General features: G+C 35.3%; 5 protein-coding genes across 8 annotated transcripts in view; 1 reads left to right on the top strand and 4 right to left on the bottom strand.

Moving 5' to 3' along the window:
- The window catches only part of LOC108225690 (potassium channel AKT1), a 7,901-nt gene extending 6,799 nt beyond the window's left edge, over positions 1-1,102 (top strand). Inside the window, exons 11-12 of the mRNA XM_017400619.2 lie at positions 1-445; positions 746-1,102. The exon at positions 1-445 is cut by the window's left edge and continues 137 nt beyond it. Of these exons, the coding sequence (XP_017256108.1) occupies positions 1-445; positions 746-1,020 (720 nt within the window). The 3' untranslated portion in view covers positions 1,021-1,102. The remainder of the gene's footprint in view (positions 446-745) is intronic.
- Positions 1,103-1,403: 301 nt separating this feature from the next.
- LOC108192833 (probable 1-deoxy-D-xylulose-5-phosphate synthase, chloroplastic) lies at positions 1,404-11,937 on the bottom strand. 2 transcript variants are annotated; one of them, XM_017359332.2, is made up of 10 exons: positions 11,457-11,937; positions 10,382-10,501; positions 10,127-10,291; positions 9,737-9,887; positions 9,246-9,514; positions 8,635-8,917; positions 7,992-8,284; positions 5,952-6,230; positions 3,870-4,154; positions 1,404-1,875 (listed from the first exon to the last, which is right to left on the bottom strand). In XM_017359332.2, the coding sequence occupies exons 1-10, from the start codon at positions 11,610-11,612 to the stop codon at positions 1,726-1,728; spliced, it is 2,151 nt and encodes a 716-aa protein (XP_017214821.1). In that variant the 5' UTR covers positions 11,613-11,937; the 3' UTR covers positions 1,404-1,725. The 2 variants fall into 2 exon arrangements, with proteins under 2 accessions (XP_017214821.1, XP_017214822.1); XM_017359333.2 differs by lacking the exon at positions 11,457-11,937 and having other exon boundaries at positions 10,127-10,301.
- A 1,431-nt stretch (positions 11,938-13,368) lies between these two features.
- On the bottom strand, positions 13,369-15,715 carry LOC108193005 (3-ketoacyl-CoA synthase 11). Its single transcript, XM_017359564.2, has 2 exons — positions 15,577-15,715; positions 13,369-15,397 (listed from the first exon to the last, which is right to left on the bottom strand). The coding sequence occupies exon 2, from the start codon at positions 15,189-15,191 to the stop codon at positions 13,656-13,658; it is 1,536 nt and encodes a 511-aa protein (XP_017215053.1). The 5' UTR covers positions 15,192-15,397; positions 15,577-15,715; the 3' UTR covers positions 13,369-13,655.
- Positions 15,716-35,997: 20,282 nt separating this feature from the next.
- Positions 35,998-60,642, bottom strand: LOC108228007 (carbon catabolite repressor protein 4 homolog 6). 3 transcript variants are annotated; one of them, XM_017403456.2, is made up of 15 exons: positions 60,499-60,642; positions 59,998-60,403; positions 58,851-59,017; positions 57,264-57,329; positions 55,234-55,286; positions 51,993-52,074; positions 51,856-51,902; positions 50,177-50,258; positions 39,880-39,972; positions 39,702-39,734; positions 39,534-39,622; positions 38,444-39,449; positions 38,159-38,244; positions 37,698-37,782; positions 35,998-36,327 (listed from the first exon to the last, which is right to left on the bottom strand). In XM_017403456.2, exons 1-15 carry the CDS (start codon positions 60,559-60,561, stop codon positions 36,259-36,261), a joined length of 2,427 nt encoding a protein of 808 aa, XP_017258945.1. In that variant the 5' UTR covers positions 60,562-60,642; the 3' UTR covers positions 35,998-36,258. The 3 variants fall into 3 exon arrangements, with proteins under 3 accessions (XP_017258945.1, XP_063935530.1, XP_063935531.1); XM_064079460.1 differs by lacking the exon at positions 35,998-36,327 and adding an exon at positions 37,234-37,523; XM_064079461.1 differs by lacking the exon at positions 35,998-36,327 and adding an exon at positions 37,237-37,467.
- Positions 60,643-61,995: 1,353 nt separating this feature from the next.
- LOC108225330 (uncharacterized) lies at positions 61,996-68,869 on the bottom strand. The gene is made up of 3 exons (XM_017400172.2): positions 68,557-68,869; positions 65,029-65,151; positions 61,996-62,513 (listed from the first exon to the last, which is right to left on the bottom strand). The coding sequence occupies exons 1-3, from the start codon at positions 68,708-68,710 to the stop codon at positions 62,299-62,301; spliced, it is 492 nt and encodes a 163-aa protein (XP_017255661.1). The 5' UTR covers positions 68,711-68,869; the 3' UTR covers positions 61,996-62,298.
- Between the last annotated feature and the right edge of the window lie 3,220 nt (positions 68,870-72,089).

The following is a 72,089-nucleotide window of genomic DNA, read 5'->3' as shown; positions in this document are numbered from 1 at the left end:
AACTTGGGCTTGCTCAAGGAACTCGTCAGGTATGGTGGGGATGTCACCATTTTGAATAACACAGGAACCACAGCAATTCACATGGCTATATGCCAGGAAAAAGTCGAAATTCTCAAATTTTTAATAGAAGGAGTTGATCTTGACAAGCCAGATCAACACGGATTGACTCCCAGGGCCTTAGCTGATTATCAGGGTAATGAAGAGATAAAAGACTTATTTCGAACCAAGAAAGAAGTTACAAGTAAATCTGTTCCAAAAGGCGTGCCTTGTATGAAGAAGTATCAGAGTGAGCCGCCGCGACGTTCTGAACCCATACCTGACTATACAACGTCAATGAGTTTTGAAAATGGTGCTTCGTCTAATTCTTGTTCTTTAAGGCCAAGAACCAACAACTTTGATCATTCATTGTTTGGAATCATGTCAGCTGCTCGAAAAACAAATAAAGGTGAGCATTGCTATCCTCTCTTATCCTCACTTCATATAAGTCTCTTATTTAGTATGGATCGAGGAACTCAACTCTCTTAAACGTATTTCATACGAGTTGGGAAGTTACTGGAAAAATGCAAGGGAATGTTTTAACTTGGGGTTGCTAACTTGATTACTATCATCAGAAGGGGCACAATTATTTTATAATTAGTCATTCTTAGAGTACCAGATATCTGATTGAGTCGAGTATTATGCATGATTCAAAGTCTAGAAAAATGAAAGCTAGAAGCTACTGACATATTTCTGTTTCACCATGCAGTTGGCAAAGATATTCTCCAAGCTTCGGTTGATTTTGAAAGCGAGCAAATTTTGGGTAATTGGATTCCAAGGATTACCATACAGTGCCCAGAAAAGAAAGAATTTGGTGCCAAGGTTATTCCCCTTCCCCAGTCGCTCCAGCTGCTATTCGACATTGGCTTCAAGAAATTTGGGGTCTACCCCACCAAGGTTTTAACCAAGGATGGAGCTCTCATAGAAGACATAGGTGTAATCAGAGACGGTGACCATCTTATTCTTGCTAGTGATAATCTTTAAGATTGTGTTCATGAACATGTATTTCATATTTCAAATTTTCAACTTTATACTAATATCTAAAGTTTCTGAATTTCAAAAGAAATTCAAATCCAACTTCTTTCTTTTTGTGTGTATCCAAACATATCATCTGATCAAATCCAGGATTTCAAAGAAATCCAGGTTCCCAAACAAAGTTCTCAAACAGGCCACCCTAAAAGTCCATATACTCTTTTACTCTATTTCATTTTCTGGTTTCATAAGCGAACAAAGTGATTGTTAGTTCAATTTGATTTCTAATAATAGAAGCAGCCGCCTTAAAATATTAGGTCATTAAACTCATTCATCAAGAGTCCTAAAGATACGAATAATTAGCAGAAGAAAATATTAAGCATTGAAAATTGATCTCCAGAAACTAATCACAGAAAATAAAATGAAAAGTATACAAGTACATCTTGCATTTGGCTTTTCAAGATAAAAAGGGGACATTTGCATTGTTTAAGGAAAGCACCATAGTTAAATACATCTGCAATGCAGAATATGCGGGCAAAAAAACTAATATACAATCCTAATTTTGAAAATATATGTGCAAACTAAAACTGATATACCAATGACGATAATTGATCTACAAAACTATTCTGAGATGCTGAACTAGATTTTTATCTGTCAGCTTCATCATTACGCGTCTTTAATCTCTACCATTGAAAAAGAACATTAGGAACTTGTCATTTAACACATCAAGAGAAGGGCTTCACGGGTGCGACCAAGCAGATTCAATGCAGTCGCAGCAATGTGATGTCCGGTTAGGCCAGCAAGCGCAAGTTGTTCTTTCGGTGATGCATGCTCAATATATTGGTCCGGTAACACAATTGGCCGCCACTGTGGAAATACATTTTTTTCAAGTAAAGATTATAAAAACAAAAGTACAATGAGCAAATCTATTACTTGGAGATAATGCAAATTCACAGCAGAAATGAGCATTCGAGGCATCTGTACAAGCAAGTGTAGCAACCATGGATGCTCTAATAATATAAATTGTGATTTAAAAGCATTAACGATAATGTGCGTAGAGAACATTGTATTATAGTATGTGTGCCTGTGTGGTGCAAAGATCGAGGATCTATTTGTTATCTATTTGTTATCAGCTAGGTCACATGTTCGAATTAGGATCTATTTGTTATCAGCTAGGTCACATGTTTGAATTTTGGAAACAACCATTTATATAAATAGGAATGTGACCGTACATTTGGACCTTTTTCAGACCATGCCCACTGGGTACCACCTTTTAGTGTCGAACATAAGTCTAGTCGAATATATGTTCTAGTAAAGTACAACATCTTACTGACTCTAGCTCTAATCTTGAGTAGCTAACTGTTCGGCACCCTGCCACTGTAGAAGAATTATAGATATCTTTTTTTAAATCTTTTCAGCAGATTGCGCTCCCTCGTAAGAGTTCCATGGATTACGTTTATTGTAATAGCTTGTATACTACTCCCTCCGTCCCTAAATACATGTCCATTTTGACTTTTGACCAGTCAATTTGATTATACTTTGACTAAAATTTACGAGTACCATATAATTTAGGAAAAAAAAATATCATTAGAAAGTATACTTAGTCTATTTCAATATGTAACTTTCAGATTTTAAAAATATTGAATAGAAAATCAAAATGGACAAGTAATTAGGGACGGAGGGAGTATATACAAGTTCTTCCCATTAATACAACAACGTTCCTTTTCACATTTCAGATAAACAGTAAATAAAGTGAGTACATTGCACAAGAACAAAACAAGATCCACAGACTTTTCTCATTCTAATTTTAAAGCATATCTAGTTATGAAGTTGATAATTTGTTCAACATTTAGAACACTAAATCTTCTATGAAAATGATAAAATAAAAACTTGAATATACAATAAAGTATATATACTCTTCTTAGCCATTTGTTTATGAATAGATGGAGTAATTTAGAGGTTAGAAGTTTCATGAAGAAGGCACTAGTTTTTTTTTTAAAAAACTGAATACCAATGAAGCGAAATTGATAGTGTCAAAAGATACTCAAGACTACTAAATAAAAAGTTTGAAGGTTTTTACACATCCCACATGTTATTCATTTTCGAACAAACAGGGAAATTAATTTTATACGAAGTAACCTTGCTTACATTAATATAAGTATATAACAAAAGAAATCTAAAATTACGCGGGATAATATTCCTTTCGGCCTTAAACTATAGGTTGTTTTTGGTTTAGGTCCCTATAAAATGAACAAAATATTTCGATTCCTTAACATTAAAAACTCTGATTTGCATCCCTCCGTCTAATTTTGATTAACAGACGTTAGTCAATGTTGACGTGATAGTTGCGTGAAAAATCAAAAATTTACTGATTGAAGTCAAATTTTAATATGTTAATCTAGGAGTGAATACAATAGCACATCTGGTGAAATTGATCGATTTCAAGTTCAGTAACGTGTAAAAATCTGCATGAAAGAAAACTTATTATTTTGTGTTCTTGAGATTAAAGTGGAGAGTTCTATTTTCTATAATTTAGTGAACTCGAAATCAAAAACTTTCACTACCTGTGTTCTTGTAATCACTCATAGATTAACATATCAAAATTTGACTTTACTCAGTGAATTTTTGATTTTCACATAAATGCCATGTCAGCGTTGACTAACGCCTGTTAATCAAATTTGGACGGAGGGATGCAGATCAGATATTTTAAAAGTTAAGGGATCGAAATATTTTGTTTTTATAGTAAAGGACCTAAACCAAAAAAAAACATATAGTTTAAGGACGAAAGAATATATTATTCCAAAATTATGCCCAATCTTCATCCTGGAATTATAGTCAAAACAATCATTACCAATCATTACCTTGATCTTTCCATCGAGTTGTCCATCAAGCGTAAGAAATTGGGCAACATGGGATCCAAATCCACCAACTGTCCCTTCCTCAACAGTGATTAGAAAGGAATGGTTATCACACAATTTTCTAACAAGCTGTATGTCGAGCGGCTTGCAGAATCTTGCATCAGCGACGGTTACCTCGATTCCAAGCTTTGAAAGCAAAGACTGAGCACTGAGACAATTTTGCACCATAGCTCCATACCCAAGAAGAGCAATATCTTTACCCTCTGCAAGAACTCTTCCTTTACCAATCTAGTCATTAAAAAGGTAATTATATTATTAAATAATTCAACTTGTAACAATAAAAATGGAACTCTTCAACAGGAACAAAATTAAAATAAGTGGAAAAAATCTGGGTTAATGCAATTTGATTTATTAGAGAACCTATTTGTGTATGCTTAAAGTGAAATCAAATGCCGTGCCAAGTTGGGGGTAACTACCACCTACACCGGTTTCAGTTTCAGACTTATATTATGGAAAGAAGTATCAGATTATCTATATATATTAAAAGTGAAAACAGGTGTTAATGCCAAGTTAAAGGGTAAATACTGCCTGCATTGGTTTCAGTTTCACAGTGGTATTGTGAAAAAATGTACCGACTAGCTAATTAATTCCCTCCTACTTTTTAAGCGGATACAAAAGAATAGAAAGAAGAAGATATATATTAAGAAGCAACACTACATGAGAATATATAACATAAAGGAATTTTCATAGTGAATGTAGACATTTACAAATTAATCATGTTTAAATGAATAACTGAGTTAAGATGTACAATATTGTAAGAAACAAGTAATCACTTTTATACTACAATGAAGAGGGTGACGATTCCACAAGCATTGTTGATAGACACTATTTGACTCGTGGAAATTTGCAAAACTGCGACTTCAATTAGTTGAGGAAATATCAATTCCCTATTAGTATAGTTTACATTACATATATAACTATGTTTAACCCTTCGGTACCAGTTCAAACAAGACCTGATTTCAGGAAGTTGAAGAAGTGATACTCATATTAAATATTACAACCTAGTGAAATTTTTGTAGACAGATTCAGCACAACCGTTACTGGAATTGACAAATGCATTTATTTATCAGAAGTTAAAATTACTAACATAGTTCAAAGCTTTACAACATCCAACAACTTACAGAGAAAGTTAGATATATTAGCAAGCATCACTGTTTCGTGGAAGTGTTTTTCGAATTTTCCCGTGTTTGTTTGGTCTCGAGAAAATGTTTTTCTCTAAAAAAAATTTTGGGTTTCGTGAATATTTTTAAATCTTATGTTTTTGTTCGACTCCAAGGAAAATAATAATTTCCTCGGGGAGAAACTTTCTTTAGGAAGAGTTACAAATTTCTTTAAAATGACTCACCCTTTTTCTAAAAAGGGAAAACATTTTCCAAATTGAACAATTTCGCACCCTTTTTAATAGTATTTTTCAGAATGGCAATTTGACAGAAAATATATTCCTGAAAATTCTTTCCAAAATCAAGTTATATTCAAGCAAACAAACAAATCCTTGATGGGAAGACAAAAGATGAAAAATGGGAACTAACTTTAAATGCAGATCCGACCTTACTGATTCACGTAATCTATTAAGCTATCAAGTAGGAATTAATTAAAAGGATTAAACAATAATGAAAATATCTGATGTATTTGTTTTAACATAATAACAATAAGCCCTATTTATTATAAAACACACATTTGAAGAAGAATTTGTAATGGTTTGTAGATGAAAAGTCTTATAAGGTTAATCATTTGAATCAAAGATTATCGAGCCATTACTACACTTAAGTTACAAGTTTAGGAATGTTTAATTGAAAGAAATCAAAAGAATGGGGCCGTGTTGAGAAGATTGGAATCTATATATACAAACAAACACATAAAAAACAAAACAAAGAGCGAACACAACAGTGGATAATACTGAAAGTTGGAAAGACCTGGTTAAAATATTAAAATAAAGATCACCTGAGTGAAACTAATAAAGCTTCCAGAATAATTTCAATTAGAAGTCTAGAGAAGTTAAAAGGCTCAGAGATTTGACCACGTTACCTCGATTGGAACACCATGACAGATAGAGTTGCTCATCTGTGCAATGGCACCTCTAGGATAACGGAAACAAACAGGCCTGTCATCAATACAAGATGCAGTAGCTACCATGTGAACAAGTTCAACCTCATCAGACGGTGCCATCACAATCATATTCGGCAAACACGACATAAATGTAATGTCAAATGCCCCACAATGTGCAGGCCCGTCCGACCCTACTAAGCCTGCACTTGAAATAACAAAACGAACTGGAATCTTCTGCCGATCTACATCATGAACTACCTATGAAAACCATAAAGAAAGAAGACATTAGATAACTAGGAAAATAATTCATGCAATCCTCACATCTATCTACCTCAGTCCTTGGGAGTTATACAGTACTAAACTACAAATCCATTAGTTTGTCAGAAGCTGTATATAAGAAATTGCAAAATATAACATTATGTAACGAAGCCCAACACCCATGGCAGGGCCTGTCTCTATGAAATTGGATAATAAAATACTTTTGATAAAAATCAAAATTTGCATACTTTTCTAAAAATGTGTGTCTAACCTTTGACAAATATCACTTTCTTACAACTGATAGAACAACTTTACAGTGAAATAGTTACCACCCGCAACATTGACATTCCCTGTAGCCTTTCCTACCTCTCAAAGCTATATACTTAGTATAAAAATCTATAATGACAACTCTAAGTTCACCATTGCACTAAAAAAGTCTCCTAAATGATTCCGTACAGTGTGCTCCGCTACTAGTTTAGAAAGTCAAAGCTCTTCCCTAGCGAAGCCATGTATATCAGACTATCAGCTATACCTCATCCCCCCCCCCCCCCCCCCCCTACTTGTATCTAAGAGACAGACTCCTAGGATAAATGGATGCCTCTAAGGAAATGCAATCTAAAGACAAAAATCTTGTCCCCATACCCCATCTCCTTGGCTATGGGAGACCAACGATTATCTCAAAGGATTAGGCTTACCTGCGTTAATTAATACTATAAGGATTATAAGTGATGGGACTAAATACAGTTTTAGATAAATTGAATGAAGCATAAACCTGGTTGTATATTACTTCAGTGGAAACAAAATTACAATAAAAACTTAATTATGTTGGTGCAACTAATATACACGATCATCTATCACACTCCCCTATCTTTTTATAGATATCTTGAACACACAGATTTCTGAGCAAGGATGGCTGCTTGTTATTGTTCATCCTTCCAGTTGTCAGAGTCAGTATCTATTCTTGCTATGATTGTTTATGGCCTTCTTTTGTCTGACGTCTATATGATGAAATCGCATATGCTGATATGCCTTTTACTTGATACTAGTTTATACTGTGAGGAACTTACAGTTTCCTCATGCAAATATCTTGCTATCTCATTCAGTCACTTCATAAAAAAGGAAGCAATCGAGACTGATGAGAAAATCCCAGAAATGACTATCACTGTTGTATATATATTTAACTAATAACGTTATATCTTACATATATTAATGATCTATCAGATTTATATTTATAGTGAAGCTAAGTAAAACAGTCGTTAAGCACTTAAAGTTTTTCAAAGGTCATCCTACTAGATTATCTCATTGAATCATGGGTACACCCTATGGTGTTTAATAATAGACTTATTAGATGTATTATAGTCCATAGAACATATATGATTTCCTTCTTCAGTGTGCAATTCATTTCTTTTCTCCAAATTTGCCTTAACAATATCTTTATAGAATCCATGGTTCACTGTAACTCACTGTTCCATTTGTAAACCATAATGGGTAGACATGAAATAAGGGATCATAACAAATATGATTATATATGATCTGTAGCCTTCATAACAACCATGCAACATGGCAACCGCAGACACACATATTCATGCTATATATGTTAGATACTCTTATTATTCATAATAAAAGGTTAATTAGTTTAAAATCGGAATTAATTTAAATTTTAGATGATATTCTATATTCGATTTTATAGTGTTCTTCTTTGAGCAATGGCCTACACACACACACACACACATATAGAGAGAGAGAGGGTGAAGCGTAAACCTGATCATAACCTCTTTGAAGAAAGGCAGAAGGTATTATACAAAAAGGCTTTAACCCGCCACAAGATAAACCAGCAGAAAATGTGACTGCATGCTGCTCAGCCATCCCCACATCAAAAAACTTGTCTGGAAATTTTTCCTGGAACAAGTGTAATGCTGGTTCCATCCCCATTCCTGCATGAATTACCACAATGTCTTTGTCTCTCTGTGCTTCCATTGCCAAAGCATCCACAAAACAATCACTATATGTTTGAGGACGTCTACAAGAAGGTGATGAATCTGAATCAGAAGAACCTGCTTGATACAGACAGGGGAGATTGACAATGTCAAAAAGTCTGGCACTTGATTACTCTGCCATTTAGGGAGAGCGGCATGAAAGGTAGATTTTTTTAAATAGTATAATATTTAATTTCATTTCCAGTGTTTATGTATCTTATAAAATACAATTCACTCAAAGGAGTTTGCAAATTGGTATATATCGTTACTGTTATTAACTTCTTAGATACTTTTTAATCTGATCCAAATCTGTGCAAAAGCTGTTGAATAGTAAGGAAATATTGCTACTACTTCAGCAAAAAACCTGAGTTTTTAATAGAACAATTGTAAGTTGTGAAGTATAAACAACATTAGGTCAAGAGACACACCTTCCTGTTTCTTGGTCATCATTTCACTTTTTTGGTATTTCTGGACTATCTGCTCTTCCTTTGTTATGACATGAACCAGAACTGGACCAGTGGAATCTAATGAGGCCACTTCGCGAAGAACACATATAAGATCGTCAATGTTGTGTCCATCAACTGGCCCAATATAATATAACCCGAGTTCTTCAAAAAGAGTTGACCCTGTTGGACCCATCATTCCACGTGCATATTCATCAACTTTTGCTGCCCATTCATACATACCTTTGCCAAGTCTCTTAGCTAATTTCTGGATTAGGCATAAAGGGCAGATGTAGTGATCAGAATACATAAAATGGTTAAAATGTACACAATCATTTATATGCGCCACATGAGAATATAAGAAATCAGGTGAAAACTCTTGAAAGTTGATGATTCACATTAATAGACTATCTTCCTTCAGTAAATAAAATTATATATTAATAAAAGATATGTTTCATATCAATTCAACTGATGCTTCGAAACAGAAGTTATATACTTATACATGCCTCTTGAAAAGGAAATGATTCACATTAATAGACTATCTACGTTATAAATATAGCAATATACAACAATATCTTAAGAGAACAAAGAAATACCTTGGCAAATTGTCGTAATCTTCGGAATAATTTACTTGACTGCAGCTTGCTAAGGGTGCTTGATAGAGCATTTATTGATGTTTTAGGAGTTTCCTCAAGCTTTAGGTTTAATGAATGACGACTATCATTTAATATCACAACCATATCTGAATCCAAATAGCCTGCGTTGCTCATTGCTTCATATACCTGACCGGTCATAGTTGTTCCATTGTTAATAACTGTAACTATACGATCTCTTTTCCCTTTAATATCCCGTGCAACAGCCATTCCTGAATATTAATTTGCATGTGCCTTTATCAATTCGAGAATTTATTATGAGCAAAGCATGGAGGCATAGAAACAGAAAATGTTTTTGCAAATTCTGTTGGGCCACAATATTAACATTTAGCTGGGAGACTTGAGTTACACAACTTGTGTTATAACCAAGTACATAAGCTAATAGACCATTAGCAATAGACATTACAATTATAGCTAGTTATTGAGAATACTACCAAGTCCAGCAGAAATGCTGTTGCATCCATGAGCTGCCCCAAAAGGATCAAACTCACTTTCGGAGCGAGATGTGTCAGATGAAAGACCGTCTTTTTCTCTAAGTGTGTGCATGAGGGACCGCCTTCCTGTGAGAATCTTATGTGCGTATGTCTATCCAAGGGACAAACGACAAATTTATTAGCATCATCATTATTATCAAAGAGATTGAACCTCAAATTTACTTCTAAACATGAAAAAAGAAAGAAATTCTTTTTCCTTTATACCCCATCAAAATGTACCATGACTTATTTTGGAAACATATATTTACGACATGTGGTAAGAGTTAGAGAAGTCATTTGTCGGACAATACTGAAACACAAGTTTACTGGAGATGATCTAAACTATCTTACTTGTAGACCTGAATCCCATAATATCTTATCCATTGGAGCGTGAAAAATATGATGTATGGCAATTGTCAGCTCAACTACTGCCAAACTCGCAGTCATAGATTTTTGTGTTTTTGACATGATAAAGGATAACTCAGATCTGACATCTTCAGATAGTTGTTTCAGTTCCTGCATTTAGCTGGACAAAGTTAGCTTAGTCTATGATAAAGATAATTGGAGAAGCATTGCAAGAAAATTCTGTCAAATCAAAGTAGTGACCTTTGAAGACAGGTTCTTTAAATGCATTGGGTTTTCAACTGTATCGAGCATGGGTGTTGGTCTTTTTTCTGTAAAGAAATCACCAACACCTGGAAAAGAACAGATTCTACTACTGCTTCCCTGCATCAAGAAATTAAATTATTACCTGCTTTGTCAAAGTTTTTCATTGGCAATTGTATTTGTTTGTCAGGAAAGGGGAGATCCTCACTTACTTAAACAATACTAGAGTGTTTTAATATGATGAAAGCGACAGCAAATTCGGAGAAATCAAAGAAATATTAAGGTGGAATTATTTCCTTTAACTAATCCTGCAAAAGTATAAAGTTGTTGCTACAGATTATATTGATCTTTAGTGTTAGTGACTTTTTACTTACAAATATCAATTCATCGAAATTTTGGTATGTTGACAGTCAATCACAAAAGATAGTTAAGTAGCTTCGCTAAGCTGGCTAATAAAGAAAGGTAAGGCATTAATAACGCATTTTTCCATCCTAGACAAAAAAAGAGAGCAGAAATGATGTATTCTAAGGTCAACATATCTCTATAGTTCCTAATAAGTTATCTATTGCCGCCACAACCCCCATTAATACAAAGGGAAAATCTGATTTCACATCACAATGCCATGAATTCAGATGCAGATACTAAATTATTATAAAAATTTAAGTTTAGTACTGTGAAGATGAATATGCAGATTATGTTACCACTCATGCCTGAAGACCTAAATAGCTAGTACCCCTTTTATCCTGCAAATATAGTCTATTCTAGAGGACTCGAAAAGCAATTTTCAACTTGTACTCGCTTTATCTCGAAAACAAGTCTTGATCACATTTTAGTACATTCCGGCAATCACTGTCTCATTCAATTTAAATTAAACCAAAACTTTGATTAAAATTAAGTCCATAGAACAACTCCCATAACCTAAGTCCTAAATATTTTTGATTAACACAACAAGCTCTACTGCATTTCCACATACACAAAATCACATAGTACTAATGATCAAAGGAGACGATTTTCAGACAGTCCCACATAACAAAAGATACACTGCAAACAACTAAAGATTAAAACTTTAAACTACCTTAAAAGTACAAGAAGAAGATAGATACAGATTGACTCCAAAAAGTTCACCATTGTTTGGAAGCTTAACACCACATGTATCATCTGTTCTGAACCTCAATCCATGAGTTAAATGGACACTAAAACCAGATGGGCAATGAGATAAAGTAGTAGACATCTTCAAACAAACAAAACCCAATTCTCAAAACTTTTCAATTGCAAGGATTATGGATCATTGAGTAGCTGACTTGCATAAAAATGGTGGACTTACAGAGTAGTAAATTTATTTGGGATATGAAAAAGATTGTATTTTTACCAACTGGGTATTCAAGAAAGATGGTAGATTAGAGATTGTAGCTGAGAATTATAATGATGATGATGATAGACAGTAAAGTTAAAAGGGTGACATTTCTTGAAATTGGATAAGAGGAAGAAGATGCTCTGCATAGAGGAGGAGGATGAAATTTTATTTTTTGGGCCGTTTGGATTATTATTTTATTGTAACTGCCTATCATTTTTAATATTTATTCGATGATTTATATGTTCGGAGTATGCGCAGCTTTTGGGTTACTCCAATTGGCACCAACCCTTTTTCCGCAGAGCATTTTTAAAAAAAAAAAATAAATATTAATTAATATATGATATTATTTATTTCATAAAAGTAAGTATTTATCTTTTGAAAAATATTTATGAACAAAAATAATCCGACTAATTATGACATAATCATTGTATTTGGGTGGCAAATTACATTGTACAAACTTGTAAAGCAATGGTCTATTGGACAAATATTTATGTACATAATGAATAATCTTGCAATTTTCATTTAGTTCACGCATGTGATATTTTATAGTTAACAGACTACATGTGCAAATTCTTGCTTATATTATGTTTAAGACCATGTGTACATATTGTAATGTAAATGGTGATGTGTTGTTAAATTGTTGTAATCTGTGTTAAATGTAAAAAGATGGAGAGTGATTTGTGAATAGTGTTTTGCACATGAATTAATGCATATCAAACATGTTTTTTTTGTTTGAGTCAACAAGGGTGGTCACTGTTTGACAAATATGTGTATCTGCTCTCAAGAGTCATAAAATGGACACTCAACCTACCATCACACATCACATTTGTGAAACTGCTATGGCTTTCATCATATTTCACATTACTTGATCTCAGTAACAGACAGTAACAGACCAGTGTCTGTAAGAATCTCATTTTCAAGCTCTGGGGACACTGAATACTCCTATCAGGCCTTCTTCGGCCGACTGCAATCACCAGAGACCATGGCATCGTAAAAATAGCTTCCTTATGTACAGTAATAGCTTCCTTATGTACAGTATTATCCAAGAGGCTATTCATTAAGACTCTTAACCTGAAATTTGAGGAGGATAAGGAAAAAAATTGCTCCAAGAGACTCTTAATGACTCTTTAAATCACTAAGAGCCTCTTATTTCTCTCTCCTCTCTCTTCAAAGTTAAGAGCCACCACACAGCTCTTAACTTTATTTTTCACAATAAAAAATTCCTTCCCTCCAATTCACCTCCACTTGACTTTGTGATAGTGGAGCCCCATAGGAATAAAATATGAAATAGAGAAAAGATATAGAGAGTATTGTTGGAGTTTACACTCTTAACTTTGTACTAAATTGCTAAGAGCCACATTGTTTATGTTATATTTAGGAGTCAACTAGGAGGCTCTTGGAGATGCTCTTGCCCCAACAAACAACCAGAACCAAGTCATATGGATTCTCAACTAATTGTACAGTATTGTTACCCCAACAAACAACCAGAACCAAGTCATATGGATTCTCAACCAATTTACCAGACCCATCGATTACACTAAACCAGGAGCATGCAAGTTTTAGATGAGGAACAACTCACACCCAAGTGAACATATAAACAACTACAAATCATGAACATAACGTGAGACAAAAATAAATGCAAATGAGATTTCAAAATCATTATGAAACGGCTTAAAGTAGACCAGCTTATTTAAAGTTGGGCCCCAAAATAAATATTCATGCCAATACGCATCTGCCAATAAATAAGATTTAAATTTTGGTCATCACCAGGTTACAATTTGTAATCTTAAACAAACACGACTAATCTTTAACCAGACATGCTCTAGTCATTTCCCCACTACCCTGAGTAACTCCAATAATCTGACACGAAGCAGAATTATGTAAAATGCAGTTGGTAATAAAATTATACTTTCTCAGACTTTAGACAGCAGAGACCTTTGGAACATCCACTGGGAATTTGTGAATCTCATCCATCCATGGACTTTTCTCCTTTGCGGGGTTGAGAGTCCTCAGAGCCTTCCAAACTGCACTATTACACTTGAATCCAGAACCAAATGCTATCTGCCATGCTCTATCTCCCTTCTTGATCCTCCCTTTTGCTTCTGAATATGCCAATTCATACCACAGAGAGCTGCTAGAAGTGTTTCCAAATCGATTAAGTGTCATCCTTGATGGCTCCATATGCCAATCACTGAGCTGCAGGTTCTTCTCCAGTTCATCCAGCACAGCTCTTCCTCCAGCATGAATGCAGAAATGCTCGAATGCAAGTTTAAAATCTGGGATGTAAGGCTTTATCTTCATCCTGAAAAGTTTCTTCCCGACCAATGTAGCAAAGAAGAGCAGCTGTTCAGACATTGGCAGCACAAGAGGACCAAGTGTAGTTATATTGGTCTTCAAAGCATCCCCAGCAACGGCCATCAGATCCTTTGACAAAGCAACTCCAACTTTTCCAGCAGGATCCTCCAATTGAGTAACACAAGAAAAGCATTTGTCATCGGAACCTTTGTGGGTTCTGACAGTATGGACCAGCTGGTACTTGGATCGACGCCGATCTGACCTCTTGTTTGAAAGCAGAATAGCAGCCCCTCCCATACGGAATAAGCAATTAGAAACAAGCATTGACCTCTCATTTCCAAAATACCAATTCAATGTGATGTTCTCCATGCTGATTACTAGAGCATATGAATTGGGATGGACTTGAAGAAGATCTTTAGCTAAATCGATTGAGATTAAACCAGCGCTGCAACCCATCCCACCAAGATTATAACTCAAGATATTCCCTCGAAGTTTGTAATGATTAATAACCATAGATGCAAGAGAAGGGGTGGGATTAAACAAACTACAGTTGACAATTAAAACCCCAATGTCTTTCGGCTTCAGAGAGGTTTTCGCTAAGAGCTCATCGATAGCACCAAACATCACAAGTTCAGCTTCCTTTCTTGCTTCCGCCATACACGGATTTGGAGGTACTCTAAGTACAGCTTCAGGAAGGTATGTATCTTCGCCAAGACCTGACCTCTCAAGAATTTTCCTCTGAAAATCAAGGTTTGCATCCGTAAAGTTGCCTGTGAGCTTGGATTTCTCCATGAAAGTCTGCCTCGTGCATTTCCTATCCTCTTCAGGTTTATAGCATGAAAAGTTAACAAGGTAAACAGGGCGAGGACGGGTAAGGAAGTAGAGGGTTGAAAGAAAGACCAGAAGGGTCGAACAAACAACCACCGATATAAGATTGAACCTCAAATGGTCCCAAAGAATGTAGATATCTCGGAGCGAAAATGTAGACAATTGAGCCGCAAGAACAACCACAAGAGGGGATAAAAATAGGTACATTCCATGAGTAATAAGGTAATGATAGCCAAGTTTAACATACTTTAACTTAATAGACTGCTTAAAATCAGGAAGTTTTCGCAAATAAGATGGTGGGATCAAAGGCTGGTTCACCTTAGCTTCACTCATTTTGCCAACAATTCAAAACTTGGGCTATGACTAGAATTTATAAATCAATCAAATCCAAAGTCACACTCAAAATTACCAAATCAAGATTAATCCCAATGAATCACTAAATCCTCCTAGATATGAAGATGAAAAGAATGATAACAAAAAGGGTTCCCAAAGATTCCTAATCTGAACCAAATAAATCAACAAAATGCAGCAGAAACTCCCTGCAAATCAACCAGCATAAAGATTCAAAATTTAAACATAAAACAAATGCACCAACATGTAGATACAATCTATATACAAAAAAAATGAGATCTTTAAGAACATTATACAAAAATGAGAAGAACCCAGATGAGAAATGAAGATAAAGAAGAGACCCAGATGAAGAAAAGAGAAAGCTGACCTTGACAGAGTGGATCCAACTCGACTTTGCGAGACAACCAGTGTGTAGAGATGTTGGGGGCGAGTAAAATGAGAAGATGCAATTGGGTTTTAAAATTGTTTTGTTTTGTTTATTTCGTTCAAAATAAGCGACTCGTAAAAGTCAAAACAGGACCTTTCTACATGTTCAAAGATGTTTAATTGTTTCAGGAATCAGGTCCACACTCCATATGATTGTGATGCAAGTATTCTTTATTTTTGAATGGTCTTTACTAGTTTTTTGGAATTAAATTAAAATCAAATATCATAGAGAAATTATCTAAAATATTATATTTTTAGAAGTATTACCATAAATACTATCACTTTAAAACTTATAATCAAAATTACTATTTTTTAAATATTTTCAAAAATACGGTTTGCAACTTTTGCAGTCTTACTTGCAATTTAGATTTAACTTGAAAAAAAGATGATTTATAGGTTGATTCTAGCTGACTTCATTTTTTTCGGACGATAGAGATGAAGAGAAGGATGGAGTACGAGGTCGAAAGAGGGAGGTGGAGAGAGTGAGGTTTGTCGGGCTCGCAGGCAACCACCAACCAAGACTCGACAGTTGATCGTCGGCACAACAGTCTTTTCACAAGTAAGTTGAATTTTCATATAATCCTTTGTATGACTAAATGTGTGTACTTTACATAGTAGGATATCAATCGCGCAATTTGCTTATTTTATTTGTAATTTCCTCTCATCTTTACATAGCTATATATTGTTGTGGCTTGATTATTTAATTTGTTTCAATTGTTTGTCATTCAGGCCCTATCCTTTGATCGAACAATATAAAGCAGAAAGCAAGATTCGTCTATGTGACGTCCCCGGCCCGGGATCACCTCAATAACCTGACTCGGGGATGTCATTCTACTAAACAGAAAATATATCCCCGTAATCTCAAACTTATTATTACAACATAACTTAAAGACATATTTAACCTTGCTTTAAAAGTCTTACATCATACGCCTCTAAACATTCAGAGTACAAGTCTAACACATAATAAAATGCTTCTTTCGATGACATAATAGTTCTGCTAAACTTCTACTTTCAAATCCAACCAAGTTATTTTAGTTCATCACACTTTTACCCTTGCCTGAACATCCTTATCCAGAATTCTTTCCTGTAAAGTTAGTACATAAAAAGGAATGATAAAGCTTAGTAAGCATATATCGTATAGTTCAACTAAGTTTTATTCACAAAACTTAATTGATCAAAACAATATTTCATCAGAGTCATTAAAATATTTCACACATCAAGATGAGTATGAGTATTCAAATACGTTCACAAGTTCTACTGTTGGGGATCCCGGCCAGCTAAACAATTGGTTTAGTTTTAGTTCCCAAAAGAAGCATCACATAGAAGCGATGTAAGGATACTCATTTCTCATCAATAAATCATCAACAAAAATCTTCGCCAAAACCATAAAATATCAACAGTGAAAGGTAAAATATATACTTACAGTGCACAACATTCTCGAGTCCAACAACTTCCTTCCCTAAAATATTCACATGTTTATTTATTATTATGAGTTAAGTTCAATGGAGACCACAATTTTTTTGGAGACCTGGAGACCATCTATGTTCTGCAAATAAAATATTTCATAAAAACATTACAAAACGTAAAGTTTTGCAAATCATGTTCTACGAAATCATTATTTCATTTAAAATCTTGAATATCATATATATTTTACTTGTGGAACATTACAAAATGTTTTGTTCTATGAAATATGTTTAATTTGCTGAACATTTGTTCAACTTGCAGAACATACATTATTTACTTATTAAACATAGACGATCTTCAACAATTTTAATGAATACATGGTATTTGTAGAACATATTTTACAAAATAATGTATTTTATAGTGTTTTGATTGCGGAACATACATGGTCTCCGAGGTCTTCGATGAAATAGCGGTCTTCATAGAACTTTCCTCATATGAGTATTATAAGTCACACTTATATTAAGTCTCTAACTACAACTAATCTAATAATCTTATAACCTAATTAAAATTGAATTAAATCATAATTAAACTAATAAATAAATCACAAAAATTAGAAATAAGTAAGTAGACGTACCAAATTTAGCAGCCATGCTTCTTCATTTTAGTAAGTTAGCACGGGTTGTGTTTATATAAGGAAAGTAGTGACTTTCATTTTATTCCTTTTCGATGTGGTACGAAGAAATTGATTTTAAGAAAATAACATTTGAGTTGGGGTGGCGACAAGGCGGGCAGGCTCGGCTAACATATTTTTAACTTAATAGCTAAGCTACTGCTTATCGGCGCTTGCACCTAAGCGACAGGGCGGCGCTTGGCTTACATAGTTTGTTGACTTAATAATTAGACTACTGGTTATAGTCATGAGAATATATCATTATGTTCTCGATGTGGTAGAAAGGTGGTTTGAAGAAAATAAGATTTGAACCGACAAGGCGGTGCCTGGCCACGCCTTGGCCTATATTTTATTAACTTAAAAACTAAGTCATTACTTATATTCATGACAATATTGTATTGTCATCGATGTAGTATAAAGATAAGATAAAAAATTCCAGGGGCGCTAGCAAAGCGTTGCCGGCTTATGCTCTATTAACTTAAAAACTAAGTCATTGCTTATATTATGACAATATAATGTATTGTCATCGATGTGGTACAAGGGCGTTAGCAAGGCCTTTGGGGATTCACAAGAGATGCATGACCAAAATCAACAAGTTTTTGTTAAACATTGTCTTGACTCTTGCTATATATTCTTCGGTTTTTCTATGGTGTGCCCATGGGCACATGCTAAGCATTCTAGAGGTTTGACTGATTTTGATTGGCTACCATCTCTTAATAATGGTGGACCCCCTTCCATACACACCAACCACACTAATCAAAATGAGCCAAACATATGAAATTTAGTGCTTAGCATGTGCTCATTGGCACACACTAAACAAACCCTATATTCTTATCCTTGGTCTTTTCTTTTATCGATGTGGGTTGGGAGTTTTCCTATCAAGGAAAAACAACATTTCACTAAAATAAATATATGAAAATGATACTCATTAAAATACACATAAATTATGCATTATTCAAATAAACTGAATTTGGGATATTACAGTCTCTTTTCTTGCATTGTTTTGGTTAATATTCGATTTGATGTTATCTTCTTTAAAGGCGTGCAGCGCAATTTGTTATACAACATATTATATAATTAAGTATGTTTTCAAAATATTAAATTTTTAAAGTTGCATTTGTGATTGATTTTGGTTGATTAGTTGCAAATATGGCTCCAACAGTTGTAAAACATATTTTGATTTTGGTTGATCGGTGACAAATATGATTGTAACAGTGGCAAATTGTATTTTTGAATAAATTGTTTAAAAGTCTATATTTTGAAAATATTTTCTTTACTATTATAATTTTTAAAAATACTTTTTAAAGTTTGGGGACTTTTGAAAAAGTCCAACATTTTATTTATTAATTTAGAAAACGGAAGTCAATGAATTGGGTTTATCGAAAATTTATTGTATAAGTCAGGATTTATTTTAAAAAGAAAATTGATAAGAAGATTTAGTTACTCCTTCGTTCTCAAATTACTTGTCTGTTTGAATGTTTCAAATTTTATTTTAGAAAGTAATTACAAAATTGTTGATTCATAAATTTACCCTGTTTATCAGAAATAAATCAATTATTTATAAGGAAAGTATTTATAAATGTATCTTTTTTCTAAAGATTAGTATGTAATTTTACAAATAAAAGAAATATTAACCATTCCCTAAGAATTTAGTTCAAAAAAAAACTGAAAATAAAAATTATAAAAAAAAATGGAAACAAACACCTTAAGATCATCTCCGATGAACGTTTCTTCATTTTAAATTTATATGAATATACGAAAAACAAGTGCTTCGATGAGCTACTATGAATTTTTTTTAAAGTCTAAATGCCGTCTCTCTCTCATTTCTTCTAAAAATATTTAGGTGGTGGTAATTTATTATCATTATTTGTAATATTCACTTACCTTCGATGTTATATCTTACTTTTTTTTCAAATGATAATAAAGTACAGATATAAAACGAGTAAAAAAGTAGTATCGGGATTGTTATGATATTAACTTGTTATAAACTATATTATTTTTAAAATAAATAATTTGGGAATACTCTTATATTATTTTCCATCATGAATAATTCAGGAGGCAAAAAAATTATTTAAATAGAAGATGGGTTCTCTCCACACTTCCAGAGGCGACACAGGGCGATTTCAAAATTCAAATTATTTCAACGGCGTGCAACGATCGGTTCCGGCGACTAGGTCTCCAAAATGGGAAAGAGTGGATAAGAGATTGCTGAACTTCATCTGGGCGCACAATGAGTGGGTGGATTAAGAGATCTTGGAAAGATTAAACATAGGAGATGCTACGGTCGTGAATGAAGCACTCAATCAAATTCATCTCAGAAGCTTGAATGAGAGAGAGTATCAACAAGGAGGTAGTTTCAGATCAGGAAGAAATTATAGTGAGGTTTTGACAGATCACAGAACACATCAAGGGGAATGGAAACCAAAGAAAAGGAGATTTGGGAGCTGTTTAACTCGTGTGGGAAGGTATTAGACATCATTTTACCGAGGAGGAGAGACATTAATGGGAAAAGGTATGGGTTTTTTTTTTTTTTAACGTAGGAACCCGCAGCCGCTACCCTTTGGGTGCGCACTGGGTAAACCCACGAGCTCACGTAATAGCCTGCAAACCACGTGAACCAAGGTAAACCGCACTTAAGCGACAGGCTCTGGCCCAGGGGGCATAATCACAAATATCGCTCCCTTCGGGAGTCGAACCTGTGAATTAGTATATTAGAAGCTGGGGCAATAATAAATAATGCCAAGACTGACAAGAGATTGGGTAGTAAGATCATGATGAGTATAAATGGGAACAAAGAGGGGAATAAGGAAGCAGTACATGAACATCGGCAAGAATATGCCAAACAAGATAAAGAAGCTGTGAAGATTACAAAAGCTGATAGTGATAACAAAAAATCAAAAAGGAAGATCAAGATTTCAGCAAGAAAATGTTTGAGTTTATAGAAGTAGAGGTTGATGAAGAGGTGGATGAGGCGCTAATGGATTGTAAAATAGGATATACATGGTTTGACATGGAGACTAGTTGTTTGCAGGGTATTCTAGATGACATGAATCTGAAGAAATTCAAGGTGATTTCTCTATCTAAAAGGAAGCTTTTAGTGAGAAAAAACAAGGAAGACAGTTGGGATGAGCTAGAAAAGACAGATCTATCAGTATGGGTTTGTGAAATAAGAAGTTATGAGGAATCTGATCATATACTCTCTCGAGTAATATGGATTGAATGCAAAGGATTGTCGATGCCGGCATGGAAGGAAGAGAATTTGAGGGCATTCACAAGTAGGTTAGGACGATGGTTGAGTTGGTCTTATCAGAGTGATGGGCTAGGGGAATCTTTTAACCTATTGATATGTTTGGATACGACAGAGTGGAATATTATTCAGGAGAGCATGAAAATACTCTACAAGGGGTTTCAGAAAGTAATTTCCTTTTCTGAAGTCAAGGATGACACCAAATTGTGAGGAAAAGTCCTGCCTATGGAACTCTCCAAAGATGCAGACACTAAAGCAAGGAAATCAGAAGATAAGGAGGAGCTAAATCTAGGGCCTTCTAATCCACGAACATCAAAAGAGGGAGAATTATCACAAGTGGATCAAAACATCAGTTCTGGAGGTAACATAGTGCCCATAAAGGCTATCATTTTTCAATGAAGTTGAAGAAATTAGGGAAGAAAGGGAATTAACGGATAACGTGTACAAGGGGATTAGACAAATGCAGTCTAGCACAGAAAGAGCAACCGAAGAGAAAGAGGATGTTGTGATTTCAAATGGGCTGATAGTTTGTCTGGATAAAAACTCGGATGATATAGGAAATTCGCAGTCAACCCTTTGTGCTGGTATATCTAAGAAGTTGAAAGTGAAAAGCAACAGAGGTAGACCAAGAAAAAAGCCACTGCATCATAGGAACCCTTTTGAAATTGGATCAAAACTGAAGTTTAATAAAAGGAAGTCAACTAGCGCAAAAATTCCTATAAAGAAGCGAAGGGGTGAGAAGTCGTTGGCAAAAATGGAGATTATACCAACTAGGGTAGTTGGGAGTTCTGTAAAAGAAGCTCTGGAGATCTTGGCCACTGCGGAAAATATGGGGTTGCTAATTCAAAGGGATAGAAATGTAGTGATCAAGGAAATTGCTAATCGGATTGAAGCAAAGAATCTTTGAGTTAGTTGGTTGATAGGTAGATTTGAAAAGTAGTTGTGCAATATGATGAATTTAGTTAGAATACTGTCATGGAATATTAGAGGTGTCAACAATAGTGTAGCTCAAAGAAATCTTAGAGACTTAGTGGGGAAATCCAAAGCTGGTATCATATGTGTGCAGGAGACAAAAAGAGAAGAATGACCAACTCACCTAAGGAAGTCTATATTGAATGAAAACATTTTTGGGATGCATTGCTCACCTTCTTCAGGAAAATCAGGGGGGCTAGTCACTTTTTGGGATAAAACTGTGCTTAGCTGTATTGCTCTAGCTCATTCTGTAAGCTGGATTTGGATTACTTTTGCTGATTGAGTTAATAACACTAAATTTCATGTGGTCAATATTTATAGTCCATTGAAGATGGACAGAAAAAAGGAATTCTGGGAGGATATTAGGAATATACTATTATGCCTGGGGAGTGAGCCAGTAGTCTTCATTGGAGATTTTAACAGTATAAGGTCTGAAAAAGAAAGAAAAAATTGTGTATATGCTAGACATGACATGGAAGATTTCAACAGGATGATAGATGATGGGAATTTGTTGGAAATAGAAATAACAAATGCAAAATTCACATGGTTTGGTCCAGATAGAAAGAAAAGTAAACTTGACAGAGTTTTGGTGAATACTGAATGGCTTCAAAATGGTAAATAAAAAGTAGTAGCCTTGAGTAAAAAGCACTCGGATCATAAAGCACTGCTAGTAAGTAGTGAGGTAGAATCTAAGTATCCAAAGCCCTTTAGGATCTTCAACTGTTTTCTTAATTACAAGTTGATAGAGGCAGTCAAAGAGATGTTCTCAGGGGAAAGGTGCTGGCAGAAGGAAGATTTGCATCATGTCATGAGAAATATTAGGAATACTGTCAAATCAATTACCCAAAGGGCTAATGAGTCTTTAACCAGGGGAATTGAGTTATTGGAGGGGCAAGTAAATGAACTGGAGGAATCAAATGAGGAAGAGAAACATCTGAAGGGTAGAGCCAGGCTTTTAGAATTATACCATAAGAGGGATTCAATGCTCAGACAGAAGTCCAGGGTGAATTGGATTACATTGGGAGATGGCGATACAAGATTTTTTCATCAAGCAATTCAGAAAAGGAAAAGCCACAACAACATAATTAGACTGAAATGGCAAGGGGTTCTTCTCACTGACCCCAATAGGATAAGGGATGCGTTTTACCAGCATTTTTCAGGATTATTTTCAGAGAATTTTGTCAAGATCTTCTCGCTGGGATCACTAGGGTTGCAACAGCTTCAAGATGAAGGGAGACAAGATCTAATCAGGGCTTTTACTAGCAATGAAATAGAGAAGGCTCTATATTCATTAGCGGATGATAAGGCCCCAGGTCCTGACGGCTTCAATATTAGAAGTATTAAGTTCCTCTGGCCTTTTATAAAAGCAAAGATAGAAGAGTTCATGGCTATTTTTGAAAGTAAAGCTACTCTGCCTAAAGGAATCAACTCTTCTTTTGTGACCTTAATTCCAAAAGTCATTAGCCCAGAATTAGTTAAAGATTATCGTCCTATTAGTTTGATAAATTGCACTATGAAAATTTTGACAAAGGTGCTGGCTTCTAGACTGGCCAAACATATGGGAACTCTTATAGGGGACACACAAGTAGGTTTCATAAAAGGTAGACAAGCTTCGGAGGGGATTCTCATAGTTAAGAAAGTGGCACATTCGATTCAAACAGGTCGAAGTCAAGGATCAATTCTCAAGCTTGATTTTGAGAAGGCTTTCGACTCTGTCAACTTGGATTTTTTGTTTAACACCTTGAGGGCCATGAATTTTGACCAGAAGTGGATAGTATGGATTCAAGCAATTCTGGAATCTACGAGGGTCTCAATTTTAGTAAACGGTACCCCATCTAAGGAATTTTCTCCGGAGAGAGGTCTTAGACAAGGGGATCCTCTCTCACCCCTGCTTTTTAACATAGTTGGAGAAGTGCTTAATGTAATGCTTACTACAGCTTCAGCTAAGGGAATCTTTGGAGGTGTCTCAATGGCTAAAGAATCCAAAAAAATAACTCATCTACAGTTTGCAGATGATACCATAGTTTTTTTTGGATGGATCTTTAGAGTCAGTCATAGGAGTCAAAAGGGTCATGCAGTGTTTCCAAGTAATTTCGGGATTGAAGATAAACTATAACAAGAGTGAGATGTTCTCTGCAAGCTCCAGTGATGGTGAACTAGTTGAATGTGCGAAGGTGTTGGGTTGTAAAATTGGGAACTGGCCTATGAAGTATTTGGGTTTACCTATTGGTTGTTCTTCCAGAAAGGAGACTTTTTGGGAACCAATGCTGCAAAAAGTGAACCAGAAACTAGCAAGTTGGAAAGCTGAGTCTCTCAATCAAGTAGGTAGATTGACGTTAGTTAAATCAGTTTTGGACAGTCTTCCCATATATTGGTTGAACCTTCACTATATGCCAGCTTCGGTGTTGAAAAGATTTGAAAAAATGAGAAGGGATTTCTTCTAGGGGCAGTTAGGACACAATTATCAGCAAAAAAGGAAGTTACATTCAATTGCTTGGGAGTCAATTTTGTAGACCTAAGTCTCAGGGTGGATTAGGTTTGGCTTCTATTAGAACCACAAATTTGGCATTGCTTGGTAAGTGGTACTACAAATGGGAGAGAGAAAGAAGTAGGTCATGGAACATCTAGATGAGAGATAAGTATGGTCTTTCCGGGTATATTAGTTATATGGATGCCAATGTAGGTCAGTGGTCCTCAGAATTGTTTAAGGCTATTAAGAGAGTTCCCAGTCATCACACTCTAAAGAATGGACTTTCACAAGATAAATTTGTGTGGAACCTTGGGGATGGCAAGACTGTACTGTTTTGGCATGATATCTGGTTTGGGGATAGACCTCTTAAAGATGTGTACAAGAATAACTGTTGAAAGTATGGTAAAACTCTGGAATCTATATTATACTATAATAAGCCAACATGGGTATAATTTGTAGTCCAATGTTTTAGTTATATTTTTTGATTTGGTACTCTCCTTTTGGTACTACAAGTCTACAAATATGGAGTCTATTGTTTTTTAGTGGTACTCTCCTTTTGGTATTAGGATTCTACAAATGTGGAGTCTATTAGTATTATATTGTTAAACAATTTCAAATATTAAAAACACTCATAACAATCCATTATCATATAATATTTCATTAAAAAAATATAATGATGTTATAAATAAAATTATAAATATATAATTTTGAATATCTTTCTTTTAACAAGAATATTCATATAACTATTTTTAACTTTAACGTGTTCTATTTCAATATAAACACGAACTATTACATAACTTTTTCCAACGCTAATCTTAAAAGTTATTGTTGTCAAAAAAACCAAGATTACAAAATTACGTTGAAATTCGATTGATTAGATTACTGAATCTTTTCAAAGGTATTATACGATCGGCTATGTTTGGAAATGATTTGAATATTCTGATTTTTTTATTTTTAAATCTACGTGTACTAAATTCAGATTAAATGTACTAAAATCCTGACACACACATATATATATTAGGGTTTGTCCATTTTCAAGTGATCGGGAGAAAATATATTCAACTAAATAATATAATTTAATTAAAATTCAATACATTAATACTAAAATACTAATAAAATGATGTTAAAGTTTAAATTATAAATAATAAATTAAGAATTATATACCCGCCCGTGCTTCGCACGGGTTAAAGGCTAGTCAAAATAAAGAACTGTCAGAGCAAAACAAGTGGTCCAGAGTACTCAGAGCATGGGAACTAGAAGATGCAAACAAGCTTCATAATGCCATTCAGGAAATTACTTTCTCTTCAGGGGAGGACACTCTAAGATGGCTGGGAAATAGCTAGGGCTTCTCAGTTAAAGCAGCATAAGGTATGATCTCTTCACAAGGATGTACAGTTGACTGGAAATTCATATGGAAGCTCAAAGTTCCAATGAAAATAAAAGTCTTTTTATGGAAGGTTCATCTAAATATTCTTCACACAAAAGTTTTTGTAGCTTCTAGAGGTATAATGTTTGAAGAAAGCATCTGTTGCTCCTTGTGTGGTAAAGTTAGAGAGACTACAGAGCACATATTTTTCCGGATGTTGCTCGTTCTATGTGGAATGAGATGGTACAATGGTGGCACCTTAACCCAGTTTTATCATAAGAGCTTAGTCTAAAAAGTATGTGGAATCTTAGTAAGCAATTCTCTGTTAAAAAGGCTAGAATTGCATAGATGGTGGTGGTTAGTGCAGTACTGTGGTGTATCTGGATTTCCAGAAACAAACTGGTCTTTGATGGCATATCTCTAGTGACCTTAATGGTGTAGCAGACAACTTAGCCAAAAGAGGAGCAAATGTCAGCAGATCAATTAATTTTTGGGCTAAGACAGGGAATTATACAATTGGTCCTTGAGGAAGCCCACTCTAGACAGCCCACAGTGTGGGTAACTAAAGAGTTACCAAGTCTAGTAGCTTCTTAACCTGTGCCACTGCTATTTATACCCCTCATTCTTTTTACAGCCAGAGCAAAACACTGTAGCTAAGCAGTAAGTTTTATTTGTATACTTTTAGTTAGATCTCTCACTGTGTAAGAATGGAAGCAGTTGAAGCCCTTCCCAGATGGAGGATGCCTCAAAGAGGAACAGTCAAGATCAATGTCCATGGCTGTTTCTTTGTAGAGGCCAATGGGAATGTAACAGGAATAGGTGTTGTGATTCGGAACAGTCGAGGTAGAATCTTCTGCATGTTATCAAGCTCTCTGGAAATCCAGAATCGCAGAGTGAACGAATACTATGCGATGCTCGAGGGTTGTAAGCGTGCTTTCTATGAATATTGGTACAATTTTACTCTTGAAACGGATCATTTTGATTCGTATTGGGAGTGGAGAAACTTATCTCTTGAGGGTGTTCACCCTGATCATGCCTACATTGTGCAGCAACTCAACCAGCAGAGAAAGGACCCAAATTTTCAGATGGATGTGAACCTGTGTGACCCTAATGCAAATGAGCTTGCAGCTTTCTTGGCAGATCATGGAGCCAGAAACTACAAAACCATGGTTGTCATTGCACAACCATTTGGGAGGATCTTTGAGATTTGGAATAATGATATGGGGCTGGGGTCGGCAGATCCCCGTTTCCAGGATGTGAATGAGGAGGACGTAGGGTCGGGTGCTGTTCACAATGTGGAGGTCATTGAACAGGAGGGCATGGAAGATGCAGAGGTTCAGGAGCAAGGCCATGGTGAAGCCCTGTTGAATGCTGAAGGGGAGCCAGTGGAGGTGATTGAAGTGCAAGATTGAAGCTGAAGGGTCTGTTGCATGGGTGCATGGAATCCTAGTACTAGGTTATTATTAGCTATAGTTTCTTGCATGGCTCTTTTTGGGAGGGTGTGTGTTTTGGTGGCTGATTGTTTGTATCTAGAATTAAAGTTAGGGGGATAAGGTAAAGGTAGGAGCTGATTGGTGTGTTGGCTTCCCAAGATTCCTTTTGTGGGAGGTCATCATTTAAGATGTTTTTTATTGTCTCCATCATGTACTCTCTACTATGAATATTATCTATCTATCGTTTGCCTTTCAAAAAAAAAATATTCAGGAGGCTAATAAAGAAAATTGGGGGAGGACAACTTCAACTTGTATTCGAAAACGAGAAATAAAAGTATTCATACACAAACACTGAAAACCAAGAAGGCCGTACCATCGTCGTATAGAATATGATGAAATACTCCCTCTGTCCCGGTTATTTCTATACAGTTTCTTTTTTGGGATGTCCCATCATTTCTATACATTTCTAAAATAGTAATTTTTAATAATACTCCCTCCATCCCAATTTATACGAGCCTTTTGCTCATTTCACACATATTAAGGAGTATTAAATGATTCTTCATTTTTCCATCTCTACCCGTATTGATTCTTCATTGTATTGACTTTCAATAGTATAAAACACTATCACACCAAGTCACCAACTACTTTCTCTCACTATCTTCATTTTATAATAATATAAATACTATTACACCCACTACTTTCCTCCACTATCACAAATCTATAATTAAATAAAAATGGGTCCCGTCACTTTACCCACTTTTCATCTAACTTTACTCGTTTTTTACACTTTTTTTTGGTCTCCGTGTCTACATCAAATGTATATAATCTATTGGGACGGAGAGAGTAGTATAATGGAGTGTTGATAGAGGAATTTGGTAATCAACAAAGATGAGGTTCATGGCCGGAATCAAGATCTGTGACGGTGGTTTTGGTCGCCGGAGTGCGGTGGTTGTGTGTTTTAGGGGGTGGCTGAGATTAGGGTTTTGAGTTGGTCTCACGTGCTCTCAACTCATGATCCCCTAATGTGCCTACGTACCCCTATATTTATAAGGGATCAAGCCATACGTAGTTCTATTGAACCAAGACTCCTAGTTTGATCAGGACTAGGCTTCTTGGGGATAAGACCAACCTTGGGCCGGTGACTTATCACTTAGAGTTCTACTCCAGTTAGAAGTAAGCCTTGAGGCAACTACCTTAGACTCCTAGTCCAAGTACATCACGGATACGGCATCATCTCCACTACGAGAGATGACACTAACCGCTACTTTTCGTAGCATGGAGGAGACATCGGATAGAGCCGTGACCACTTCCTTGAGGTGTAGGGACGCGTCCTTACCCCCTAGCGAAGGTTCTCACTAAGAGGTAAGACCATTGAGGAGCCAAATTACACGATCGTCTCAGTCCCCCAATGAGGGCTAACTCACCAGAATACAGGACCCAGACATATGATCGGCCTTCATGTCACCCCTGAGGGCCTTCTACAACCGTGATCACCCCAAGCCCCCGCACGAGGACAACCCGGCAGATTGCAGGATTGGGGATTATAGATCACGCCCGGTCGTAACCCGGGAACTACCAGATGAGCCTGATAACTTCTAGATGAGCCTGGCACTAGTCTTCATATCCCTCGGAAGGGTAGGTCTTCGTATCCCTCGGAAGGGTCGTCATCGAGACTCACTCAACCTCACACAAATTATCTAACTGTGGGCGAGGCCCCTGAGGGCGCGCCCTTGATCTTTACTGCCTTGTCTTCTTAGTCCTCCATATACGTTACACCTGTCTCCGAAACATAAGGCCGCGCCCTCCAGGAATGCCCCGAGAAGGGCGCGCCCTTGTCTCCACTTATAACCAAAATTGGCCATAACAAGTACTCCCCAAATTTTCTTGATATTGAAGATATCAAGGGAATTTTCATATCGTGCCGCACACATTTTTCTGAGGGCGCGTCCACACATAGGGGTGCGACTTAAGCCGTGCATTATTCCTCGATATTTAAAGGTGCGGGCTGTGCACATGCCTTGCAAACATATAATGTCAGTGTTTTTGGACATTTAGCAAATTGGCCAAGCATATGAGGCTGGCTAAGCATGAGGCTGGAGCGTCTTTATGATGCGCTCATAAGTAATCAGCAATCCTTATGTAGATAAAAGAAAACAGGGGGCGCGGCCTATCTGTCGTTGACAGTGGCGCAACTTTGCTTATTCCTTCCAAAGGACACATTCAACCATAACATTCACGCCAATGAACTTCAACAAAAGAAGGGCGCACCTTCGCGGTGCGAAGGTTTATGGCTGTTTTTAGCCTTAGTGTGTCCATGATACCTAGGAACAGTACATATAAGGCGCGACTTACAGAATGGCGCCACCTTGTTATAACATGACCCCTTTTTGATCTTTTTCTAAAGAATTGCCTAAGCAGAGGGCGCGGCCGATGGCGCTTCCCCTCCTGCAATATTTTTCTCTTCCAAGGACTGTATAAGCAGAGGGCGCAGCCTTACTTATAATGTGGGCTCTTTTGATCTTTTCCAAGGATTAAGTAGAGGGCGCAGCCTTACTTTTTCACGCGTGAATCACTTGCTTAAGAAATTCAAAAGGACCACTCCCCAGTCCATACATCATCCCATATGGGGCATCACGAATCTTATCGTGGTTTAAAGAACTCCGGTGCATCGCACGGGTCCCAGAGCTCATAGCTCAATGGGGAATCAATAGTATAAAGTGTTATCCAGAGCAAAATCATGGATATGTAAGATCCAGAGCGTATCATGGATGCGCAAGTATAATGTCCAGAGCGTATCACGGATGCGCAAGGTATAATATCCTGAGCATATCATGGATAGGTAAATAATCATAGCATCCAGAGTAGATCGTGGATGACATCCAGAGCGTATCATGGATGGTTAAAATTCATAGTACCCAGAGTTGGTCATGGATAATTAGGTAACCTTTGAAAGGCCTTAAGTGTACCTTGATCAAAGACCTTGCAGGTATCATGCTAAGTTCCTGTAGAACGGAAGGCGCGTCCTAATCAAGACAGACAGCTCCTCTAGAATGTTGGACTTGACCTGCACACAATCATACATATATATGACTTCCTTAGCGATGCTCAGCGTTACCTCATGATGCGCCCTATTAGGTGAAGGCATGTCTTTCAAGTATCTTCATTCTCATAATTTTCATCCTGGGGGCGCGCCTTGTCAAGGGAACCTACATATCACTCTTAAGGGGCGCGCCCTCTGGTGCCTCATGAATACTCCCGAGGGGGCGCGTCCTAAGAAGTGATGTGACCTCCTCAAAACTATTGAGCTCCTTCCTGCGTATGTTTGTCTTCACTCAAAATCATGTTAAGCAATCAATGCATTAAACATACCTGAGGGCGCGCCCTGTCAGAGGGAGGCGCGCAACCTTTGACTCCTTTCGTTTTCACAATGTTGAGGGGCGCGCCCATAATAGGGAACCGATAGAGGGACAACCATCTTTCTCGAAAATATTAGTTGGATATGGCGCGCCCCTTCTCTCCATGAGAGACGAGCTCATCGTTTTGATTTTCTGAAGGCGCGCCCGGTCAGGGGAAGGCGCGCACCCTTTATAACTTTTCAAGCTAGGTTCCATTTAAATAACTCCCCGCTCGTAACTTTCCCTTTCATATCGTCACATGTGGTTAGGCCCACAAGATACGCCTCTCGTGAACCTTGAAGCATTCGCTCAGGGGAGGGCGCGCCGCTTCAGAAATCCTTTGAGTCCAAGGATGAGAACTCCTTTCTATAACGAATTAAACCACGACAAACTAGCTGGTAATAGTATGTGAAGGTGATGCCAAAAACTTACCTAGAGGCGCGCCCTGTCAGGGGGAGGCGCGCCTTCTTCAAAGGTGTCAAGGGGTGCATTTTTTATGGTGGTAGTCGGACACCACAACACCTGTAGTTTGATATACGCCATACTTTTCTAGAGAATGAAATAATGAGGAGGTTTAGAATGGAGTTTTACCTGGAGGCGCGCCCAGTCAGGGGGAGGCGCGCCATTCGAACGTGTCAGGTCTCTGACAATCGCATCCTTCGCTGACTCCCTATTCCGAAAAACCCTGCTCGCAGCTTAGGTTATCCCTGGAATTTCATTGAAGATGGTCCTCCTTTGAGCTCCCGGTAATTTGACGATAGAGGCGCGCCCTGTCAGGTGGAGGCGCGCCCTAAGGGATTAAGATGCAGCTCTTTTTCTTATAAACCGTGGCTGTTCAGACCCTTTTATGTGTCTTTAAATCGGAAAGTAGAATATCAAATCACTCCTGGATTGTAGAGAATTTTGTTATCTTCGTGTGAGCAGTAAAATCACTCAATTCTAACTCCTGGAACTCAAGTTATAGCCAAAACCGTGATTGGTGCGCAGACTCTCCCACAAATCCGAATTTCATCTTGTTTAGGCCAAATTAGCCTCAACTCCTTCCAACTTTAAGAGTATCAGGACATCTCCAAGAGCCTTCTTGTTGGCTCCTTTTATCATCATCTCCTTCTTTGAATAGGGTTTAGGTGTCATCCTAAACCGATTAGCAACAGGTTTTCGAAACTGAATAGGATTCTTGGGTAAAAATTCGTAACTGTATTTCGTCCCTATTTTCAGACCGATTCCAGCCCTTTTCTCATGATGATACCACCTCTGAATTAACCGGAATTTGACAAGCTTCGCGTGGGCTGTAAGATCATCTAAATCGGATGTCTAAAACTCAAGATATGACCAAAACAGTGTTGGTGACACTTGTAGCACAATCCCTACGAATTTTCTTGTATGTCCACCATGAAAACCTTTAGAACATTAGATTTGATTTTAACATCTTTCCTCCATAGATGTAGATCTTGAATAGCCCCTCCTTCTAGCGCCAATTTGTTGATAGAGGAATTTGGTAATCAACAAAGATGAGGTTCATGGCCGGAATCAAGATCTGTGACGGTGGTTTTGGTCGCCGGAGTGCGGTGGTTGTGTGTTTTAGGGGGTGGCTGAGATTAGGGTTTTGAGTTGGTCTCACGTGCTCTCAACTCATGATCCCCTAATGTGCCTACGTACCCCTATATTTATAGGGGATCAAGCCATACGTAGTTCTATTGAACCAAGACTCCTAGTTTGATCAGGACTAGGCTTCTTGGGGATAAGACCAACCTTGGGCCGGTGACTTATCACTTAGAGTTCTACTCCAGTTAGAAGTAAGCCTTGAGGCAACTACCTTAGACTCCTAGTCCAAGTACATCACGGATATGGCATCATATCCACTACGAGAGATGACACTAACCGCTACTTTTCGTAGCATGGAGGAGACATCGGATAGAGCCGTGACCACTTCCTTGAGGTGTAGGGACGCGTCCTTACCCCCTAGCGAAGGTTCTCACTAAGAGGTAAGACCATTGAGGAGCCAAATTACACGATCGTCTCAGTCCCCCAATGAGGGCTAACTCACCAGAATACAGGACCCAGACATATGATCGGCCTTCATGTCACCCCTGAGGGCCTTCTACAACCGTGATCACCCCAAGCCCCCTCACGAGGACAACCCGGCAGATTGCAGGATTGGGGATTATAGATCACGCCCGGTCGTAACCTGGGAACTACCAGATGAGCCTAATAACTTCCAGATGAGCCTGGCACTAGTCTTCATATCCCTCGGAAGGGTAGGTCTTCGTATCCCTCGGAAGGGTCGTCATCGAGACTCACTCAACCTCACACAAATTATCTAACTGTGGGCGAGGCCCCTGAGGGCGCGCCCTTGATCTTTACTGCCTTGTCTTCTTAGTCCTCCATATACGTTACACCTGTCTCCGAAACATAAGGCCGCGCCCCCCAGGAATGCCCCGAGAAGGGCGCGCCCTTGTCTCCACTTATAACCAAAATTGGCCATAACATGGAGTATTGGACAGAGCAATAAACCATTACTCCATTTATCTGGCCCAGGCTGCAGGCGATACAACAGTCAAAATTCAAATAATGTGCTCTCAATTACCCACCCACGAAAAGACAGAAAGCGTCGTATACTAAATTAAATTAAATTCATCAAAAACCGTAATGAGAGTCGGCCGCCATTCATAACTATCATTCATCCTTCACCGTCCCTTCTTCCATCAAATCCACATCCGTCCCACCCATCCTCTCATCTCGTTTTCTCCATTTCTAAATCTTTAATTATTATTATAATAGTTTTCAATAAAATCGAGATCTAATTCCTTCTGGGTGTGATCTTGTTATCGTACCCATCTTTTTGGGTTGTTGATTGTCCCCAATTTTTTGGTGTATGTCTTGTTGCGTTTTTGATCCGTTATCATGTTACATTAAGAATGATTTCTACGGTGTATTGGGAGATTTGCGCAACCCGTTTCAAATCTGGGATTGTAGTACTTATCGCAAGAGCTCACCTCGTACAACAAAGGATTGTTCAATATATGAGATATCTGTACCCCCAATCTCAGTTAGTGTAACTGATGGATATGAACACTGGTCTATCATCGGTTTTTTATGTTCGCAGGTCAATTGTGATTCTACTATTTTCAGTGATGTTGGTGTCGACTGGATTGCTCGAGAAACTTTTATAATCATTTTTATCATCAAGAATATTTGTATTCTATCTGTTAAGCAATCTGAAAACAAAACGGCTATTTGTTTAGCTCAGTTTTTATTTCACAGTCAGGTTGTAGTTGTCAGTTTCGGAGTTTGTCCGACTATGTTCTAATGTTTTATGTTCAATAAAATTTATTGTCCATAAAAAAAAAATATTAAATTCATCAAGCGAAGTGTTGCCTTCTTCCCGCCCCAAACACCTACGATATGATCCAAAAGCCAACCTAATTACTCGAATCCTAATGTCTAGTTTCAAGTATCAAATCACGAATATATTTATACGTATTTACGTTCAAAAATTTAATTCCTTTAAAATAGGAAGTTATTTCTCTGGCACTTAAGAAAAGTAAACATAACATGTTACTATGTGGAGAAGAATGTGTCGTGAGCTGCATCTTATGTTTTTGTTATCCATCTAAGCTCTAGCTGTCAGCATGTTCACCAATTTTGGTATTCATACTCTCGTCATAATTTATTTCAATGTACTTGGGTGGGACTTGGAGTGATATATATGCGATGTGCAAGTGTCGTCATGAGAAGATCAAAAGTACGACTCATTCAAGTTCCAACAAACCCACCCTTCCGAAAATCACTCCAGGGGCCGTTTGACTAAACTTACAAACACTGACTTATTACTTAAAATAAAGAAGTAGATTAAAAATAAAAAGTTGGTTTAGACTTATAAGCTATCATAAGTATTTAAATACCGTGACTTGTAAGTTTTAAGTGTTTGGATAACTTAACTTATAAGTTGGTATTATTTCATAATTTTATAATATAATAATTTGGTTCTTTTTAAAAAATAAATTATAATAATATAAAACCTTTTATTATTAATATATGAAATATTTTACAAATCCAAAATTTTGAATTTTGTATTAAAAGAAAAAATTAATAACTAAATAATATTATAATAAATTTAGATTTATTATAATTATTAGCTATTATAATAAGATTTATTATGCATATCGAGTAATTCATTAGCTTCTTTGTGAGTGTAGGTTCAGTTACTTCAGAATAGAAAGAAGCTGCGTCTCATAAAAAAAAAAGCTGTGTAACGTAGCTTTTTTTCACAATAATTAAGCACTTCAAAAGTTTGCCAAACAAGCACAAAAAAGTGAAAGTGGGCTTATGCCACTTTTAAACCCAACCCGTAAGTAGAGTATGCCAAAGAGGCACAAAAAAGTGAAAGTGAGCTTATACCACTTTTAAATCCGTACGTAGTGTACCCAAACACCCACCTAATATGTGATATGGTTAAACTTTTTTTTTTTTTTTGAATAAAGAATTTATTTTTGAAAGGAAAAAAAAATACAATCCTACTTTTTTCTGAAATAAGTCTTTATTATTTTACAAAATAACGAATATAAAACACTTTTTTCACATTTATATCTAAAAAATTTATTAAAACTAAGATTTTCTAAAAATATATATATATATATATATATATATATATATATATATATATATATATATATATATATATATAAAAGCTACCCACCTTATAGGCTATCACTTTTTCCAAATGCACCTAAATTTAGGATTGTATATTTAAATTAGCTATCTGCAATCTATCAAAGTGTCAAAATACTAATACATTAATAATACGTAGTATATATTTAAGGAGCAGAAATATTGAGGGAGTAATAATATATTTCAATTACCAGTAAACTCCTAGTATTAATAATATTTCCCTTGCCCTCTGGACAGTACTTCTGATCTTGTCATGTTCATTTGTGTTGTATAATCAAATTATTATCCCCTTTTAAACAAATATTATTAAGACTTGAATCTAGATAATTCAACTTTCAACCCAACCAACTCAAAGTCTTAAATATATGGTATGGGAATCGATACATAAAACATTCAAGAAGACGCCGGGGGGGGGGGGGGGGCAAAGCTTGACTGCAATGTTCGGTATGATTTCACAAAAATTTTATCAGTCTCCATCCACAAACTTTTTGTCCCAAGCCAACAATATGATTTGATTACACTTCACTTTCTGTACTTTCAAAAATTCACTAGCCTATTACTTCAACGGGATAACATCTGTCACACATTCGTATTAATCACATGGAAAACACCATGATAATTCAGGTTATACAACTTAGCTCCATAATTTGAAGAAAACTGTTCCTATATGTAAATGAGTTCCAAAGTTTTAACTATATTGAAAGAGAACAAAGGAGCATGAAAACATCCGTACCTAGTACTGACAAGTAATCAATATGACAATTAGGCTTAATGTTAGTATACAAAAACGAAACTTTTTTCATAGGAATAAGACGTTGTATGAAAAATGGAATATAAAAAGGTACAAGAGAAATCTTGTGAATTTGCAAGGTCATATTTACAGCTAAAAATGAAATTTATCCTGCACTAATGACCAGTTGGAAAAATGTGTGTCTGTTAGGGGTGGGGACAGCTTTCATGTGGTCTCCAGAAAAGAAATTCTATATGCAAGTATGCTATGGACGTCCAATATCTTTTGTAAAAGCCAGCTCAGAAACCAAGGCAATATGATCGCTTCCCCATTTCTGGAAAACTATAAAAAGTTAGCAATTGCACAACTTTGAGACATGGTACACAATTGTATGATTTCACGTTATGCATGAGTGCACATGACTGTTCCCCATTCATATACACCACGGAAGGGGTGTGTGTCACCATCTTGTGAAATTCGGAAAGAAGGCATCGGTATGGAACGGAAATGTATGATAATGCTAATATTTTACGAAATGAAGCTATCAGAGAAAACTAAGTATACAAGATATTCACAAAAAATAAATAGTTTGCAACTCGTATTGGAAGATATAGTAATATCATGCACTCTTTTAGTCAAAATTCCTGGCAAATTACAGACTTGATCATGAAATATCATATGACGCAGACCATTAAAGACATCTCATGTACCAAAACATGGACATATTTATCAAAACCCTCCATCAGAATCCAGTTCACCTTACTTAAATTTTAGAGAATGTACCCCTGAAAGAAGAGTAGAAAACACAAAACAAACAGCAACAAAAAAACTCTACAGAGTGACTTGTATCACTGATGATGTGCTGCCAATTTTTCATGAATTTTACTTGGAATTCAGGAGAGCTATATATATAGAATAGAGATCAAAAGAACCGAAGTAAAGATTGGGGATTTAGAGAAAACTTTATAGACTGCTTACTCAGAAGGTAGAGGAAATATTATGCAAAATTCCAAATATAAGTCCCAGTATACATGGAAGGGTTTAATTTTATAACTGTACCATTTTCATTACAAGTATTGACTTGAACCACATACTGCCATGCGAGACTTGGTAAACTGGAACAAACTATCAATTACAGCAACTAACAACACTCACCTTAAGAACATAACAAAACTGTTAGGCCCTTCATTTGAGCTGAACATAATCAATGCTCTTGATTAAAGAGATGAAGGATATCTTGAATTTGAATTTCTGGAGGACTTGGTGGAGCTATTTGTGCATTGTGTCAGTTGCAAATCAAAGAGAGGATTTGTTGGGACAAATAATATCTTAGTATGGGTATAAATAGAAACAAGGTTTGCAGGTTGAGGGAGGCTTGAATAAGACATCAATGTGTGTGTGGAGAGTGGGTGATCTCAAATATCACCTAGTTACGTATGGAGAGTTGGTAATCTCTCAAATATCACCTAGTTTTCTGTGCATGAGTTTATTGATTCATTAGGTATTCTGATTATATAATCTTGTGGTAACCTACATATATACAAGTTTACACATATATTACATCAGGGTCCTATCAAAAATCCAGAATTTAACACATTGATAATAACATGCAACCATAGAGAGCGATTATAAATCAGCAGGACAATTTATAATCATTTAATGTTAAAGTATACATGACTAAATTATATATGATGACCATAATACCTTGGTAGGAAAGCCATTAGTCCACTGCATAGCATGTTTTGGTATTGGAGCAAGAACCCTCACAGTTTGAAGACCTTCAGAACGCCTGCAGTAGTTATTATACAAGTATTAGATCACTTAACACTGCATACCTCTCAAATAAACAAAGATCACATAATCACCCAACTCAACATCGCCCTAATATAAACAAACACGTAGTGAGCTGCAAAACAGCAACAGGAAGCATTTAATTCAATATGTCCTTTACTATGTAGAAAGATTTCCGCTACAATCCAAGCTTATAATACAGAAAATTCAACTGCAATGCGGAGTAGTCCGTACTTGTCTGAAAATGTTTATGGAGTTCATTTTATTTTCGGAAAATGTACACCCCTGATTATGTACTTTCTTTGTCTTTAATTTACTACTCAGTTAGCACAAAAATAGTGCATTGGATGTATAGGACAAAGACAGATACAAACCATATGTAATCAACTGTGCCCTGGAAGCACCTATTGTAGCTGGTCACCATAGGTTCACCATTTGAGTCTCTTGTTCCCGAAGAATCCTACAAAGTGAATTAAAAGCACCAATATATCAAATTACTAGACAGATATTAAATACAATTCGAATAGTAATAATATACACATGCTCAAGAAATCGAGACATACATTACAAGCACCAATATATCAAGTTGCTACTGACAGATATATAATATACAATTCGAAGAGTAATAAAGTACACATGCTCAAGAAATTATGATATACCTCAACTTCAGAATATGTGCTTCTCAACTTTAAAGGGCTCTCCATGAGTCTGGAGTCTACACATCCAGTAGCAATTTCTATTTCCATCGGGGTCCACGCTGATGGATCATAAGCAGCTCTTTCGGTATCAACTTGATTGAACTTCATGCCAGAATCTTTAACATGCGGACCGAATTCAGATATTGAACCATCGTCAGTGGAGCCTGCGCATTCTGAATAGTTGGATCCAGAAACTTGGCTCGACTCAGACAGACTGAAAAGGTCGCCATGTAGACCAGATATAGAGGCTTGAGAATCTTCAACTGGTGTTCTATTTTGCATGGATTCAGTTACCTTGTCAGATAAATCATCCTCCATTTCATCCAGTATACAGCCATCACTTGTATAGCAATTTGGACTTTTGATTTCATGTAAGGTTGGAAGATGATTATTTCCATTGGTCACTGAGTGAGATTGCACATGCTTTGAACTTTCATTTGAAGTAGAATAATTTATGTCACATAAATTTAACTGATGAAGCTCATTGCAGGAAACATCTAACTCTTTATTAAGGTCCCCTTGTTCTGTGCTGAGCATATTGGAATGTTTATCTTCATATTGGGAATGCACAATTGGTGGTTGATGCATTGCCCTTTTAGTGAGATATCCAGGATGCATATCCTGACTTCCATCTAAACTGCCAAGTTCGGTGTGGAAATCCAAATCTTCTTTATTATGGAAGATGCCAGCTTCATCATTATCAGATATTTTCTCAACATTGTGTCCACCAACATTGATTAAGCCAGAAGAGCCGGAGTTTATATGATGAGAAAAAGGCAAGTCTCTTTGGTTCGGTATAGCTCCATTGTTGCCATCAAGATCATTGTTTTTTTGCATGTTGGGGGAAATCTCACCCTGCCTGACAATCCTATTATCACTAGAAGCACGAGGAGAACCATCAGTTGGTATATCGGGATGCCTGCTTTCCCTGTCATTGTTTATTGTTTGGGCATTTTTAGTCTGACTCCTGCAATTACGTAAAATTTAACTTCCATTGGTGTGCAACAAATCCCCTTTTCCCTGAATAGTTTCTCATAAATAATATTGATACCTGAGATTGTGAGGAAATGGCCTTGATGGACGAATTTCAGCTGAAGCTTGTCCAGATACCTTATCCCTAGGCAGGTCAGACAAATTTAACTGCAACAGAAACTTATGTCATATATTGGAACTCATAAATAAGAAACTGCATATGGAAGCAAATGCAAGAGAATCTTACCGCTTGCTCTGATATAAAATTGTATAGTGGACTCTGCAACGAGACAGTAAAGAGAGTTAGCATAAAAATTGACGTAAACACAGTAACAAACAGGAAACAAGAGCACGACCATCAAATTTGAAGAAAAAAGTAAAGCACCAATATACAAAAAGAGAGAGATGAAAAAAATTAATCCCACCTTCGGCGTACAGTTAAAATCACCACAGAGAACAACTGGAGCATCATCCCAAAGCTTTGACACAGCATGAACCCTATCAAGAAGGACTCTGACCTGCTTGAAGAGGTTTAGATATTCTATCATGATATGATATTAAACACGAAAAGACAGAAAGATAAAGAAAGGCCCCATTTGAATATTAAAGATGCTAACGAGTCCCTTCTAAACATATTCAACTGTATGTTACATGTAAAAATAAACATGTCACAATATATTATGTATTATCAACCAGAAATTGTGGAAAATTACAAACAGCCAAATGATGTATCCTAGCAGCTACCAAATAGGAATAAGATTTCCTTGTGCTGGGTAGCTTGGAGGTATGCTCCAATCAGGTTTTATTTGTTAAAGTGTATAGTCAGCACATTAATTAACTACAAATTTATTAATTAGTTAGGACTTCTGAGCCTAATTATTTGGACTTTATTCCGACCAAGGTGTCTAATTATTTTTGCATTTAATATGTCTTTAGGGTATTTTCAACTCATATCGTTTGCTCCCCAATTTTTCGAAAGTCCGTAGAAACTTCGCAGAAGTCAATGTCTCACTGTAATATCGTTGACATTTGTCATTATCGTTGACATTTGTCATTGGTAAAAGACTGTCTCGTCTTTATTGTGGCTGAAATAAATTCGATTCAGGAATTTTTCCAAGTATTTTCCCAAATTTCTGGAATTTCTCCGAAAAGTTTTATTCTTGATATTGATATTTAATCAAAATTATTTTGCCACATTTTTTGATTTTTGGAAATGATTTGTCATTCCAAATTTTTAGATTTTTTTGTAAAATCATCTTAATTTTTTTTCTTCATAATTCCAAATAAAAAAATTCAACCCCAGGCACCAACTCTATTCCTAGAGTTTGGCTAGCAATGCGCAACTAGCCCACCCGCAAAAGGGATTAGTAATAAGTACACACAATCACAAGAGCCATGAGATACGAGGAAACCCCAATGTTTTATTACTTCAAAAGGCAAACTATCTAGGCTTGTTGTCCTTCTGCAAATGAAACAATTACCCACTAACGGCTAGTAATACAAAAGCGCCTCACTACAAAGTTCTTTCTCTCTCTAGAACTATATATAGCTCGTTCTCTATGTATTTGCTCTCAATTCTCTCTACAAGTGATTTCTAAATTGTGTGAATGATGAGAATGAAGTTGTTCCTCCTTTTATAGGTAGAATCACGGGCTTTTGGATGGCCTAAGGCCCCTCCAATCTTTTCCTTCAATGCTAATATTCCGCATGATATGCTGAGTCATCTAATATCCTTTCCATAAATAAGAGATATGTCAAATCGTTGATGATTCTGCTCTTGATCTTCTCCAACATTCTCAGAAGGATCTCTTATCCATATCAATTATGACATGTCATATCTCCTCCTTCCATATTTAGAGATATGTCATTCATACATGATATATATAAGCGTATAAGTATAACACATACAGTGAACCTAGTCATGCATGCATTAGGCTTCAACTCTGACCCAAGCTCATATCGACGATCCATTATCTAGCAAAGCCACTTTATCTTACCCAAACTCTTCTTCCACGTCGCCTATGTGTCATGTAGGACTCGTGGTGGTTGTAGACTCTCCTTTGAGCCGGACGTAGCCCTTGTTCAAGTGACACCCAAACCTGTCTCTCTCGCTCTAACGCCATGCTGCCCGACTCCCATAAGTCAATGGTGCCTCTAGAACTCATGAACCCAATTCAGTCTCTATTGATCGGCCTCATGCTTAGATTGTTCAACAGTACTCAAGTGCACAAGACTTAAGTTCGACATTTGGTGTCATGTCAAGCCCGAAAGCCTAGCCCATACTCGTGCAAGGACCCAACTCTTGTGAACCCCCATTCTAGCTCACAGCCCAGGCCTTGGCCCGAGTCTTAGGACGCCGCCTAAGGGTCTAACAAACCACCCTCACCGAAAGAACTCAATGTCCTCATCGAAGAGTGATCCCAACACTCTCGAATTGCCACAAGTTTACTCCCTCTTCCCGAGTAGCATCATCCTCTTCCTTACCCTCCATCGTATAAGGTAATCAGTCCTATTCTTCTTGCTCATCCCCCGAGTCAAGTGAGTAAAAACCTTTATTACCTTATTTTCATATTGCTTCCTAATCACAGAAGGTGCCCGATTCTTTTGCTTCCTTCCATCAAGCAATGTCTGGTGTAATTTCAACCTACACTGCAACTTCAACCACTAAGTCACCGTGCCCACCTTCTTCACGATCTCAAAGGGACCATCATACTTTTGAACCAGCCTTTTGTGGATCTTTCTGGATTATATCTTCTTTTAAATCTGAGGGGTTAGTTTCCACAATGCCTGGTCGCCAACCTTAAACTCTAAGGGACGACGCCTGTGGTCAGCATATTTTCTTCATCCTCCTAAAAGCTTTTTCCAGACTAGAATGGGCTTCATCCACCATCGCCTGTCTTCCAAGTGCAAACCTATAAGCTGCAAGACAAGCTCCACTAGATTTCTGTACCGCCACTTCCTTTGGGGTTCTAGATTGAACTCCAAAAATCATCTCAAAAGGGCTCTTGCCAGTCGCTGAAGACTACTGCAAGTTGTAGCAAAACTGTGCTACATTCATAAAATCTAGCCAATTCCTCTAGCTAGCTAAAACATAGTGCTTGAGATACTCCTCTGACAACCCAAAATGTTTCACTACATGCTGAAAGAAAAGGCTAGTTTCCTTCTTAAATAGGACTGGGGCATCATAAGGAGCTTTTGACGGTTGAATGAATCCATTCTCCAAGAGTTTGTCCAACTGCTTCCTCAGCTCTGTCAACTCCATAGGTCCCATACGGTAAGGGCTTGAGACGGCGCCAGCGCACCCGGCTTAAGCTCAATCTTGTGATCCACAACTCTCCTTGGTGGCAATGTTTTTGGCAACTATGAAGGCATGAAATCTTCAAAATCCTCAAGTCTAGAAGCAACATCATCTAGAACTTCAACAAACTGATTCGGTTTCACTTCCATTAGAGCAGCTAGAAATGTCAATTCACCACACATCAACCCTACTTCAACTTGCATAGTTGACAACAGTTCTGTTTTCTTTTTTCCCCGAGTCCCGACCTAGCACACCCTTCGCGAAGCAAGGGTTGCTTGCATCTTCAATCATCATTCCACCAAGATGTGCATCACAGAAGCCCTTGGCTTTCATAAGTCCATCCCAAGTATTACATCAAAATCAGCAAGGGGGACAACCAAGAGAGTCACCTTACAGTCCATGATCCAGCTGTATGTCTGACTACACTGATCCATTCATAAATTGTGCCTCAGAATTCACAGCTTTTACGCGGCTAGTGATTGCTCCTGAACCCAAGCTAAGAAACTCTACAGTCCAATCAGGCACAAAATTATGGGTAGCACCAATGTCTACCATTGCCATCACATTATGGCCATAGATGACAATCGGCACATACAACAAACTAGATGACTTCACAGCTTCTTTTATGTGCACGGCATTCATCATTTGAAGTGGATTAATCCTTGTAGGTTCCTTCTGACTTTCCTCCCTTCGAGCATTCAACTTCTCTCTCATCAGGCTTGAACATGGGCACAACCGGCTAAGGGGGAGTCTACATCCACTACGAGTCCTCCATGACACAAAGACATGGGAGAAGAGTTCTTATTAGTTCAGAGAAAATGGACTATGTTGGATAATGGATCGACGATATGGGATTGAGTCAAAGTTGAAGCCTAATGCAGGCATGACTAGGTTCAATGTATGTGTTATATGCTTATATATATCATGTATGAATGACATATCTTTAAATATGGAAAGAGGAGATATGACATTTCATAAATGATGTGGGATAAGAGATCTTTCTAGGATGTTGGAGAAGATCAAGAGCACAATCATCAACGATTCGGCGTATCTCTTACTAAGGGAAAGGATATCAAATGACTCAACATATCTTGGAGAATCTCATCATTGAAGGAGAAAACTGGATGGACGTTAGGATATCCAAAAGCCCGTGATTTTACCTATAAAAGTAGGAGCAACTTCATTCTCATTCATTCACACAATTCAGAAATCACTTGTACATAGAAGTGAGAGCAAATACAGAGAGAGCTATATAGAGTTCTAGAGAGCCCTTTGCTTGAGCATGACAACTGAATGGGAGGCTGTGAGCCCTTGTTTGAGCAGTTTTTCGCATCCATAGAATGCTAGTGAAAGGCTAATCAAATGGAAAATAAAGCCTAGAGAATCAAACATCTAGTATGAATTTCGAATGACTTTTGAAGTACATGCACTGCTGACTTCGTGGTTGAATGCACCTTTAACAAGCAAGAAGTCTGGGGTAGGATAACATGGAAATACCCCAAGAACAATGAACAAGGGTAAAAGGAGGATTGAAAAAAAATCATTCTTAAAAGATACTGACTCCTTTATTTTGACCAGCATCAAAAACAAATAATGTGGAGCAGACTTACTCTACAAAGCCCAAGTGTTACATCGTCAAATATGCCATCAAGCTGGACTTCTCGAGTACAGACAACAAAGCTAAGTATAAAGTGTTCATAGCCGAATTGGGGTTGGTTATAGCCCTCAGAACTAAGAACTTGAAGATTTGCGGAGATTCAAGGTTAGTAGTTCACAAGTTAGTCGTGACTTGTGAGTATGAAACTAACAACGAACATGAATGAATATTTAAGTATTGTCAAGGCGTTGATTAACCAGTTCGAGGAATGCCATGTTGAGCATATTCCAAGAAAAGAAAACGCAAAGGCTAATGCCATGTCAAATTAAGCCCATTTGAAATAGAGATTATGTCAAAACGATCACCACTAAGGTGTTGAGAATGCTCACAATTGAAATAAGGTTGTTTGCCCCTACAAATCAAGGAACTTGTTGGATGGATCTAGTCAAAATGCATTTGGAAACTAGTTGAATTTACTACTACAACAAATTAAATGTGTCCCTTGAAATGAGGTTGAACTCGTGTTCTGAAGTAAATTTGTGCTTACATGATGCTTATGTATCTAAACCTCTTTAATGACGTTTCTAGTAGCTTAGAATAGCTTCCATGTAAGAATCAGTTTTCTTGTTATGTTAGGTAGCTTGGAGACAACAATTTTTACTTATAGACCCAAATTAGATTTTATTTAATAAAATGTATATTAGCCCATTTTTTACCTACAAATTTATTAATTAATTATGACTTTTGAACCTAATTAATTGGGCTTTTATGATTGATTAATGTTGCGTTTAATATGACTTTCGGATATTTTTCAACACATGATTTGTCCCCCAAATCATAGTTACCCGGTTCGTGGGTCGACCCATGGATCCGTGAACTGGATCGTTCGTACCGGAACACGGGTCGAAGTCGATCCGGATTGCCATGGGTCGCGTTCCAGTTCGCCATTTCCAGCGAACCCATCTGTTTTGTTCCGGCGGCTTTAAAACTGAAAAAAAGGGAAGAAAAAGAATCCGTGAGGAAAAAACGGAGTGTTTCATATGTATATATGATTGTTTGGAGAAAAAATGAAGACATCGTGGGAAGAAGATGATGACGGCGTAGGAAGAAGATGAAGTGGGAATGTGGGAGAGAAGACGAGGCAGTGATGCATATACCAATGTGATATAATAATTATTGGTCAATGACTCTTAGTTGTACTGAAGTGGGAGTAATTCGTTTTACTTTTTTCTTTATTATTGTTTTTTATTCGATGTATGTAATGTGGCTTATTCAAATTTTATATTAACAAATTAATCATTTTTTATTTTTTCTTATTTAGTAACTGCCATCTTTATACTAATTTGTATAAAAGGTAAACAAAATTAATGAGAATAATTATTGCTAAAATGAATTTATTAAGGTCAACTTACTATGACGGTGATCCACTATCATTTATCTTACCTATTTTTTTTCAGTTGATTTTTATCCAGTTTAAATTAATTTCAAATTATAATACTTATAAATGAATCTAAATGATTGCTGAAATATATATAATTTTTAAAAAATAATTATGATTAAAAAGGGATCCTCTTTTCGATCCGCGAACCCGATTCACGTCTCGTCGTACCCGATTCACTCGAGGTAACGTCTCACGTACCCGTACTCGAACCACGTTCCCGATCGACCCGCGATCCGTGCAACTTTGCCCCAAATTCTAGAAAGTTTAATATAAACTTAACAGAAGTTCAAGTCTTAATGTAATTATTACTGATGTTTCTTATAGGTAAAAGGTCATTTCGTTTTTATTCTTTGACATAACTTCTTCGATTTAGGAATTTTTCATCATATTTTCCAGAATTTTTCCTCGTATTTTCCTATATTTTTTGAAATTTTCCCGATACTCTTAACTCTTTCTTCGTACTTTTGATATTTAATCAAAAAAAATTTGCCACATTGTCAATGCTTTCCGGATTCCTAAAAATAATCTTAAAAATTATTTTCCTTTTTTATCAAATGATAAACAAAAAATTCAACCCTTGGTGCCCATTTGCTCGCGCACGACAACCAAATAAATGGAGACTATGAGCCCAATTCTCTACTTTTACAAGGCCCCTGTTTGGGCTTGAATGCCGACCATGCGTCATTTGGGCGTCGTTCGGGCCTTTTGAATAGGGCTGTAAAATGATCCGGGTGATACATGGTACCCCTTTGCTCAAGTGTCGGATCATATTATTTTTAGTTTGTCCAGATTTGGGTCCGGGATCATTTTATTGCGATATAAACCGATCCCGGGTATTTGAGATCCGGTTCTGAACCGAATATGATCCTGTATTGTATTTTCTATTTTTTAACCGGATAGTTTATGATACACCGAATATGATCCACTAACATTAAATATCATTATTATTTCAATTATTTAAATAATTATCATTTAGTCAAAGTAAACATGCTATTATAAAATATAATAATTTTAAACTTAAACTTATAATAATATGTTAGTATATATCATTTATTAAATATATATGAAGATGATAAGCATTATCACATTAAATAAATCATTTTTGATGAAGATATAAACTTAAATAAGATATTAAAATTTCATAAAATGATGACTATTTAATTACAAATGTGATGGATTTAAAATATAATACGTATATTAGTTTGAATCGAATATGAACCGTGGATCATATTCGGGTATTCGGGTAGGATCATATTATGAAAATTTATATGAGACCGAATCTGAAGGGGTATAGGTGTGCTCTTTCCGGGATCATATATTATATGGGCTTAATTTTTCCGCCAGATTTGGATCGTTTTCAAAATAGATATGAGACATGTATCATATTTTCGAGCCGGATATAAGTCGAGACACCGGATAGTCCGTATCGATTTACAGCCCTACTTTTGATGCATAGTTACTCCTTGATGTGGCTAGATGTAAGGTGCTCGAGCCAATATTTTGCATCCATAAAGTCATTGTTTGGGATATAATGCCGCCTAGTAGACATTTTGGGAGTTTGAGACACTTCTAAGAGAGAGAGAGAGAGAGAGACCGCCCTGTTCGAGCCTAAACCAGCCTGAGTGACATTGACGTTGAGTCTTACTAACGTCTGACTAACTCGAGCAATAGCTGGCTATCCTTCATAGTTTGATCGATAGAGCATGCATTTCTAAAGACGGCGCCCTTTGTTGTTTTAAGCAGACTTTTTACTTAGGTTTTAGGTTACCTCCACCCAAGTTTGTATTTCATTTGCTTGCCGAACCTAGAGTTTGTCCAAGTCAACGACTTCATCCCAATGCTCGGGGAAGCATTTACTGTTTGAAACATAATTTAGTTCCTAGTCTTCAATTTTTTAAAATCTCTTATGCTTTTCCAATAGCAAAAACCATATGGGTTGGGTCACAGTCATCGTAGTTCAGCCCGACTTCTATTTATTGGTGGTACCATGTTAGATTCACCCAAAAACTTGAAAAAGTTTTTCTAAATCTTTATAAAGGGTGAAAATCAGGTTGAGTTCTTTCGGCCTAACTTTTTCGGGTTATGATGATAATACCAAAATGTGACTCTATGGAGCCACTACTGTCAACATTTTAACATGCCACACTTATATGCGAATCGTCACTTCAAGCCCACAAATTGAGTGACTCAGGGGAACATGGTATAACTCTATCTTCTTATACTTCTACTTTATGGATTCTATATATTCAATCATTCTAATTGTCTCTAGTTTGTTCTAAAAATAGACTACCCTCTTAACAAGAAGTTTAATAGTGGCTTAACACTAATAAGACGAAGAGTGTCATTTCTCGACGTGATCAAGTAAATGCAGTGGAGTCCTCTGATGAGCTACGGATCGAGCGTCATAGAACTCAAGTAGTTGCATCGTATGTTTTACGCTTAATACTTAATTTTCTCCTTTTATAGTAAATCCTTCGTTTGTTTAACTAATTTGTTTCTTGTCTCTTTTTCACCAAAATACCAATCTCCAGGCTGCTTTGCACAAATTTGTTTCTTGTCTCTTTGCACAACCTCCCTACCGTTCGCTTGGCAAACACCATCTTAAAGAGGATCCTAATAGGCACAAGGACCTAATGGCGCAATTTACTTGCTATAAGACTATAAGACTCGAGAGAGCGAGCTCGCAGAGGAAAAGGAGCAGACTCACACTCTTACACCGTCTTACACTCATACAGCAAGACAATTATTGCTACTTGTCTTTGTTCGGCTTTCGCCTTATTTAATCATGCGTTACTCGGGAATTAGCCCGACATGTCTCAAGCATATTTATGTCTTTTTAATTGTACTTTAATTTTTGTGCTCGTGTTGTGCTTGTATTACTAATACTTCCTGCACTCAGATTTTTGAATCAATTTATCCAAACATAATTACATTCAGACCTTATCTTATGGTAAGTTTCTACGTAATTTTCCAGAAGTTTGGGTGCAAATGATATGGGCTAAAATACATATTGAATACGACATTAATTAGACTTAGCTTGGTCTGAATAGAAGCCTAATTTCAGACACAATTAATGAAAGCAGAAAGCCTTAATTTATAAAATTCCTTGGTAATTATTGGCTACTTATATACGGGATCGGGTACATAAAACGTTAGTTTTTATGAATCGGGTACGATGACCCATGAATCCGATTCGCGGGTCGATATGAGGATCCTTTTTAGTAAATTTTAATATAACCTAATTGAAGTCTACAACTAAAAAGTGTGCCCTGCAAGCCACCCAACACACTAAGGTGCTGTTTGTGGTTGCTGTTGCAGACAACAACAAAAACTTTTTGCTGAAAAGCAGGTGAAAAACTGTTTAGTAAATCTAAAAGCAGCTTTTCTGAACAGCAGCTTTTAGCTGAAAAGTTGCTTTTAGAAAACGCAGGTCCTCCCATACTTTTGAAAAAAGCTGTTTTCAGCTTTTGCCGGAAGCTGTTACAAATTTCACTATCAAACCTCACCAAAAAAGTTGCTTTTTTTATATTATAATTCAAAATAAACAAATATCGAAAAGATTACCAAACAGTTATTTGATTTCTACAACACTCTTTTGACCAGCACTTTTTCCAGACCACACATCAATTTTTAACAGCACTCCCAAACGGAGCCTAACTGATTCCTACTTGGAAGCTGCTAAAAATACATCAAAGAAGAGGTTTTCTCTCCATAACAGTACCTAAACCTAGTAAAAGTCTAAAACTTTGAACTCTTGTATAAAAAACTCAAACCCACAACTCAGAACTACGTTTTTGGCTAGATTCTCAACCAGAGCTTGGGATACGTAGGCCTCATACGGGCAAATTCAGTACAGAACACGAGTTGAATTAGAGCTCATTTCAGGGCACAAATTCAATAGCAGTAGTAGTATATTCAACCTAGTTTTTTAGCAAGATCATTTAATAAATGAACACAAGCATATACTGTATTCGAAAGAGAAGGTAACTGATACACCCAATGCATTTATTGTTAGTATCAGATTACCTAGGCTCATATGGTCTGACGAAAAAGAAAAAAGCAAAAAGCAGGTTGATTCTGACATTCTCAAGAGCAATATGTAGGAGAACACCAAGGATTTACTGTGAGTCTAGTGGCAAGACTCCCTCTCCCCCCTTTGAGACAAAAAAAAGAAAAAAGAAAAAACGGTCATGGGTTCAAATCATCATTCCCTCTCCCTTACACATCACACATCACAGGAACAGGTGCGAGTAACCACTAACCACTTAAAAGCAAGTATGGAAAGTACTTTGGATTTTAGAAAAGGACTTGAACGTGTAGTTCAGTGTTAAGAAAGCATGATATCAAAAACCCAGTCCATATAAGTGATCCCAGGATAGTATGTACCTGGCCAAGCTTGATCTCTCCCCGTCTAGGATTGTATAGAACATGGGTGTTACCTACGACAATTTTACTAAAACCTCCTGTACTGCAGAAATAAATCTTCATATTAAGTGGGAAAAGTACTATTCAAAAATAAAATATAAGCAAAAAGGGAGGTTAATTTTTAATAACAATCTTTAGGTTACTTGAACGATTGGGTAATTTAGCACTTAAGCTAGAGGATTTAAGTCTTGTCTAATTACCCATTGAAAACAAAATGACCTTTAATTTATGTTCATGTTTTAACTTTTACACAGAACTTGGTTCAATTTACGGTTCAATATCAAGAAACTCACTGACATGGTTTAGATATATTAAATAACTCAATGAAATCAAAATAGTAATGCGTAATTCACCAATTTGATAACGAGTCTCATCTAAGGGTCTGTTTGGGAATGCTATTCAAAATTGTTGTGCTATTAAAAAAAGTGTTAGTGGCAGAAATCAGATGAAATAACTATTATCATAATTTTTTTGATATTTGTATATTTTGAGGTATAATATGATAAAATAATGTTTTTGTAAGATTTGATATTGAAATCTATAAGAGCTTCTCGTAGAGGCTGAAACCAAACATTTTTTTAAACCTGCAAAAAGCTGTTGCAACAGGGGCCCGAATTTGATGAAAAAATAGAGTTAAGCATCATATAACCTTACTCTAGTGGTACACATACATATCATTTAAATGTACACTTAACTATATATTTGAAAGTTAATAATATCTCTATTAAATTGTATATCATTAATATAGCCAACTAAATAATATTCTCATCATGCAAAGTTCATTAAAAAAAATAGTCATGGAGTTAAAATTAAAAAATAATGCTATACTCCCTCCGTCCCTCCCATTTCTTATCAAATGGGTTGGGCACGGAGGTTAAGAAATATGTATAAAGTAGTAGAAAAGAGAAGGAAGGTGGGACCCATTGTTTTTTAATGTATAAAAAGAAGATAGTGGAGTAAAAGTAGTGTGAAAAGTGGAGAAGTAATGGGACCCGTTGACTATTTTTGGTAAGTTTTGAAATGTAAAGAATTGGATGGGACACCCCAAAAGGAAAGTGTAAAGAAATGGAAGGGACGGAGGGAGGGAGTATTAAATAAGGATACAATATGCGAGTTAACATAATAGAATGAAATGTATTATTAAGATAAAATGTTAATATACACTGTTCAAGCACTATATTATTAGCCCTCATGAAAAAATTATTTTTTAGAATTTATAATTTCTAACATATTTTGAAATAATATTATTTAAATTATTATTATCATATAGAAACACTGATATTTTGATATAATTTCACAGCATATTTACTTCTAAAAGTTTCTTGAAATTTCAAACCACTTCAGCGATAAAATTAATACTTGGATCATTTTATGGTTAAATCTAACGAATGTTTAATGAACGAGATTATTGTCATATAGGTGACTGAAATGAGACTGTTTTCACTTTACTGACTAAAGAATTGTTTGAAACATTCAACCACTTCAGTCAGTTGCTCGATTTTTAGCACGTTCATTTTGCATAAAACTGAACTTCGTACAGTATAAAATTGAACTTCAAACAGTAATTCAATTCTGTGTTTAGTTACAAAAACAAAATAATGATAATTATAAAGGAGAAAGATCATGAAGAACACTTTTACCTTGCAGGGATAGCTGATTTGTGTCGTGTATCATTCTGACTTATCCGCTGTTTCACAGTATGTGGTCAGGATATCATAAACCAAAGTCATGCATCTTCTATGGGCTTTATACAGAGGATTGAAAAATCAGATTGTACCTCTAAAACACAAATCTGGGCAACATTATCTCGTAGTCCAAGCTTATTGAATTCAATGGATTCCTCGTGCAAGAGCTGGAATCTAAATAAGAAAAAAATGTTTATAATAATTTTAAACAGTAAAAATTGTTTTCCTCGAGTATATCACATGGGACTATGGGAGCATTTGATGTTTTCATATGTAAGGGCACAACTTATAAGCAACTACAAAACATTGACTAACAAAATACCTATTTCTATTTCTAGACTTTTCCGATCAATCAGTCGCACTTGATATAAAACACAAAATTGTTCAAAAGATATAAAGACAACAGTAAAGATACCATGGGCCCAATTTTTTTGTTTTTTACTTCGTTAGCTGTCTCGTATTTTATAAAGATAAAAGTTATCGCAATTTAGAATAACAAAAACGTAATTACAAATTCAATTAGGTGTTCGATATTATCATAATTTTAAGATTATTACCATTTGTAGAAAAGATAATAATGCTAAAAAAATCGAAAATTGAACACAATACTAAAATAATCAGAAGTTAAACATATTACTAAAAAAATATTTCAAAATTAGTAAAAGAATGTCAGAAATATGTACCTAACAAAATTTGATCATAAAAAATATTTAAATCTAATTTTAGGATAAATATAAATTGTTAAGGGAAAACATTAAAAAAAATAATAATAATAATAATATAAAAAAAAAATTGCACACATGTATACAGAAAAACACAGTAAATGAAACTTCATGATCCAACTAGAAGTTTTGGTGACCTTTTTTGCATCTTAATATATTAATTCTTACTTTTATTAAATTAACAATAATTTCTATTACTTTCAAATAGAGAAAGAGCCTTTGCTGTGGTTCACTTTCGCATTAAGTTCTTTAATAAATATAGATGTAACAGTGACTAATCCCTAAGGAAGCATCCCAATCGTACTAGTCTGAAGTGGTCAGCCAACAATCTGGATACAAATCTAATGTGTAAATATGAGTGTATGTATTAAGACAATTGGAAACATTTCTTAAAATCATGTCAGAAATGAAGCTCTTGTTTAGATGAAAATTTTGCTTTTCCAAATTAAAATTCCAAAAGTAGAAGGTTAAAAAAGCTATTAGATAGGCACGAATCAAGACGCAAAGTTAATAATCAGCAAAGCTGAGACTTCTTAATCACATCAGAAATGAAGCTCTAATGTAGATGAAAAATTCGCTTTTCCAAATTAAGATTCCAAAAGTAAAAGGTAAAGGAAGCTATTAGATATGCACGAATCAAGACACAAAGGATCTATATGCAAAATTCTCAGTAGACTGAACAAGTCCAGGCCGAGTGGCATCTATAAGTGTTGCAGCAGCAGTAGGACCATTCTTCAGCCTCTTCTTAACTTTGTGTACAAAAATAAAAACTATTTAGATCAAATTATTATAAATCGCAAAGGCCCCTGACCATTTGACCTTTACATACAAGCCCCTTTACTTTTGAGTGGCAGGGATATCTCGTTTAACACAGAAAAGAAACTTGCTCACATTACTCAGGGCCCTATTTCAGGAAGGTAAGATATCCAGGCACGATTCTGTTTAGGGTACGGGTCCCTGTCAATCGATTGTTGCAGCAAACTATCTGCGCTTTTTTTATAGCGGAAAGACATTAACCCTATATATCTTGTGTGCATGCACTGGGCCCAGAAGCCCATCCACGCTTTAGACACCCACTCCAGGGTTTCTTCCTTTCCAGATAATATGTTGCCAACAATCAATTGCTAGGAACTATCTCCCTTCTATTTAATGTCACTATCATTAGTAACCCTGAGCTAGTAATCATGAATTAAGCAATTAAGCAATGCTGCAACAAAATTGACTATTTACGGGTTGATAGTATTCTTCAGTCACATAATTAAGCTATGCTGCAACAAGCTGCAATTTACTTTCATACCAACCATTACCTATAACAAGGTTCCATGCTCAACCCTGTTCATTAATTTCCCATAAGAGATGGATTTTATAAAATTCAAAAACATACATAATTCACCAGTTCTTCACTTAAGCCTTGACAGGTATGTCTAGACAACAACTACCAAGTAAAATTTTACATGTCCCTAGATAATGTCAAGCATACAATGACCATCTAATCTAAGTATATGGAGCTCAACTTAGTCAAGTGTGAGCAGCGACATCAATATTGATACCACCATCATAAGTAACACAAAATGCAAGAAAAATTATTAGTGTATTTATGCAATATATAAACTAGTGCTACAACATCCATGAAAAGGCCTCGATTAATATACCTAATCCAAGATTCTGAAATAATAAAGAAATTATGCCTAGACTAATTATATCCTTATTTATAACAAGCATAAGGAAGATATTTTGGTTGCATGGTCTTGGTACTACCAAAATCTTATCGTCCGTTGGATCATATATTGGACAAGTAAGCGCCGTCAGATTAAAACGGAATTCTTCGCTATCTTATAAGCCAACTGATATTTGCTTGCATGTTATGGTTCTTTTGCTTAATCCAAATTAAATTCTGCCTACTAAATTATATTCTAGAATCATATAAATCCCACTGTTACGAAATTACTTTTATCTAATATTGTCTAAAACAACATACTAAATAAAAATAATATTATGCACAATATTAAAATTAATCCCAACATAATCAATAGTTAATATAACAAAATTATTGTTATAAAAAAATTCAAAAATAACATGTTGAAAAAGAACTAAGCAATTATATAACAATACATACCTAACATCACATAATTATTTTCATCATATGTTCGAAAGAGAATATATCAAAATGAAAATTATATTATAGACTCTCGACTTTTGAAAATAAATTGTATTACATATCATAGTTATAATATGAAACACATTCATAAATATAATCTAATAATCTAATAGAAGTTGGCATCGCATACAAATACATATCAACAAAAAATTATAAGGAAACACGTAAAAAAAATACTGTGACATGCATCTGCTAATACAAGTTGACATTTTTCTTTAATTAATATTAAAATTAAAAATAACCTCTTCTAATAGTTCTAACTTACAAACAAAATATATTTTCATGTTTAATTTTATTGATAATTAAAATTTAATATTGATAAATAAATATTTCAATCATATCAAATATAAAAGTCTATAAAATAGTTCAAAAAACCCATGCATTGAACGGGTTATAAGCTAGTAGACTCAAGCAATAAGAAACTAAGTTCAGATTAGACACAGAGCGTGTTACCTTGAGGAACGCCAAAATATTGCACAACCATCAACTGGAGTTCCGGTTCGCATCTACAAGTATTTTTTGGAAAAATGTTATAATTCCACCAATCTTAATGAATTATACATGACATGTATAGAGAGAATTAGTAATACTTTCATAACAGATAGTTGTGGCCTAGATATACAGCCAACTGAGAAGATAAAAATAACAGGCATATAAATCCACACACATATATTATGCATGAGAAGTCACAGGCTGAGTCATAAAAAATTAATTATAATGACTTGATGCAAATGATATGTATATATATTTGTAGCGGAGAATTAATTGTTAACTGGACACATTGTTATAAGCATGAGCGCTTATTTATTAACTAGTAAGATTAAAAATAATGATGATCATTCAAGCTCTCTCTCTTCTCTTTTCATTGTCAATCACTCCCATTCTCAGGTTGCCAGCAATACAAAGATTTGAAATGCCTAGCCAACTGCAGATGGCTATTCGATGTCATGCCATCCAAAACAAGCACTATACCATGGCCACCATGGCTAAGAGGTGAATCATCTCTTATTTTATTAGCCTCATCAAACAAGTTTACTTTCACTCTATATAACACTGTGACTATAAATATTAAAATATATATCCTAACTATTCTAATTTTGCATGTTTTAACTATATGTTTTAAGATATTTACAGCCTAAATATATTTTTGGATCAAAAGGCCCTTGAGCACTATCCTGCATACTTGCTTGATCAGATTGCAAAGGAGTAATTTCTGCACAAGCATTTCTTGTGACCTCCACAAGCATTTATATATCAAGTATGCATAAAATACTGTACCATGTACATTAAAACAAGGGAAATCTTATTTCCAAAGATCTTTTTTTATTTACAGAGTTATTTGCAGCATTTGATATTAGAAGATGCTATAAATTGGGCTCTGGAAATAACATTTACATATATAAATTATATAATAATAATAATAATAATAATAATAATAATAATAATAATAATAATAATAATAATAATGTTCATGATACTAATGGAAATATTAGTTACCAAATTTTAAAATCTATTGTTAATATATATATATACATATATATATATATATATACACATATTTATGTATAGACAAAAGTCTCATGGAGACCATTGTTTCATCGGAAACTGTAGAGACCATTCAAATCGTTTGATTAAAATTTTGAAAAGAGTATCCTTTCACAAAAGATATTATCGAAAGATCACTGCTTTATTGAAAATCATTAAAATCTTGAATGCTCTATGAGTAGAACGTGTTTTGTAATTTGCAAAACATATTTTGGAGAACAATATGTTTTTAAATATTTTGTTTGCAAAACTTACATAATTTTCAAGATATTTCATGAAATAGTGGGTCTACTAGCATATGTTTTATGTTTTACACGCAGAACATAAATGGTCTCCACGGTCTCCGATGAAATAGTGGTCTCCATAGAACTTCACTCTATAATTTAAGTAATGAAACTCAAATAAGTACACAAAAGAACCAACAAACTATAAACACTGGAATATAACACAAATAGTAGCACATTGCATCCTTACCATACACAATTATATTGTATTGCATCCTTACCATACACAATTATATTGTATCTATCTAACTGTATAGTAAACAAGTTTGGCTAGAATATACTTCCTTAATTCTAAATTTGAGCCAGATTCTCTCCAGAGAGGATCTACAATTTGGCTACCCCAAATATAAAAGAAAAGCATACTGATTTAACAGCCTGTTCTAACTCACGTTTAATTCCATTTAAATTATTCTATTCACACATGCAGACAGAAAAAAAGCATATAATGAAGAAAGAGAATGTGTAGCATAAAAACATCAGTTGAAGAAAATGCAACAAATTTATGCATATGCACACCCTTTTTTCATTTCCAGAACTAAATAAACAGTTTTTAAGGGCAAAAAAGGATGAGTTACAATCTTAAGAAGTATAAAGAATATAGATGTATGATGTACAGATTTAAAATATTCATAGTTGCTGCTACTCACAACAAACCTTCCAAGTACCGCAATATCCCCTAACCTTCAACTCTTCCTCTAATTCGTGGAATCTATCAACCTCCTGATAGTTAAAATTAGAATATAAGTTACATGGAACTTCAAAAAAAAAAAAGGCATTAACTTAACCAATAGTAAAAAGTAATAGCAGAAGATATGATGTCATTGCATAAAGAAAATGCAGCCTAAAATTTTATAGAATATGAGTATAATAGATATAAAGGTGGGAGCCAGATGCAATCGGTATTGTGAACTAGCTCTGACTGCCCCATCACCTGTCCCATAAGGTGCAAATTAGGTGTCCAGAGAGCACGGACGATGTGCAATACAAAGGACTAGTTAAAAATTTCATTGAGTAGATGACAAAGTTCAACATGTCAAATCATCACAAAAGGACTACTAAAGGGGGTTCAGAGAGTATAAACAAAAAGAAGTATCAGGAACCAGAAAGGGAAATAAGAATTCATGAGTGGATAGAGGGCAGTAACTGCAGTCATGGAACACTGGAATTTCAAACCTTACACTCGGTGGTTCCAGCTACAACGGTTGGAGGGGCTCATTCCCACTCCTGGCAGTAGCAAGCTCTTTGGTTCATGTTGACACACCGTTCCAGGGGTCCATGGTACCAAATGATATTCACTAGTAACTAGTAAGCCTAGACTGTCTACACTGTTGTATATGGAAAAACAAAGGAATAAGGTCCAGTTGCCCTTTGTGATGAAAAGTTGCTACTGCAAAATTTGATATGACTATATCAGCCAGTATAAAACCAAAGTTGGACGATATATTATTCAATGGAAGAACTTTGGCATAGACCTACATAAGATGATGAACTCTTTCAAACTAATTTCGCTTAATGCCCACAAAAAGCTGGAGTATCTAATGAGAGAAGTATTGGGTCACCTATATGTACTGTCAAAAACTATTTGAGTATTGTAAGTAGATAAAACTAAGTTCGAACAGGGTGCCTCTAGCCAATTGCAGGCCTCCAGAAATAGTAGACATAAACTGATAATGATGTCATTTCATTTCTTGAGCTGGAAAATACAATTATGGGATTTTCCCGCCATCTCTTTGTTCATTTCTCTTTCTTCTAGTCTAAGTCTATTCTCTCGAGAACTTCCTTCCTGTCTATTATCTTGTTATATTTACAGGTATGTCTTCATTAATTTAACTTCCAACATTGAACTTTACAGAAAATCAGGAATAATCTAGATTCTAGACAAACCATGACTGTGACCTGACTGGACTTGATGAGAAGAACTCAAAGAACATTGCATCGACAGGGTTGCATGGCAGTTGTCTAGGTTTCACTATGCCCCGCAAGTCGTATGTAAAACTTATAGCTGCTAAAATCTGGGATCGTCAGCCATAAAAATCCATTAAATAGTATTTGTTGTCAGAGTTCTGTTGGGACAATAAAAGTTACATTATGACAGCGCAGTTAACAGTAGCTGCCTGTAATTGAATCATATACCTTCTACCCAGGCCATAGGAGAAATGCATATATTATGTCGAGACATTAGTCCTCAAATATGGAAAGATATGGTTCTGTATAGAGTAATGAATTTATTGGAGTGGTAACCTGAAAGCATAATATGTCAGCTGCCCATAAGCCAAGCTCAAAAAGGATATTCTTCTTTCGCCATTCCCAGTCCATCATATAACGAGGTACATGAAAGTACAGTTTGCCCCGATGATCAATAGCCAGGTAATCTGCTAGTATATTGTATGAGAGTATTGTGAACCGGTCTGCAAATTATAACCCAGATTCATTTCCATTCTGAAGAATTTTAAAGGCAAAGTAGTATAATAAGTTTCATCCAGCAGTTTCTAAGTCATATTGAAGAATAATCTTAAGTTTAATAGGTAATATGTTTTCTGCCTTAATTAGTACATCTTAAAATTGAAAAAGAAAAATGTTTACAGATGAACACAACTTGACCTTTTTAATTGCTCAAAAAAGTTTCCAGCTTTCTCCCAGTTGAATTAGGAGTGCCAGATATATGGGTTATGAATATAATCATTAGAAGTCATAAATTCACACCAATATATAAATAAATTTATGGAGTGAATTGGTTTGCACATATAAGAAGAGAACACCAAAACCACAAGTTTAAAGAAGTGGTTGTTTGTTCACATGCGCAGACAACGATTACTATTTAGCGCAGAGATGATACAAGAAAAAATCGATAAAAGATATAGTCTCGGGTAGATTCACTGCAGAAAGCTAGTACCCTACTGTAACCGCGGAAATCCAGTATCCCCATCCTTGTTATTTCCCAGAAAGGGAAAGGAGAAGAGTATTTTAAATTGCAATCAACAGCCCATAACAACATAATTATCACAATTTCAATAATCAAAGTTTGAATCAATATTTGTTTCTTAATACCAATTCACTACCATAAACTCTATAATGTAGGTCATTCCTTATATTGAAATTATCATTACAAAAATTATATTCCAAGGTGCTTTCTGAATATGTTTTTTCACTAAATTCAACTGGGACATTTTAGAAAATAGTAATATGAATTACTGCATTGCTACATGAATTCTTTCAATTTCAAACTTATGCTAATATAATAAATAATTGATCTCTGTATATCTACTCCAACACTGAGAGTAGATGATCCTTAAAATGAAATTCCTCAACCGAAAAACAATGAATTTAAAATTAAATTTCAGCAACGCACAACACTAAGAAAATAATAATAACAATGACACGCATTTACCACAATCAGGAGACGGACGGTTTGGCGCATACTCCCAATCGCGATAATCCAACGGCTTCTGATTCCTCGGCCTCGGCTGCTGATTCTGCTGGAAATACTGCGGATTCCTCGACTGCTGGTTGTGCTGAAAGTGCTGGTCCTGCGGATTCCTCAACTGCTGTTGTTGATTATTATAAAAAGCCGGTGGCCTAAACGCCTGATTCGGATGATAACGCAGCGGAGCAGCATTAGAATTCGACTGCGGAGGTCGATAATCCGAGTGCGAAACCCTAGAATTCAATTGCGGGTGAGAATGATGATCAGTTCTCCCTCGGCGTTGATTAGCGTCTCTGACGGACTGAAAATGAGCGTCGCCGGAGACGAATTGATTGATTCCGGCGTCGGAGAATCGGCGGCTACCTCTGTACTGTAAATACAATTACACTTGACTTGATAAAACAAATGAAAAAACATACAAGAGAAATCTGTACGTACACTATGAGTGTGTGAATAGGTTCTTACCGGAGGGCGTGAAGACATGGCGGTGGCGAGCAAGGAAGAAGCAGCAGAAAAACGGACCCTCATCAATATCACCTCCTTTTTTTCAGAGTTGATTGTTTTAATTTTTACGTTACGTGGTTATAAAAGTTTTATGGAATCCCCGTATTTGAGTATCTAAGTATATTTTATGTAAGTATAAATAAAATATTTTATAATACGTGTTATTTTACAAAATGATAAATATCACGGTGTTGACTCCCACTATTCATCTTTAATATCCTAAAAATCAAGATTTTGAAAAATACTCCCAAATATTATATTATAATGTTAGCATTTTGGCAAAAACGCGATGTAGCGTCTGATTAGACTATCCCTAATAAAACGCTCTAAGGTTAATCTAATTAGACGGTACATGATGTAGCGTTTTGCTGCGGTTAAAAGAGCAAAAACGCTACACGATCTAGCGTTTTATACTCAAATTGAAAACGCTAGATTATCATGCGTTAATAATTGATAATTGAGGTCATTTTTTCTAACTCTGTTATTCAGGATATTTTTCTAGATTTTCTGACATCTGGGGCCATTTTTTAAAATATTATTATTTAAATAAGATCTTACGAATATCATAAATTTAGAAGTACAGCATATATATGTTACGTAACATGAACATGTATGTTCAACAAACTAAGTATGTATTATAAAATATTTAACAATGTTTTACTTGTAAAATATATGGATAAACAAGATTTTCAATAAAATAGTGATGTTTATAGAACATCATACGAAAAATAATATGTTTTATAATATTTTAAATTATATTTTACTTGCAGAACATACGCGGACTGCAAGACTCCAATGAAATAAGGACTTCATAAAACTTAATTCTATGTAAATATAAATTTTTATATGAAAATATATTTATTTATTTAAAAATATATTTATATCATATACATTCATGTATTTTCGTGTCATTAAAATGAATATTCATATCCGACACTAAATTATACTTTAATATTCGTGCACTAAAAATTGAAATTCAAACACTAAATTTTTATATCTTTTTATGTGTGTTTTCATTTGTGCTTTCGTGTCTTATATTAAATTGTCAGGCCTAACAAGCATGGAGGTATATGTTTTCTTTTCCGGGGTGTGCCTCAGGGTTATGTCTCCCTTTTTCTACAACAATTTAACTTTAGCAAGGGAAAAAAAATTATTGCAGAAACAAATTTACAATTATTCAAATTCTATTCCAAATTGAAATGCTTAAAATGGAAGTAAACATTATGTGTTCTCCTCGAGTATTGACAAACTTGAACACAAATATGACCAATAAACTTGGCAAATCATCTGGACTCGATAAGAAAATGGAGTTGGACTCTTTTCATTTTTCAAGTAACCTGAGCCTTCTAAAAAACAATTAAACAAATGATATTTTGATTGTATAAAAATAAGTAAATTATATTTATAAATTAAGAGGGCTATTTTCAATTAATAGTTTTGTATAAAGGCAAATCAACCTTTAGATAAAACTTAAGCATAAACATATCCAAAACAAGCATCCAGGCCACCTTTTCCCCTTGTTTTTCCTACATTCTGCAAACTTTTAACTTCAATGCTGTTATACTTCATCAGTTAAAAAATAGCAAGTCAACTAGTTCCAACTAGAGAAAGATACTGAACTACTGAACAAAGGAGCAGCTGCAAATTCGAATATACTGACAAATAACTTGGGATTTTTCACATCGACCTTCTGTCCAGACTTCATTAGAAAGTGACCAAACTCATTGGACACAAGACAGTACTTAAAGATTGCATCTGTAATTATTTCTTCGTTTCCTGTGTGATGAACCTGGTAACAACATAGCAATCTGGCGGAGTAATATTTGTGTAGTAGTTTTGAATGGTATCAGTGATTTCAAACCCAAATTTTTTGTAAAACTGGATAGCATCGTCATTGTTTGTCTGCACGTGCAAGTAGATCTCACTGATGTTTTGTTTGGCGCAAAGATCGATAACATGATTTAAGAGCTTAGTACCTGCACATACCAGAATTTCATTACCTAAACATGCCCCCTGTTATCTGTCAATAACAGTAATTACATAAAAAAAAAAAAAAAAAACCTTAATTGCCACAAGTTTCTTTTAATATATATGTCAAACAAAGAAATGTAAAGAATGCTGCAACAAATAGAACATATGATTCTGCACTCACACCGAAGATTACATGTCAGAATATTTAAAAAAAAATTGTTTCAATTTACTAAATAACTAATTATTTGACACCCAAAGATTCTACCAGTAATTAAAAGCTTTAAACTGTAACATAATTAACAATAGAAGTAGACAAGAAAAGCCAAAGACCAAATATCACAAGAAAGCATCGTGATCTGAACATTTAAATTTCCACCAGTTATCTGGAAATTGAATCTTTCTCCACTTGATGTCCTTCCCTCTAAACTTCCCCAAATTATCAAGTTCACCAATCCTCAAACAGGTCTCTCTCGATTTTTTTTAATAGTTCAAGGGCTTTTCGATAATATGAATTATTTCATTAACAAACGGTGAGAACCACACTCAAACTCCAGTGAGTGGTTGCATTCATGATGCCTGAGATGATAGATAAGTAAAATTGACCGGTGTCTGTGAGCGAAGGGGAGTAAATGCCTTGTGACTTGGTACATTCATTCCAAGTAATAACATTAACTACCAAGTACCATATAACGAGTAAAATTAAATCCTGCGAGCTTCAATGACTTTCTTGATACCATTCAGCCACTCTAGTCATGACTATGATGACGAACCCTAATGCAAGTTATAAAGACTAAATATGATTAGGCATAACATTTTCATTATTTTATTCTTAATAGCTTTGCAACTCAACTTCGCTACCCAAATAAATAAAATAACCCCAAACTTATCAGGAATATAATATATAAAGGGTCCTGGTCCCCAAAATGTGTATGCTGGGGACCTCTTATACAACATACAGTTTCATGGCCGTTAGATGAATATCCGGCGGCCAGGATTATAACACTTTTTTAACATGTTAAGCGTTTTTAAACGTTGGACAAGTAAAATGATTATTTGTCCATTCAGCAGTTTTGTGTAGCTAGACGACCGAAATGAATATTTTACCCGTCCATTGGTTAAAAAGTGTCGGACGTGTACCTGTCCACTGGTTAAAAAAGTGTCGAATGTGTTAATATAGTTTGATAAATTTTTTTGAACTTTTTTTTCTTCTGAATAAAAATTTAGTATCTAAACTTTTATACAAAAAAGAAAATTTTCAAAAATAAGTTATGGAACTATGTTTTATACTCCCTCTGTCCCAGTCAATTGTATACGTTTCTTTTTCACTGCTCGACACGCTTTTTAAGGCGCTTATAAAACATAGTTCTACAATTTATTTTTAAGATTTTCTTTTTTTGTATAAAAGTATAAATGTTATACTTTTATACATAAAAAGAAAATCTTAAAAATAATTTATAGAACTATATTATATTGAAGCATTAAAGTCCGTGCCGCGCCCCCGTCCCCCAATGTATACTATTGATTGGGACGGAGGGAGTATGCGCCTTAAAATGCGTGACGAGCAATGCAAAAAAAGTGTAAAGAAATGAGAGGGACAGAGGGAGTATATTTTAAAGTATATATTACAGCAGGCAAATTGGCAATTGATAGTGAACAACACTAATAGATATATACTAGTGCAATAGCCTTAGAATAAGACTATATTGAAAAAGAATGCACCTACTAATTACTGCAAGAACGATTAATGTACCTCTGACAAAATTTTTCAAGCACTTATTGATTAATCAACATATTAACTTTTCATAAATCTTTCATAAGAAAGAGACACCCACACATCTTCATAAAGAAGAATGTGAGACCAAGAACATCTAAGGTAGAAACTATTGAGTTAGGAGTCAGGACCAAGACCGTGTTGTGAATCAATATTGTTGGAAATGTTGGCGACTAACCAACCAAGAGCATATGCAGCCATGGGTTCAAAACATCAATTCATAAGATGAATTAAACAGCGGTCAAAAATTGATCCTTCAAATCTTTTAAAGTCCATCAACTAAGTACTCTCCATCAATTATTAACGAACTTTGGTTGGTAGAATCCACTTATAGCCCTTTTTAGATTACTTTTCAATTATTTATGATTGTCTCATTCATCCACTCTATCAAAGTTAATGATATTGTATACATATATGATAGTAGATTTGAGTTAAATACAGTTATTTTTATATAACAAATAGTAATCAATGAACTGATAAAATTCAACCATTGCACAAGAAATTATATAAAAAATAATATTTAGTCCAAATAGTGCTCCACTCCATTCTCGTACATAATTTGATGAATTAATGGACTAAATGGGTGCATATGCTCTAAGCCTCTAATGCACAATCCCTTTAGAAAGTAAACAAGCCCAGTTCTTGCTATTTAGGGTCTAAAAATCAATTAAAACAGTCACATTTAAATAACTTTCAGTTGAGCAATTTATACAACAAGATAACAGCAGACATGCAGTTAAATAACTTACCAATACCCAGCCCACGATATGGCGCCAAAACACCAAGGGTCATAATGTAGACACGAACAGCTCCTCCTTCCTTTTTCTCCAGACGGCACGCAATTGAACCTACACAGATGTCACTGTAGTATGCTGCAGAAAAGATGCCAAGATTTTAGTAACTTGCAACAAAGATCATGATTGCCTACAACTAGGAAGTCATCATGAAGAGAATTAGGGTTCTAATAAAGAAAGAACAATATGATCTCCTGAAGATGAAAAATCGAATAATAAAAGAAGTAATAGAACACACTGCTCTCCTTTTAAGAAACACATTACAATTAGTTCTTTAACTGGTAATAATCAGCTCTAAAACACTGGGTATAGAGATACAGAATCCAATCCAGTATACAAATATATCACTTATTTATAGCATTTGTATTTCTGTTCCCAAAAATTTGTTAATCCTTTTGGTATGTCTAAAGTCAGGCAATCAAAAAACTCTAATAGCACACCATACTTTGAGCAAAATCCTACAAGCAGATTATGTCAGTGAGCTACAAGCAGATTATGTCAGTGAGCTATAAATCACATATCTCAAAATATTTTGTTGCTGAAAAAGTTAACTTTCATATCTTCAACAAAATAAGTAATAAACTATATGTACAGACTTTTATGAAGGGAATGACGTGGGAGTCTTCTTTTTCTTCTCTCTATTATTTTTTGTGGCAAGTGAAGTTGTGTTAACAATTAACCAACAATACATATACAACTTACAAAGGTATTCTCTAGGATCTACTCGAAAAGTGAAACAAAACCCAACTCCATCAGTCAAGAATATAAACTAAGCATGATTATACAGATGAAGCAAATATAACAGCATCGCCACAATAGCGCTAACACAAAGATCACAAGGTGGCAAAAAAAGTAAGATAATCAAGAAGTAATCCTTTAGTTGCTAGTTTCTGGAATTGTCTAAAGTGAATGCTTCCTCTTTCTGACTGTTGGTTTCTCTTAGTTAATTGGGCAACTGACGGGGCACCAGTCTTATGATGACTATGAAATCTTATAAGCCAAGCGTTATAGACCATAGCAGCAATAAATAGATGAATCAAGAGCACCTTGATACTGTAAGAACCATTACACATCTACTCTGCATAGAGCCATAGATTTAGCGGACAGGGATTCCGGCCTGCTTTAGTGAAAGGCACCAAGCTATTCATATCATCAACGTTCAATGCCAAATTACAAATTTTAGAAGCTTATTAAGAAATCATTTTACTATTGGCAATTCTTTTCGGAAAAGGTGAAAAGGCCCCGAAAGGCAAAAAGCACTTTGATTTAAATTATTGATATTCCAATTTTTTTTTTGCCAAATTAATCATTCATTTAGGTGAGGTCAGAGAACTAGAGAAAGGTTATTCCCTAGAGTTTAATTAAATTTAGGTTAAATTATTCTTTAAAGTTTAATTTTACTAAAAAAAGATCAATTAGATTTATCAATATTCAATGGTAATGATCGAATTTTATAATTCAAGCAGATTATCGTAATTAAAATAAAAAGTGGATTATATGTTTAAAATGAGAACTGTTGGATGTTTATTCCCAAACCATGTTCTAGCCCAGATCCCCAACATTTTTCTATAGAGTCTGAGCCTTATATAGCCAGGAACAATTCATATCGAGGATATATATAATAAATTATCTTTTAGAAATATCAATAATTTGCTTAAAGTACAAAACATAACCTACTCCAGGACAACCTAGGAAAGGGAAAAAGAAACATTGGGCCCACAGTATTGTACAATATAAAGGCCTAATCTATTAGAAAATTCTATACAAACTTAATTTATTCAATTATAATAGTAGGTATTTATTTTTTAGAATTAGATTTAATTGAAAGGATTCCTAATCCTTAGAGTTTGATTTAAATTAGGAAAAGTTGTTCATTTTAGGCCATCTTCAGGACAGCCTTGCAAAAGGCCCAAACAAAAATCGGCCAAGCAGTATTATATGTCACAGAAGACCAATACATACAAAAATCTAACAATAAGTTTATTTATATAATAATGTAGAGTACATACTTATACCTTAAATTAGAGGGTTATTCCTTGAACTTTAAAGTTTGACTTTAATTAGGAAACACCGTTTAATTTCATAATTGATAACTAAATTTTGTAATTCAAATAATTTATAATGAAATAAATATAAGTGAGCTATTTGTTCGTGTGTAAGAATTGTTCATGGGTATTTGGCAACTCTAATTTCAAACCAGTTCCGGTCACTCACATTACAAAGTGCATAAGCCTATATATAAAAGTTATCAGTTTGCCAAAACAGTTTTAAAACTAAATATCTAAGATTGTACATAAATTGGTCACAGATATACCAAGTTTATCACCTGAAGGCTTTATTTATCCACATTTTGAATTAACAATCAATAAAGGGTTTGATGGCAATTATAAACTAAACAACAAACGAAAGGTCACTTATATGCACATGTGCTAAATGCTACGAATCTTAAACATATTAAGTTTGTGTGTTTGCTATGAACAGGAGGAAAGATAATGCAAAGTTTTGTAATTTCGAAAAATTTAAGTCAGTCTCACTGGTGGTGGGGGGGGGGGGGGGGGGGGGGGATGTCAGTTAAATAATGGATGAAAGTTGCTGGATCTCAACACCAAGACTCAGCCCAATTTTCATTATGATATTTTCACTGTTTGATGAAATTGGGAATGCAAAGGGAAGAATGTCGAAGAAAATAACTGCTGCATGGTGGAATTATTTATGAGAACTTTCAGGACATTCAGTGAGGGGCAAAAAGATGACAAAATTGGAACATTTATGACGGGCTATACTCTGATAAAACATATTACTGAAAGGAAAAAGTTAATCAACAATCGTAACTTTCTGTGAACTTCATCAAAAATAGTGTTGTGTATATAACACCAATTTTATGCAAGAAGCCAAAATTCCACTACCTGGCATATAGGTTTAATTAGATTCATGGGCTTCATGGCATAAAATTATGGCATACGACCTTCTTAGGCAATTTTAGAATGCCGTGAGAAAAAGGGGTAATCACTACAAACTAACTGATATGTAGCAGCCACACTAAGGAATTAATTAGTGCTGCTTAACCCCGTTAAGTGATTACTTATTTTAAAACCATATTTGCTTCATCACAATTTACAACCACATACACAAGTAGAAGAGTGATATTTGTCAAAAACATCTTAAAACCATTATCACGGAACCAAACTGATCTCTAGTACACGAATGAAACAGTAAATCACCCACACATTTCAACCACCAAAACAAACAAGATTAGTACTAATCTCGAAAAACAACAAGTCATCTATTTCCACTAATCTAAATCAACCAACACTTAAAACCCAAAAGACAAACATAAAACCAAACCAAGCGAAACCCTAGAAATATCAAGAAATCAATCATGAAAATAAAAAGATGCAATACAGGAATAAAATAAGTAAAGCCCGGATAATAAAAATCAGAATAAAAGAAAACCCAGAATGTGAAAATGAAAAATGAACGAACCCAGTTTGGTGAATTCAGCAGAGGCAAGAGCATCAACGTAATATTTATCATTGTAACGAACAGGGAAAAGAACAGAGTTGAGTTTCTTCAATTGCATTATGTTTTTGTCTCGAACTCCATCTAATGATATTGTTACTTGTCGACCAACACCCATTTTTTGATGAATAATCTTGTCTGTTCTTGCTCTTGCTGTGTGTAGATATAACAAAAACCAACTTGGTTTTACGGCGAAGGTGTGTCTAGTGAGATTGGATGCGTTGCTGCGCCAAAGAGAAAGGGGAGAAAAGTCTTTACCCTGTGGGCCACATGAAGATGCCCGAAAAAAATAGGCCTATTCAATTTAGATTTTAAAAGAATTTATTATTCATGAAAATTGGGATATTTAACTCGGATTTTAAAAATGTTTTAGAATGATTTAAAGAAAAAATTTTATTAGGATTTTTGGGTATTCAATTAAGATTTTAACTTATACTATAAAATCTGGTGGCATTTAATCAGGATTTCAAATTAGGTTTTAAAATTCGATAATGTTCAATTGAGATTATTTGAAATCTATTAAAATATGATGGTATTCAAATGGTGATGGATTATTTTGGACTTCATAAAATGATGAATTTTGTGAGATTGTTTAGTGTATTTTAAGATATTTGAAACCTGGCAACCTCCATTATGCTGAGCCTTCATCGGATCTGATTAATTTTTGTTCTTTAAAATAATTGAAGAGGATGATGGCAATTATAATGAACTGTTCAGCAACTACAATGGAACTTCACTCTATACATATGCATACGATGAAAATCCAACACCAAACCAAACCAAACATATTCAGTATATCCCGCTTAAAGTAGGGTCTGAGGAGGGTAAATTGTACGCAGACCATGCCTCTGCCCTTAAAGTAGAGAGGTTGTTTCCGTGAAGACCCCCGGATTAGTGCACATAAATAGAATAGTGTGTGATATAATATTAATTTAATACCTTCGCCCATGGTCTTCTTCACATGGGACTTACCTAAACAGTCCCCGATTTTCGGAGATGTTTGACATGGTGAAGTAATGATCTGAAATAGAGATATCAAATTGGATAAGCACACTTTCTTTAATTTGCTTGATTCCTTCTCTTGTAAATCATCCATGTCGGTTCCCCATCCTGCCAAAGCACTAACCGCCAATACACTAACCGCCAAAGCACTAACCGCCACCAATCCAACGGAACCTATTTCTTTCCTTCCCCCACCCCATGTAATACTGACGTGTATCTTCCGGCCGTCTTGTCCGATAATACTAATTGAGAGAGGTTTTGCGATTTGAACAAAGCACCCACATTTGTAGCCGCTATTAAATCGAATATAAGAAGTATGATCGCAAAGCTTGTAGTGCATAAATCTCCTTGCCGCTCACTTTTTGAGGGCATCATCGTAATTGTCAAGACGATGATGACAATTACAATATTATAATTGTCATCATCGTCTTGCTAAACAATCCATTGTAGTTGCAGAACAATCCATTGCAATTGTCATCATCCTCTTCAACTATGTTTAAGAACAAAAATCAATCAAATCCAATAGAGGTGTTGCACGATGGAGGTTGTTGACTTCAAGATGGTGAAGAAAAATGATAATCGATGATGAACGAAGTGGACAAACAATTACATAGATGTGCAGGACTATTACATAGTACGGAGAGATACATAAAACACAAAACCATAATCGATGCCCATGATTATAGCTTGTGGTCTGTATTTTATACAGTATATCTAACATTCACCCCTAAACATAATTTAAAAAATAATAAAGGAGAATAATAAGGAACGTCTGATTAAAAATAATGAATGGCTAAAATGTTGGTTTACGATACCACAATAAAAATGTGGTCAACAAGGAACTTCACTATATAAAATTTGAGTTAGACTCCTTCGAGATCAAACTATTTTGAGACATTGGAGACTTAAGCTTCTGACCATTAAACTAGAATATGATCCTGAGGTTGAGAATAACCATCATTTTTTTTAAGAAAACAAAAAATATACAAATTCCGTTTTGTTATACAACAATTACAGTTTTGAAAATCACTCTTCTTCTAAAGATCTCACCGTTGTTTATCTCGTAGGATTTCAGGCAGACATCGGTGCAAGATAATTGCAGCATAACAAGCTTCTAAGTTTCAACATCATTCAATTGGGCGTTCTGAAAGAAGTGTGCATCGTTGTAGATCCAAAGCTAAGGTAAGATGTTGTAGTTTTTCCTCATATAATTATCATTATTTTTGTTGTCAATCACTTTAAAGTTTGTAAATTAGTGGTCGTGATTATAATTGTAGCATCTTACCTGTTTCATGTAATTTTTACGGACCAAAGATTGGATTTTTGTTTATTGTGGAGTTGAAGTTGTTGATTAACATTATACTGTATGTAATTGGGATAGTTAGGCAAAAAATTATAAGATTACAGTGGGTGATCTAATAAATGTTTACTTAATTTATTTAATGATCTAACTTGTTGCATGTTCCCATGTTTCCAATTAAAATCTAGGATAATCGTTTCAGATTGTTTGTAAAAATTATGAATTTGAGATTTTGGTTGTAAGACATTATTTTGCTAGTTTTTTTTTTTGGTGATCTGGATGGAATTTTGTTGCTTGATAAGTTAAAAGGCGTGGTGACACATTTTTGAGTAAAAACCACCTTGTAATTCTTAATTACAAATCTTTGTTGCAAGACAATGAGTTGCGTCTTATTTTTTGGGTTAAATATGTTTGCAATTTTGACTTTTCTCAAAGACTGAATTATTTGCTAGAGATTAGTACTTTATTAATTATGATAGTTTGTCTTGAATTGAACTAGAGTTTTTTGGGCTTTGTCGCATATTGCAAGAAGTACACTGATGCATTTCAGGCTGGCAGAAGAGATTGGACCCAACATTGTTCATAAAATTAGATCTAACTCTATTGTTAACTCTATTGGTAACTTTGAAATTAACTTTTTTTTTGTTGATCTGCAGGACAGAGTTTGGCTAGATTAGTTTATCATTGCAGGACAAACTTGAGTTACCAAATTAGTGATGTATAATTCCATATAATTTCTAGGGGTTTATTATGCTATTAACTCATTTTCCGTGACATTCCTTACTATCATTTTTGTGTGAGGAGAGATAATATGTATGTCTGAATGCAGGAAAGTAAGATAGACATAATTGTTCTATGTTGGTGTTCCCCTTGCTATTGGTGTAATTAAAATGTGTAAGTGTAAGACAATGTTCTATAATATGATGAATATTGTTTTGTGTGGTGAATTATGTGGTGTATTGGAATAGTATGTGATTTTTGTTTTAAATTTGTAAAATAAAGTTCATTTAGGGTTCATCATTCGATTTGGGTTTTCATTACAACTGCAAAATAATAAGGATTCATGAGTTCAGATACTGCAATCTTTAGACTGCTCTGCAACTAAAATTGTGTTTTATGAAAGGCTTAACCATTATTCTTCACCATCATGTAATTTTATTTCGTTTTTCGTTACAATTGACTGTTGCATGTCGAT

The sequence above is a fragment of the Daucus carota genome, chromosome 6 (assembly GCF_001625215.2).
Source record: "Daucus carota subsp. sativus chromosome 6, DH1 v3.0, whole genome shotgun sequence".
Lineage (NCBI taxonomy): Eukaryota > Viridiplantae > Streptophyta > Magnoliopsida > Apiales > Apiaceae > Daucus > Daucus carota.
The sequence above is the reverse complement of the archived record's forward strand: the minus strand, read 5'-3'. Positions and strand labels throughout refer to the sequence as shown.

Coding starts and splice junctions, on each gene's coding strand:
- LOC108225330 (XM_017400172.2), bottom strand. CDS start 68,710: ATGGGTGTTGGTCGACAAGTAACAATATCATTAGATGGAGTTCGAGAC. Junction 65,152..68,556: donor TGCTGAATTCACCAAACTGG/GTTCGTTCATTT, acceptor TCTTTTCTGCAG/CATACTACAGTGACATCTGT. Junction 62,514..65,028: donor ATATCGTGGGCTGGGTATTG/GTAAGTTATTTA, acceptor TGGTATGTGCAG/GTACTAAGCTCTTAAATCAT.
- LOC108228007 (XM_017403456.2), bottom strand. CDS start 60,561: ATGAGGGTCCGTTTTTCTGCTGCTTCTTCCTTGCTCGCCACCGCCATG. Junction 50,259..51,855: donor AAATCAGCTATCCCTGCAAG/GTAAAAGTGTTC, acceptor TTATTTCTGCAG/TACAGGAGGTTTTAGTAAAA. Junction 39,973..50,176: donor GAGAGATCAAGCTTGGCCAG/GTACATACTATC, acceptor CTCTTCAAGCAG/GTCAGAGTCCTTCTTGATAG.
- LOC108193005 (XM_017359564.2), bottom strand. CDS start 15,191: ATGAGTGAAGCTAAGGTGAACCAGCCTTTGATCCCACCATCTTATTTG.
- LOC108192833 (XM_017359332.2), bottom strand. CDS start 11,612: ATGTCTACTACTTTATCTCATTGCCCATCTGGTTTTAGTGTCCATTTA. Junction 9,515..9,736: donor CAGCATTTCTGCTGGACTTG/GTAGTATTCTCA, acceptor ATTAATATTCAG/GAATGGCTGTTGCACGGGAT. Junction 4,155..5,951: donor GTCATGGTGTTCCAATCGAG/GTAACGTGGTCA, acceptor TTTAATGACTAG/ATTGGTAAAGGAAGAGTTCT.